Source organism: Herpailurus yagouaroundi, unplaced genomic scaffold, assembly GCF_014898765.1.
Source record: "Herpailurus yagouaroundi ecotype Mexico unplaced genomic scaffold, PumYag 162575, whole genome shotgun sequence".
NCBI classification, from domain to species: Eukaryota; Metazoa; Chordata; class Mammalia; order Carnivora; family Felidae; genus Herpailurus; species Herpailurus yagouaroundi.
The window spans coordinates 110-70,790 of record NW_024423296.1 but is presented as its reverse complement, the minus strand read 5'-3'; the positions used below and the strand labels follow the sequence as shown (position 1 = coordinate 70,790).

Genomic DNA, 70,681 nt, shown 5'->3' with positions numbered 1-70,681 from the left:
TAAATAGTTCAGACCCCATTTCTGATCTGCCTGAAACAAAAATAGAACCTTAAAGTGTTTAAGATTCAATCAAAGGCTTGCTGTGAGCGGCGCAATATTAAAATAACAGAAAAATCAATTTTTATTTTGAACATGATTTGTCACAAATAGCGTCCTAATAGATAAGGCTGATTATATGGTAGCGAATGTAATTTATATATACTGAGCTCTATGCTTTTGTCAGAGTCATCATTAAGAAATTTGACACATAAGCCAAAGAACAATAAATGTCAGCTGAAATACATACCAGTTGGATATAAATGGGATGCTGAAATGCATGATGCTGGCACCTGCTGTACTCATAAGTAATAATATGCAGTCTAAAGCAGCTTGCGTTTTCAAACAAGAACTCTTTTTATGTTGTCATTTAAAATATCTCGTATTTCTGAAGGTCAGGAATAAATGGCACTATTAGCATTAAAAGCTAGTAAAAGAAAAAGTAATTTGTTGTTCATTTAACATAACATTTTACGAAACAGCTTTGTAAAGTGCTCATTATTTTTCCCCTATGGAAGCTGAGGAGACAAGATGAAGACACCTGGTTCTTAACGGAAGGCTTTGTATCACACCTTGGTTACCATTTTTTTTTTAATGTTTATTATTTATTTTTGAGAGAGAGAGACAGAGTGAGAGCGGGGGAGTGGCAGAGAGAGAGAGGGAGACACAGAATCTGAAGCAGCTCCAGGCTCCGAGCTGTCAGCACAGAGCCTGACGCGGGGCTCGAACTCACGGACCACGAGATCATGACCTGAGCTGAAGTCAGACGCTTAACCGACTAACTGCCCAGGTGCCCCTCTGTTACCATTAAATCCTGATTCAGTGAGATCTTTGCAGGAATTACGTGGTTTGTGCCTGGGCAGGTAAATGCTAAGAAATAAAGCTGTCTTTACAACCGTGGTCTGCTGGCTCTGTCTGCCCAGGTCCTGGGTTTTGTCCTCATCTGTAGTGCTATATGGCGTAAGCATGACAGCATGACACTGGGGACAAGTGGCAAGACTGTCAGAGCCTGAAGATGGAGGGTTTTGATGTGACAGGTGCAGGCTCCCAACATAAAGAGGAGGGAGCCTCTTGTTGTGTGTCTTGGGGATAGTGACAGATGAACCAGGATCTGAACACAAATACAGACGAGGGACTGGGGTCACAGAAACTACTCAGTCACCATTCACCAGCAGCCCCTCCTACCAGCCACATGTTCTGAACTCCAAAATATTGTAAACCTCCAATTTTGTATTTTTTTTCTTTTAAAATTGGATCCAAAATGAAAACTACAAAAAAAAAAAAATAGCATGGACAAACACACCACTATAACCACCATGTGGAATTAGCAAAGACGAACTTTTTGATGTCCTATTGTAATGAAAGATTGATGTCCTATTGTAACGAAAGATAAATGACATTACTGATAAGGAAGGATTCTAATTTGTTCATGTTTTGATATTTTGTACCACATGTACAGTGGGCCGCAGTGTTTTGTGAATAAAAATGTACATAAGGGAGGCCTGGGTGGCTCAGTCGGTTAAGCTCAGGTCTGACTTAGTCTCAGGTCGTGATCTCACGGTTTGTGGATTCAAGCCCCACGTCAGGCTGTGTGCTGACAGCTCAGATCCTGGAGCCTCCTTCAGATTCTGTGTCTCTCTCTGCCCCTCCCCCGATTGTGCTCTGTTTCTCCCTCTCTCAAAAATAAATTAAAAAAATTTAAATTAAAAAAAATGTATGTAAATGGTAATTTCTGTATCTAAATGGTATCTTACTAACCCTTGTTTTTGTCTTCAAGAGGACATTTGGGGGATCTATCCATGTGGACATATATGGACCCTTCATTACTTTTTGTTGCTAACGTTGTATTTTGGACATTCTGATGGTTGTAAATGTCATGTTGTTAATTTCATTTATATTCCACTCCTTTCCGGCGAAGGTAACTCTCAAACATTTATTATTCAGACCCCTCTTTGTGCATTGTCTGCTCACGTCCCTTTGTCCACTTTTCTATCGGACTGTGCTTTCCATTACGTATGCTGGATACTAATTCCCTGTTGTGTCCACTTCAAATACTTTCCCTGAGGCTACACTTGTCTTTAATCTTGGTCATGGTGTCTCTGTGACTCTTAAAGAATAACTCGGGCCTGCCTGCTTTTCCTGCTTCATTTATTGGCTGTTTATCATGTGTCAGGTACTGCACGAAGTCCTTTGCATCTTTTATATATTTTTTTTAACGTTTTAAAAAATTATTGATTTGAGGGAGACAAAGAGAATGCGAGCAGGGGAGGGGCAGAGAGAGAGAGAGAGTGAGAGAGAGAGAGAGAGAGAGAGAGAAAGAGAAAGAAAGAGAGAGTCCTAAGCAGCTCCCCATGGTGAGTGCACAGAACCCAACACGGGGATCTCATAAAACTGTGAGATCATGACCTGAGCCGAAGTTGGACACTGGACTGAGCCACCTAGGTGCCCTGCTTTTTTCTTGTCAGAGCCACCGTGTGCGGGAGGATTACTGTCATTCCCGGGAAGGCGTTGAGGTTGGAGATGTGACGTAACCAGCCCAGGTAGTTCAGGCAGAAAGGATGCTGAGATTCAAAGCCAGCTCCGCCCTCCTGGAGAACCAAATCTCACAGGGTGAGAAGAGGTAAAAGATTAGCAAATGTCCTAACAAACTCTTAGAAGGAAACATACGTAGTTCTCAACCCTGGCAGGGAACTTTAACACCGGTGCTGGGCTCCAACCCAGAAATTCTGACTGGGCCAGGGTGTGGTTGGGACATGGGATTTTCTTTTAAAGCTACCCAGTTTAGAGGCACCTGAGCGGCTCAGTCGATTGGACGTCAGGCTCTTGATTTCAGCTCAGGTCATGCATGGTTCATGGGATCGAGACCCCCATGTCGGGCTTGGGCTGACAGAACGGAGCCTGCTTGAGATTCTCTCTCCTTCCCTCTTTGCCTCTCCCCCGTGCATGCACATGTTCTCTCTCTCTCTCTCTCTCTCCCTCAAAATAAATTAACTTAAAAAAATAAATAAAGCTACCCAGTTGATTCTGATGTGTGGCCAGGGCTGAGAACCTCTGTTCTATCATTTATAGCTTTACTGAGATCTGGGGAGTCTCGTAGGTCTCATATATGGACCGATTTCACTGCACCAGGCCCAGATTTTAAATGCTCTATTGGGTTTCAAGAAAATAATATAGAAAATACAAAGAGAACAAGGCTAATAAAAGAAAAACCCCAGGGTGTTGAGCTCAAGCACTTCTGCTCTGCTACAAATCCCAGGCATCCCCGTGAAGGGGTGCGGGAGCCCCTAGGCTCTTGTTCTCGGAATCTCGGGATGAATCACCTGAAATGCTCTGTCACGACGCCCTTCCCAGAATTGCTAAATGAAGCTGTTTCTGGATTCTAAGAATTGAACAGGAAATACCCCAACTCTGGCCCAGCTGGTGCACCCCATACCACCGCATCCTATGCCTCAAAAGTAACATCCACTATGTGTCACCGGCCTTCCACTCACCAGGGTTCCAGGAACAAGTGGGCAGGCTGGCCGGGGGGTGTGGGAGGCCGTGTGTGGGCAGAAGGCCAGGCTGGAAGGGCTGCAGTCCACAAAGGCCCCCACTGCTGTGCCTGGGGTGGCATTGAGTCCCCCAAGATCTAGGCACAGGCTCTGCCTGCTCAATGGGCAGCCCCTTGGATTACGACACCTGCAGAACCTTCCGTGTAGGAGCTGCGTCCCGCCTGGCTGGGTGCCAGCCCTGTGAAGAGACGCCCAGGCCCTTCAACTGACTTACCCTTTCCTCCCAGGGAGAAGGATAACTTGGGGGGAAATATTTGCATTTCACAGGATATTCCAATTTTCTTCATTTTAAAGTGCTCTTTAAAGTAAAAATGATATGGGGTCGCCTGGGTGGCTCAGTCAGTTAAGCGTCTGCCTTCGGCTCAGGTCAAGATCTTGTGGTCCATGAGTTCAAGCCCCGCATCAGGCTCTGTCTGGGCTGACAGCTCAGAGCCTGGAGCCTGCTTCAGATTCTGTGTCTTCCTCTCTCTGCCCCTCCCCGACTTGCGCGCACGCTCTCTCTCTCTTTCTCTCTCAAAAATAAATAAACATTAAAAAAATTAAAAGTAAAAATGTTATGAAAAAGATGCCTAGAATTGGCAAACACCTTGGACAGTTTACAGAGAAAGAGACGAAAAGGGCCATTCAACAGGAACAAGATGTTCACCCTGGGTCATAATAAAACAAACACCAATTGCAATTTAAGGAAAAGCACTTCAACCTACCAAATTCAGAAAAGGTTGGACGATTCACCATGTTGGTAAGGGTGTGAAGTGCCCTCCCGTTAGAAGGAACCGAATGAAATGACCAATATTTGACCTTCTTGGCCCAGAAGGGTGGCAATTTCATATGGTTCAGCCGACCTTGGTGTTGACCGGACTGTGAGCTGGTACATTTGCTAACATTGGGCAATTTGGCAATCCTGACCAAAAGAAATCCATCCTAAATATTTGCTGGACAGATTTTTGTAATGTAAAGCAACCACAGAGGATAGTGATTGCATGAATATCCATCCTGGGAAATTTTTGGAAAACACTCCTATGTCCATTAGCAGAGACAATCACACCACACGCACCCCTCAGTGGAATCTAGGAAGCTATAAGAATGAAGAGGTTCTTTCTGCATCATTAGAGAATAATATCTAATTTATTGATAATGCAAAAAGCCAAGTTAGAATGGTGTCTATTGTATCCAACCAGTTGTTTGAAACACAAAGGGTGGGGGTGGGGCTGGGGCTGCCTATGTGAGGGGAGGCACACGTGGGTACATGTAGAATATTTCTGGAAAAAGACTGTGCTTGTCTCTGGGAAGGGGAACCAGAGACTTGGAGGGTGAGGGTGGACAGAGACATAGCTTGTGTAAGAATACTCTTCTAGATCTTTTGCATTTTGTACCATGTGCACGTATTAATTTATTTTAAGCCCCTTTCCCACCAGGCTTTAATCTAGATAATAATTGCCCTGAGTTACTCCTGCTATAGGCCGCTCCTGCCTGGGGTCTGCTTCCTACCCCGGGATGTTAAAAGCTGGGTGGGCACCACGTGGGAACAATGATGACCTTACCAAATGGGACAGAAATTCATTGTCGAAGCAAAGGAAATACATTAGAACAGGCCACACAAAGTGCCCTGAAAGACAGAGATGGTGGCAGAGGGGGGCCCGGGGGGACTTTTCAGGCATTCCCTCCCGTCCCACAAATCATTTCCGAAATATGACCCCGGAATACGGCGGGTGTCAAATGAACACCTCAACACCAAACCGAGGGCGTTAAAGAATTTATTTCTGCAAAGATATAAGAGAGTACCACGTTTTTAACAAGCGTAAAGAGACTGTAAAACGTCTTCTGACACTGTGTCGTTGCTACAAAAATTATACCTGCGGAGGAAAACATTTTCAGCATGAGGATCATTTGCTGGTGGAAACGTGACCCCAGATGAGTAAACAGCAGCTAGCCAGCCCCCTGAAATTCAGATCCCTTGACTGGAAGGGCCTGCTCTACCAAGGTGAGTTCAGGGGATTCTTTCTAAGCAAAACCACTCAGAGAACATCCTCCACCCCTCTGGCTTCTTAATGAGCTGAGAGTGAATCAGCTGCGTCAGACCCAGGATTTTTTTTTTTTTCTTTTTTTGTTGAAACCAAGAGAGTCTCTGATGGGCCTGGCAATGCACTCCCAGGGGCACCCTAGCCTGCCCAGAGAAGACTTTCCCTGCAGAGTCAAGATCATGGACGTTCTTCATATGCGGCTTCTGGGAATATAAAATGTGGCAGCCTCTCCAGAAAAAGGGTCTGGCAGTTTCTCTAAAAGTTAAACCTAAAGTTATCACATGACCTAGCAATTCCGCTCCTATATACCCAAGAGAAATGAAAGCATGTGTCCACATGAAAACTTGTATACAAGCAGCATTATTCATAATAGCCCCAAGGTGGAAATAACCCAAATGTCCATCAACTGATTAATGGATAAACAAAATGTGGTGATATAATATTATTTAGAAATAAAAAGGAATGAAGTACAGACACATGTGACAACATAGATGGGTCTTGAAAACATGATGCTGAGTGAAAGAAGCCAGTCACAAAGGACTACGTATTATATGATTCCATTTCTACGAAATGTCCAGAGCAGGAAAATCAATAGAGATAGAAAGGAGACTGGTGGCTGCCTAGGGCTAGGCAAAGGGACAGGGAGATTAGTGGGTGACGGCTAATGGGTATGGGGTTTCCTTTTGGGGTAATGAAATATTCTAAAATTGATCACATGATGATTGTACAACTCTGTGAATATGTCAAAAAAGTCATTAAAGGGGCGCCTGGGTGGCTCCATCGGTTAAGCGTCCGACTTTGGCTCAGGTCATGATCTCACAGTTGGTGAGTTCAAGCCCTGCGTCTGGCTCTGTGCTGACAGCTCAGAGCCTGAAGCCTGCTTCACATTCTGTGTCTCCCTCTCTCTCTGCCCCTTCCTTGCTCATGCTCTCTCTCTGTCTCAAAAATAAATAAACATCAAAAAAATTTTTTTTAAAAGTCATTAAATTATATACTTCTCAAGGGTGAATTGTACAGTATGGGAATGATATCTCAATAAAGATATTAAAAAAAATGATCGTGAAGGATTGTCACTCCTGAGCGGTGAAGCCTGGTCAGGTTGGGGCAGCCACCCAGCCATGAGATGCAGGGCACTTCCTGGGTCCTCTGGCCCTTGAGGTGTCTCAAACGAGTTCTGTGAATCTCTGTATCTTACTCTCCTCATCTCAAAATGAGAGCAGTCGAGAGGTGGTATCTAAGCTTCCTTCAGACTCTAACATCCTACTATTTTATGATGCTCTTCTTTGAAGATGGCTTTCTTTCATTCTGTATTTAAATGTTTTTTAGGGGCGCCTGGGTGGCTCAGTCGGTAGAGCATCTGACTTTGGCTCGAGTCATGATCTCACGGTTTGTGAGTTTGAGCCCCGTGTCGGGCTCTGTGCTGACAGCTCAGAGCCTGGTGCCTGTTCAGATTCTCTGTCTGTCTTGTGCTCTCTCTCTCTCTCTCTCTCAAAAATAAATAAACATAAAAAATTTTTTTAAATATTTTTAAGTTTATTTATTTTGAGAGTGAGCATGAGTGGGGGAGGGGCAGAGAGAGCAGGAGAGAGAGAATCTAAATTAGGCTCAGTGTGGACTGTCCGTGTGGAGCCCAATGCATGGATCGATTGTGAGATCATGACCCGAGCTGAAATCAAGAGTACATCGCTACATCGCCTGAGCTACTCAGGCGCCCCTTTCGATATTTTAAACACCGTTAGGTCCTCTCCCAGCACCCCCTACCAAATAAGATTCTGTTCCCTTGAATAAGAAGAGATTGCTACTGTGATCCTAACCCACTCCCTATCCTTTCCATGACACAGTCTCCAAGCAAACCAATTCACGTTGTGAACAGCACCCCAACTGGAATTAACTTAGTGATTTCTTACAAGTTCTGCCCAGGCGTTTTTCTCATTGTTTGAGATAAAACAGTTTCATATTGGCCTGTTTCTCAAATCTATGCCTTATAACTAACTGATGCCTTGCTCCTGCCAAGTTGAATTTGGCCTGAGGAAAATGATATTTGATTTTTCAAAGCGAATCAGATGGATAGATGGGGGAGTTGAGATGAATAATTGGGTAGATAATGGATGGATGGCTGGATGGCTGGTCAGAAGGATAAAGAAGCAGATGACTGGATACATGGCCGTTGGATACATGGATGGGTGAATGGTTAAGCAGATGGACAGAAAGGGATGAACAGATAGGTAGATGGTTATTTAGATGGGTAGGTGGGTCACTGGATGGACGGATGGATAGATTGACAAGTAAATATAGATAATACAACGTATGTGGAATAAGAGATACGCACTCAGTCCCATTTTCACCGCTTTGCACCGTGATTTGCGAAGCCCCCAGCTTGGGCCGGATCAGATTGATCACATGGTTGTTCCAGAGGAACTTAACCTTCTGGATTTTTCCAACATTGATGTCCACGTCAATGTCACGCATATGACTTGCATGTGGTTGGAGGGATCCTCTGAAAGCACAGACATAAAATGTTGCATCAGCTGGATATACGAATCCATAGGATGATGGCAATCTATCATTTCTCCAAACGATGGCTGCTGTTGTTGGTTTTCTGCAAATACCTTGAATGACTTCGTGTACATCCAGCGGCTGCTAAAACACAACTGTATTTGTGACGAACACATCTTCAGAAAATACAGGACCAGAGATTTGTACTGTCTTAATTTGTCCTTAGGGGAAATCAAGCATTTGGGGAAGCATATTTACCCTATGATTATACTACAGGACTAACTAATCCAATGTCATATGTTTAAATTTTTTTTTTTTCAACGTTTATTTATTTTTGGGACAGAGAGAGACAGAGCATGAACGGGGGAGGAGCAGAGAGAGAGGGAGACACAGAATCGGAAACAGGCTCCAGGCTCTGAGCCATCAGCCCAGAGCCCGATGCGGGGCTCGAACTCACGGACCGCGAGATCGTGACCTGGCTGAAGTCGGACGCTTAACCGACTGCGCCACCCAGGCGCCTCAACCAATGTCATATGTTTAAAGATGTACGTGGTTCCACAGAGGTCTTCTGTTAGGATTTCATATGGAGCAGAGAAAGTTGTCGAAGAACTTTCACTTCACATGAAAAGCGTTATGTAAAAGTTAGTACAAAAACCAGAACGTGGTTTTGTAGCACAGTTACGCATTCATATAACACCTAGTTGCCAAGCACCTCCTATGCCCAGCAGAAGCTAGGTGCTGAGGTTACCAGAGCAACAAGAAGCTTGATATGTATGTATGTGTGGGGGGTGGAGAGGGTATGTGTTGGGAGGAGTCGCCACATAAACGGGCCTTTGAAGAATTTGATAACCATTAAACCTAAGTCAGAAAGCAATGACTGACATTGCAAAAGCAGTTAGTACATATCTCCTTTTAAAGAGTCAATTCCCTCTCTCTGGGCCTCACTTTTCTCATCTGTAAAATGGGATGATTGGATTAGGTGCTAATATTTTCCCGCAGCAACGACACTCTAGGATTCACTGGTTCTGTATAATAGATGGCCAGATTTACAAAGTTTATACCCGATATCTTAGGAATAGTCTTTTATGAAAAGTAGGACCACTTCACTTTACTGTCGAACTTACTTGAAGATTTCATATTGTTTTGAGTTCCCGTTACTTCCATACAAAGCAACCCTGAAGTACCCGCTTGTTTTCCGTTTTCCAGCCAGTGTGACCGACACCCTATGTCTCCAACCTGTCCAAAGACATACAATCAGTTCAATGAATTCATCTTGTTAGGAAAAAAATCACCCCATGGAAGCCTTCTTGCTCCAAGCTCTGAATCTCCCCCAGGATGCGAGGTAAGGGGGGAAGGTGACAGTGGTTTCTTTCATTGAAGTTGGAGTCCCAGAAACTCAGATTCTAGGTGGAGGTGAGCGATGCAGGGGGAAGAAAATATTGTTCAGCACAATCTCCTGCCAATACAGCAAGGCACACGCCCTGATGGATGAGAGACAGCCTCTTACTGCACGTGTGTGCCCGAAGTTCACATCATTACACAGAAAGGCCATCCGGACACGGAGATGTTTGCACCATTGGGATAAATCACCGGCTCCTCTCCTCTCGTTATTCACTATTTTCACACGCAATGAACTATTTTAATTTTTTGAAAATTTAACAAAAATCCCCAAATCTTCATCAGGACCCCATCTACCTGCCCTCCGTCTCAAGTTTGTCCTTGAGATAACCATGTTGATGTCTATACTTAATCAAGTCCAGGGGTTCTCAATCAGGGGTGATTTTGCACCTCTGGGGACGTTTGGCAATGTCTGGACACACTATGAGTTGTCACACCAGGAGAGGGGGCTGCTGATGGCATCTAGCGGCCAAGGATCTGCTAAATATCTTGTAATGCATTACAGCCCCCACCCCCACACCGACAAATGATCCAGCCCAAAATGTCAGTACTGCTGAGGTAGAGAAACCCTAATCTGGAGCTTTCCCTGAGCATTCATACATACATGGGTAAGTTTATAAAAGAATATCTAGGCTTTTTTCCCCTTCCACAAATAGAATGCACAGTTATTCTCTATTGTCTCCACCCGTCTTCACCTCAGACAGATTTACCACCCTCTTCTGTCCTGCTCTGTGTTCTGGAAGGCCACCCCCACCAGGGATCTCTGCTACTGGCTTTCTATTGAGTTCAGCCAATAAGAGACTTGTTCAGGAGATCAGGAAGCAGGAGGAAAGGATGGAACCATCTCTCATGCTCCCCTGCGGCCTCCTACTGTATACCAGATGTCCGGTGGTAACTCCCTGTCTCTGTGATAGCCCGATTCCAGGACCCCACAGCCACCAGATTCTGGGCGCCTCAGCACCCCTTGTTTGTTCCTTTAACCCCGCCCACACCCCTCAGAGTGGATCCTTCAAACAAGTCTCTTCATCTGAACCACTTCGATGAGTTCTCTCTCCTGTTGGGACCCTGGCTGACTCATGTTGTATTTCATTTGTTGTATTGATACGTGTCATTTGCCACTCGCATTTTTCACTTACTATGCTTTAGAGGATCTCTCTCTTCGGTACATAGAGCTCTCTCCTTGCTTTTATTTATTTATTTATTTTAAATGTTTATTTTTAATTCATTTTGAGAGAGAGAGAGAGAGAGAGAGAGCATGGGCAGGGGAAGAGCAGAAAGAAAGAAGAATCTCAAGCGGGCTCCATGCGGTCAGCGCAGAGAACCCAACTTGGGGTTCCATCTCATGAACCATGAGACCATGACCTGAGTGGATATCAAGAGTTGGACGCTCAACCGACTGATCTACTCAGGCGCCCCTCTTTTTGCTTTTCATGGTTAAATATAGTACTTGGTTGTTTACCAGTTGGTGGGCATCTAGGTTTCTCATCACTAAACTTTTAGCATTAAATACAATGCTGCAGTGAACATCTCTGAGCACACCTTCTTATGCAAGCGTTTTCCTAGGGTACGCCTGAGAAAGAGAATGACTGGGTTGAAGGAATATGCACATGAGACTTTATAGATACTTCCAAGCTGTTATCTTTCCTAAGTTTTGTGAGGATTACATGAGATGCTACCTGTGGAAAGTGTTTTGTAAAGTGCTGTATAATTATTTTTTAATTTATAACTCCCTTGGAAAGCAACTGCTATTCAGCCACCCTGTGTTATTACTTATAACAAATGAATCTTGACGATTTCACCATCTTGTACTTTTTTTTTGGTGAGAAGCTGGGCAAAATAACAACACAAACATAGCATGTGTGTGTGCATACATGTGTGTGTGCATATGCATGCATGATTGTGTAGGGTACTCCTATGACCGATCATCACAGGCGTGACCTCTTGACTTACAGTGATTTTGCCCCACACGATCATCTTCTGTTAATTGATTCATGCTTTTTGCCACCAGGGTGGGTGAGCACATGACCAGCCTGTGCCAATCATTGTACTTCATTCCATTGATCAGAATTATTGGCTATGGGGGTAAACAAGAGGAGAGACAATGCCATTCTACTGTCCTTCTGTTACACCTAAGCTGGCTGGAGTTGAGTTTCTGGCCGTTGCTAGCAGGGGTCCTGACTAATTAGGCTGCTCCACCTTTCCAAATTATTTGCAAGAGTTTTAAAAGAGTAAAATGGAAACTTACGCGTAAAGTTACCACTGTCTCCTGTGTTCAGGAAAAAGGTCTGTCCCACAGCTCTGGTTTTCCCCTGAAATTGGTCAGCATAGTGCCCCATTTGGGGGCATCCTTCAGGTGGACAAGGGAAACAGTTACCCTAGTGAAAAAACATAATTTGTTTGTTCATGCTGGGCTTTGACTCACTCACTCTTTCTAGAAAGCAAGTAATCCATCTTCCAACCCATCCTTGTATTTATCTACATGCACACACCCATCCCCCATCCATCCTCTCACCTACCCATCCAACCATCCATCTACCCATTCATTTCCCCTCCATCCTCTCATCTATCCACCCATTCACCTATCCATCCGCCCATCCTTCCACTCCTCCACCAACACGCATGCATCCATCTACTCATACATCCATGCATTCATCCTCCGAGTCACGCACAGAACTGTGTGAAGCCCTGCTGTGCACCCAAAGAAGTACCCAGAAAACCCGGAGTAGAGTTGGGAAGACAAGTCATATCCATGAAGCAATAATGTTAAAATATGGACGGGAACTGACAGACATCTTCCAGGAGGAGTAAATGGGACACATAAGTTATTCAAAAGAGCAGAGGAAGAGAAGATCTGTGACCATCTTCATTCGAATGCGTGTTACGTAACTGATCCCTGTTTGACGTTCCCCACATGGTAGCTCATCAGTTGGGCCTGGAGGAGGTGGTGTGCTCTGTTCAGATCAGACTAACGTTTTCTGCTACAGTGTCACCGGTCCTTGTTCTTTGCCCTCGCCACATCCATCGTCCATGGTGTGCAGAGCGATCCCGCACTTTGGAAAGCATTAAGACAAGTGCTGGAGGGGGTGGATACTATTACCCATGCCCTAACAGGAACCAGCACAGCCAGAGCTGCATAATAGATCCTCACACAGTCCTTCTGACGTTAGTTCAACCCAAGATGGTTAATTTTTCAAAATTAACTTTGACAGGAACGCATGTGAGTGTAAATATATTTTTACATTTACTTTGGAGAAAAAGGCATTTTGGAACTTCAAACTTTTGCAACCGCAGAATACTAACTGATTCAGGGAAGCAGCACACGCCTTCACGCCGGCTTGCTGCTGCAGAATTAATATCACCTCACAGAGCACTTGGGGACACGGTACTTCTATGATGGGTAAATCTGGCAGACTTTTTTTTTTTAAACCTTAAACAAGTAATCAAACTGTCAGTCCTCAAATAATGAGACGAAGTGCCACTAAATAAATGCCAGTGCCTCCGGTTGTGACACACTGAGGAGTCGAGAGCGCTCAGTGAAATCACGAAGAGATAACCAGACGAGTCGAGATTGTGGGATATTCTGCCGAACACTCAGCCTGGAATCTTCATGACGGTCAATGTCTTGAAAGACCAGTGAAAGATGCAGAGCTTTTCTGGATTAAAGGAGACTCAAAAATAAATAAATAAATAAATGCAATGGAAGAAAAAGAAGGGAAGAAAGGAAGGGAAGGAAAGGGGCAGGGAGGAGAAGAAAGTGAGGGAGGCAGGGAAGGGGGGAGAATGAAAGAAAGAAACAGACAGCTCTGGAGGACATGATTTGGATATTTGGAATTTGAATATGGGCCATATTTTAGAAAATATTAGTGTATCAATTTAACAACTTCTTGCATGTTGTTCTGTAGGAGAATGATCTTGTTCTCAGGAGATGGATGTTGAAGTATTTCTGAGCAGAGTCTTATTGTCTTGATTTTGCTCTTACAAAATTAAAAAAAAAAAAAAAAAACTATACGTATACATACATAGAAAGAGTTAACAATCGGTGCATGTAGGTGATGGGTGTACGGGTATTCATGTACTCTTCTTTTGACTTCTGTGTAGATTGGGAATTTTCCAGAATAAAAAGCTGGGATCTAGGGAAGACCCAGCAGGCAGGTCCCCTCCTGCCCACCCTGTCCCCGGGAGAGGAAGATTCTGTGAGGTTCAGCATTCCAGAACCTCCTCCCATTAGTCATGAGGTTACAGTTCCGCTCTGTTCCAAGTCACAGGGACAAAACCTGTCCTCCCCCCAGCCCCGGGGGTGACCTACCTCCTGAAAGTCATTGTAGGAGGCACATGGGTAGCCCAGGAAGCCGTCGGGGCTGGTGATGCTGCTTGAGTAATACTTATAGCTTCTTAGGTGATTGCACGCCACAAAGTCTCGGGTTCCTGAGGAAGCAAAGGCCATGGGAGCCCACAGGAGACATTTCACTTTTGAAGCCTGAACTGTTCCGACTGAGCAGAAACCCCTCCTTCCACATTTCACAGATGGGTGTCAGGGCGCCCTGACTTTGTGAAGTTTTTATCACTGACTTTGCCATACTTAGGGGCAAGTAGGAAATCTGGGGACTTGTTTAGGAATGGTGGTTGGCCAGAGTGGCTTTCCTCTCCTCACCCCTGTGTCCATTTGCCAAGAAGGTCCTACTCAAGGGCCAGCAAGTGTTGGGGAGTGACAGGTGCTAATGAGCACATTTGCTAAATCTTCTGGGGGCCCGGGCAGGGAACATAAAGAAATGATGAGGGCTGGGGGTCATGCAGGGGGCAGTGAGAAATGTGTATGCAGAGACAGAGACAGAGACAGAGACAGAGACAGAGACAGAGAGAATAGCAACGGTCTTTAAAGGGATCCTACACAGCCCGGCCACTTGTATGGTAAAGGCCCAGACTACTTGTTCCGATTTTTCATGAGAAGCCAGCATCCTGACTTTTACATGGAAACCTTTCCATGCTTAAATGATAGCAGTATATTCCCAGTTTTAAGATAGTCACTGTGGGGGCGCCTGGGTGGCTCAGCAGTGGGCTAAGCGTCCGACTTCAGCTCAGGTAATGATCTCATAGTCGGGGAGTTCGAGCCCTGCGTCGGGCCCTGGGCTGACAGCTCAGGGCCTGGAGCCTGCTTCGGATTCTGTGTCTCCCTCTCTCTCTGCCCCTTCCCTGCTCGCACTCTGTCTCTCTCAAAAATAGACAAACATTAAAAAAAATTTTAAATAGTCACTGTGAGGACCAATCACATACGGCTGTGGGTTGCATTCTGCCCGCTGGCCAGGCCGCAATTTTTGAACTCTGGACACCCTGGGCAGGCCTCTCGTGTGAAGCAAGCTTATTTGTGCCTTTGGTCCCAGGTTGAGAAATTCTTTCTTACAATTCCAGGCACAAGGTAAAAGCAGTGGACAGTAAGATTAATGGGGCCTTTGGCCACTCTTCTACCTATTTTATTTTATTTTATTTTATTTTACTTTATTTATTAGAGAGAGAACAAGCAGTAGAGGGAGAAAGAGAGAGAGAGAGAGAATATTTTAAGCAGGCCCAACGTGGGGCTCACTCTCATGACCCTAAGATCATGACCTGAGCTGAAATCAAGAGTCAGATGCTTAACCGACGGAGCCACCCAGGCACCCCTCACTGCGTTTTATTTATCATCTTTTTCTTTCAACCAAAGTCTTCTTGTTTGGAAAATCGTTTTTTCACTTCTCCAAAACTTTTGATGAACAGAGACACCAGACATAGCTGGGGGTCACTTTGGGAGGGCTCCTGGAGAAAGGCACATCGCCCCTTTGTGTCTGGGAAGCAGTGACGGGGTTAGCCCCCCAGGAGCTCTGGGCTCTCCACGCCCAGAAACTTTCTGCAGAAACTGGTTCAGTGTGGCCCACAACACTCATTACCAGACAACAGAACCTGTTTCAGACTTCATTGCTTCTTTCACCCCAAACTGTTGCCCTGGGATCCCATCAGAGGGGAACAAGAAGACTTACCTGTTCCTCCGCCCTGCGCCTGGGGGACTCAGGGTTCCATACAATAGACACACGCTCCAGTGTTCCTGGACTTATTCACTCGACATTGCCTCTTTCATTAAGCCTGGGCTCCTATTATTTGTGGCCTGCCGGTCACTTCTGGGAGCGAGCAGCCCTTAGTCACTTCTGGGAGGGGGCAGCCCTTGCTGTGACTCTCCGGGAGGCTGTCCCTAGAGTTGGCCGGTGCAGAGCCGAGAGGGAGTTAAAGCACCGTTTACTGGCAGTGGATGCTGGCTGTGGCTTCAGCAATCAGGTCGAGGATTATAAAAACGCCGCCGAAGGTCACTGAGCTCAGCAGAACAGACAGCGCTGGGTGCTTGCTTTCGGCTACATCCTGGTGGGTCAGGGAATGCCCCTGACACAGTCCCTGGCGTCCTGGCCCCAGGAACTCCCGGCTCAGACAAACAGATACTAAAATGAAATGACCACAGACTCAGAGCCTCCACTCTCAGGAGGCCAGTAAAGCCTGGTCTCAGGGGTGGGTGACAGGAATAGCCAAAGACCAGAACAAGGGCAGCTAACACAGATGATGCCTTAGGCCACCTAATGTTAAGGGTCCTGAGCCTGTCCTCTTAGATGAACGGAAACCCACGCAAGGCTCTTCCCCCAGGCCCTGGGCCTCATGCTACAAGCACCTGCTCCCCGAACCCTCAGAGCACGCCCCTGCTTTGTCTTCCTGCTAGCTCTTTTCTGGGCCTAGAACCTGACCACAGCACACGGCAAGGAAGCCTAAGCCCTTCAGACCTTTGCGTACACCCAGCTTCTTCAAGGAACAGGCACGGAGGCCAGAGCCCGAGCTGGGTATTAGGCAGCGTGCGGGTCCCTCCAAGTCTCAGCATCCTGACAAGGGGGAGATGGTCCAGGACGGGGCAGGAGGTCCGGGCTTTGCAGCCAGAAATTGGGCTCAAATCCAGGGTGGTCTTGGGCAAGCTTTATAACTTTACTGACTCAGTTTCCTTGTCTGTAAAACGGGGCTAATCAGAGTAAAGACCTCATGACATGGTTGTGCAAATGCCCGGCCCAGACCACGCACCGTTTCTCCCCACCAGGAACAGCTGCTGTCTTGCTTTCCTCACTCACGTACCTTCCCATAGTCCATTTATGTCAACGATGGTTGAAAGGGCATTTTTGTGACATCCAGGCATTTGCTTTCCTCCATTTGGATAGAAATCCAGATGGCCCACCTTTTGGCTCATTCCAAAACCTGAAGTTGGAAGCAGAGGTGACCAGGGAGGTAAGTGGCCCCAACGTTAGGCTGTGGACACAGACAGTGTTCAATTCCTTCCAACTGCAGCCAGAACCTTCTTGGAAAATTCTCTCCCGGGTGTAGCCATCCTGTCTGTGGCTCTCCAGAAAGTGCTCAGAGATGGGCACTTGGTAAGACAAGAAGGGAGGAGAGCACATGGGAAGAGAGATGAGAGGGAAACTAGGCTCTGGGTGAGCGTGCTCACGTGTGTGTGTGTGTGTGTGTGTGTGTGTGTGTGTGTGTCTGTCTGTCTGTCTTGGGGAGACCCTGAACAATACTGACATGCCCTGGCACCACTATGTACCAGCAGATACATATCAAGACTGGTGCATTTTTATTACTATATTCATTTAAAACTTTTGACTTCTATGTTATATTGTTCTATTGAGACCACATGACATTATATTGCCATCTTGAGAGCCCAGCCCAATGGCTAGGAGTTTTGGTTTTTGAAGCACGCAGACCTGCGATCACAGCCTGATTGTACTTCTAGACTCCGTAAGGTTGGGCAATTACCTGACCGTGTCGAACCTCAGTTTCCTCAGCAACGAAATTGTAAATAGTAATACTCACTTTTTAGGTTGTTATGATTAATGAGCTAATGTGTAGAAAATGTTCAATGCAGTATATGGTACTCAATAAGCGATATAGTTATCCTTGAAAACATACTTCTATTGGCACGTTTCATAAGTGGTTGCATAGGAAAGTAATGAAAAAAGAACAAGGACTTGTGAAGGATTAGATAAAAGGTTATATTTAATCTCTAACAAAACACACTGCAACCAAAGCTTTGACAAAAGAAGTGAAAAAAAAAAAAAACAACCTTTGCATGTTGCAGGACAGGTCAAACGTCAATAGGAAATACATCTGTCACTCTGGATAGTGGCAGATCGGAAAGGACACAAGGTTTGAAGGCTAAGTGATAGCCTTCTAGGCTGCAGAAGTATCTTTTGTTTGACCTGGGGTGGCAAGCTGAACCCACTGGCAATGTACTGGCTGTTTACTCGTGGCTGGCACCCATTTTGACAGCTCGTGCCCGAGACATTCCTGCAGTTAACCATTTTGAATGCCACCCCTGCGGTATGTGTATGCGGGGGCTCCTGGACTTACTGTCATCAGGGATGGCTGGTCACCAAGAGGTTCAATGAGGAACTCACCTAGGAAAGGGATCATGGGAGCAGAGTCCGTGTGAATCACATCCACAAACATGGCATCCGATGGGTCCAGCCGAACCTCCTCAGGCGTGCCCTGGAAGCATGGCTCTGCTGGATCCAGTCCTGAAATGGGGGAGGTGGGCAGTGAGGCCACACTCTAGGACAAACCAAGATCTAAATCCTGTACCCACAAAATCCACGGGGATTCCTGGGCAGAGTCCCAGACCTCAGTAGCCGTGATGTGGGCAATTGGGTCTGTAGCTCTTGGTCTGCTTAGGAGAGAGAAGTTGAGACAGAAAGGCTAACAGTGGGGTCACTGACCGTCAAAGAACATCCAGAAGTCTCTGGTGCCCGGCTCCAAGCAGGATCTAGGTGGCCCCCTTGTTCCCTCATCGTCTTTACCCTTTTCACCCTCGCTTGTTACTGTTTGGTCCCTGCTCTCCAAGACTGCAAGCTCCTGGCCTTGCCCACCTCCACCCAGGCCCGGGTCCCCCAGCCCCACACTGTCTAGTCCTCTGTGGCTGCCTACACTAGCCCCAGCCTACTGCTCACCCTCCCCCCGCCCCATTCTCCCCTGAAAAATCTGTTCTCTCCAAGACGGGGCTCAAATACCACCTCCGCTCTGAAAACTTAGCCCCTTGTTTCTCAGCACACATCATCCACATTGTGCAGGATTATTTTGTGTTCTTTAATTCTGCTCTGAATTTTACTTGCCTACTGAATCGTCTGCCTCTCGGACTAGACTGTGGGTTTCCTGAAGTAGGCTGTGCCCAGTTCATCTTTGAAGAGAGGCAGGGTGGAAGCTGCTGGGCACCCAGGACTCAGTGACCCGTATTTAGCCCTGGTTCTGCTCAAGGGCAAATACCTGTCCTCTCTGAACTTCAGTTTCCTCATCTGGAAAGCAGGAATCACAACAACCTCTCTTACAGGGTTATTGTGAAAACCCCTTGAAATGATGTAAGAGAAAGGACTTTGCAAACCGAAAAATTCTACAGAAACACAAACTATATAACACCCTTATTTCTTATCCGATGCCAGCAGCGTCCTGAGCAAAGGAGCCATTCATTAAATGTTGAATGCAACTGTTTGCCAAAGTCACACACTGATTTGCTCGCACAAAATAAATAGCCGGCTGTGTCTGTCTTGTGTGCATTACTTTTGCTAAATGATTCATTCATTCATTCATTCATTCATTCAGTATTTACCGAGCACCTCCAACATGGCAAGTTTCAGATAGCCCCTTTCATTTTTTGCCCGTGCATGGCACAGCATACATACTTGTGGAACTGCTGAGTCAACGTTTAAAAAATCACTTATTACTATTATATTACTCTAGCAATAATAACCTTGAAGTCATGGGTTCAGTATGCTAATTCCTTTTTCTTTTTAAAAAATATAAGTGTATTTTTATTTACAATCGGGTGTTTTCTAATACACGTGAAAACACGGTCAGTTATTTTTTGATTCAAGTCGGGGCTCCACCGACAGTCCGTTCGGGTTCGGCCAGTCGGGGGCGCGCGGGGCCATGCGTGAACGCGCTCTGGTCTGGCCCCTCCCCCCTCCCCCCCCCCCCCCCCCGCCCTCCCCCAGTCGGGGCCGCGCGCTCCGCACCTGTGATCCTGCCCACGCGGCCGCCGAGCCTCCTGCCCGCTTCGGCCGCCGCGTGCGCGCCCAGGCTGTGGCCGATCAGGTGCACGTCCTCGGGGCCGTAGCCCAGCTCGATCTGCGGACGGATGCCGAGTCACGTCCCACCGGCGGGTGGGGATGCGCGCCGGCGCCCGGCACCGGGAAGGGGGGGGGCGGGGGCAGGACCCGGGCTGGAAACTCCGTAGGAGCCACCCCGCACGATTCGGCCCCAGCGGTGCAACAGTGCTGACCAGCCGCCACCGCGTTAACTGCAGGCGGCCCTGGCGGGGACGGAGGTGCGGGGGTGGGGGGGGGGCTGCTCCCACCCAGGCCCCACCGCTGGGCGCCCTCCCCTGGTCTCCTGCAGGAGATCGGCCTGTCTGGGAGAGCGTGGCTGGTGGGCCTGGCTCTGGGATTCTCCGGAATACACTTTCCAAAAGGCTGTAAGAGGCCTTCCCTCCTGGGGTGATTTTGAAGACACATCTAAGCTGAGAGTCGCTAGGCGACCCACTGTGCGCCGGGAATTCCCAGAACAGCCTGCGTGAAATAAACAGGCTTTATTTCCGAAGGGGAAACTGAGGCTCAGAGAGGTTAGTTTGCCTCGGGGCCCCTAAGTAGGAGTCTTCAGGACAATCCAGGAGAGAGGAAAGCTGTAGCTTCATCTTAGAAAACGCCCTTTTTGGGCTTCCAGGCCTGCCCCCCCGGCCCAGGGGTCCTTAGGCTGCCTCTTAGGTCAAGGCGGTGCTAGCCTGTCCCCTCTCTGCCCGCCACCCACGGGATGTGGCCCAGGCAGGGTTTTACCAACAGCCGTTGTATTAAGAAAGCTATCTCTGCTCCCACAACCCGAATGTTGTGCACCGCTTGGGTATATTGTGTCTTTGCCCCACGTCTCCAGTCCACGCAGATGCAGTTCACCTTCTCCACTTGAAACATTTTCTGGGGAAGACAAGTTAAGAAGGAGAAACCAGTTTATTAACAGCCACCAGTTGTACACGCCAGAGATAGGAATTCACACCCGTCAAGTACCTACTTGTGCCAGAGCCTTAATATTCCTGACACTTGTCTTTTCACCACATCGCTATCAAATGGGTATACTTATCCCCACTTTAACAGATGTGGAAACTGAGGCCTGGAATGGATTAAATGACTTATAAGGTCTCATAGATACTTAGTGACACAGCCAGATCAAAAAGATCACTTACTAGATCAGGGATTAGTGAACTATTACCCCAGGGCCAAATTCACCTGCTTTTATAAATAAAGTTTTATTGGAACACAGCCACATACTTTGTTTACTTATTGTGTATCTCTGCTTCTGAGCTAAAAGAGGTGAGTTAAAACCATATGACCCAAATTGAACACAAATGCAAAAGTAATTGCTCCCTAGTTCTCCACAGGAAGCTTGTGGACCCCTACACCAGAGAGTTGAAGCCATGGGTGTGATGCTTGTATGTTCCCGACAATGCTTTGATGGGAGATCTAAGGTACTGAAGGACAAGTTTAATAAGAAAATTTAGACTGAGGTAGGATACAGCTTTCTTGGATATATGCATCTTTTATATCATGTGCTATGACCACAGTCTATTTGCCCAAGCACGGATACTGGTCCCTTGAGGGGGAAAAATAAATGTCAGAAAGGGCCACTCCATATACTTTGTTCATTTTGGAGTGCCCTGGACTGGAATTTGGTTTGAGGTGCGGAGGAGTTGGCTGGAGACTGGGGCATCATGGTGGATTGCTGTCGTAGACTCTAAGTCTAATGTTCTCTTTTGTCTTAGCAAAACAGCGGACACAGGATTAAAAAGAGAGATGGCTAATGTCCGGGAAAAAGACAAGAGCCACGAATAAGGGTCCTTGCCTCATATTTATTCAGATCAGAAGGCTTACAAACGTGATGGGCCTGCACAACGAGACAAAGAAACTGTGAACATTAATTTGAGGATGTGAAGGGGAAAAGGGGATTTTGAAGATATACAGTGTTTGGGGTTTGGGTCAATATAAAACAAATTGCAGGCACCGGGCAGATGGGTAGATGGTTGTTAACAGCAGACAGGAGGCACCCTGCCTGTTAATCTTTGCCAGCCTAGGGGATGAGACAGACAGGGGGAATAACCTCAGGGTTAACAAGACACCTTTTCTTTTGTTAACCATCTCTGCTCTGGGCCGCTTTGCCTGAAGCGCAGTTATCCAAAGTCCAGTTCACCAATTTACCTGCCCTGGCTCTATTCTCCTCTGAAAGTGGCTTTCTGTTGTAGTACTAAACTTGGGGTGCTTTCACCCTGAATATCTAATCTTGTCATTCCTATGTATCGGGCACCTTTGCGCCGATTCTATTTCAGGCCTTTGCCTCTCTCTATATATTTTGGGGGTTTCAGCACCCCCTCCCTATATGGGGGTGCCTTTGCACCTCCCTATTCTTGGCACCTTTGTGCCTCACTATTCTTGGCACCTTTGTGCCTCCCTTTTCTTGGAGTGCCAATCTGGTTACCCAAAGTCGGGTGTGAGCATTTTATGACTTTGTGTTTCTTTGCGCCTTGTTAACCCATTGGTGTAGACCCTGGGGATTCCTAAGCTGATCCCCCACAGATTGCGTCTACCTGACTCTTCCATCTCCAGGTCTACACAGTTTCCTTCTGGGACTCCAGGGGCATGTGTGAACCACCCCAATTCCAAGAGAAGAAGAGAGCCCTTGGACAGAAGCTGGTGAAGTTGGTCTCAGCGTAGACTAAGCCCCAGAGAACCATGGCCCTGGGCACCTTCTGCGGGCTAAATCTCTAGATACACAGGATTTTGGTGTTTTAAGGACAGGAGATCTGGTTTTGCATTTCCAAGCCTGGATTCAACTTTGGGCAAGTATTGAACTTCTTTATGCCTTAATTTGCTCATCTACAAAATGGAAACAATAACTATATCTTCCTCACAGTGTTGCTGGGAGGATTAAATGGGACAAGCACTGTGAAATGATTATACCTGCACAGTGTTAGGCTCATAGTAAATGCTCGGGAAATGGATGTTATGAATAATAATTCATTATTAATATTCATGATAACTTCAGAGCTGTGCTGTCTAGTATTATAGCCACTAGCCACATGTGGCTATTTAAAATCCATTAAAATCCCCCCAAATTTATTGAAATCCAATGACTTTAACATTCAGCTCTGTGGTCCTACTAGCCACATTTCAAATGCTCCATAGGCACAGGTAGCTAGTGGCTCTTGATTTGGATATTTCCATCAGCACAGAATGTTCTATTGAATCGCAAAGCTCTAGAAGGTAAAGTTAAGTGGTTTTATGTCACACAGGGATTTTCTATAAACCATCAAAGACAAATGTCAGGTAATTTGCTGTAGTCTCCACCTCTGGTACTTTCTGATTAGACTGTGGCTCTTTTCAGCCTCAAGAGGAGCTGGTTGTCTAGAAGTTGTTGAGTTGGGAGAACTTGACAATGGATGTCCTGAGAACCGAGGTTTTCCTTGGTTTTAGAAAGGACAGTTCTCTCCCTGAGTATTTCCTTTCCCAGTCTCAGGGATGTTGGAGCTGCAGTGTTTGAACCTAGCTGCTGGGTGCTCATCTCCTTACGGAGTGGCCAGGTGAGGAGGGTGGGCACCTACCTTGCACATGTCCAGCAGCCAGCTCTCTTCCCCCTTGTCTATGAAGCCATGGATGATGAAGCGTGTCTTGCGTTCCAGTTGGAAGTTTGAAGCCTCGACAGTGTCTAGATCAGTGGCAGTGATCAGCTGGTTTAATTACAAAAGAGGAGTTTGAATGTTGGCCTTTCCAACCCATGGAGCTGTTAGAGTCAGTTCCAATAAGACTGAGGTCATGGGTTCCGCTCCCATGAGATTGGGTCAGGCTAGAACAGGCCTTCCTGACCTGGGGTTGGAGTACAGAATCCAGAAAGTCCAAGTTCATGGACTTTCTGTTTTCATTAACCCCTAATTGACATCTAGCATTTCTGTTCATTATGAAGTCAGGCAACAAACTGTAGTAGTATTGACGTACTCTGTCACCAGTAGAAGTCACAGATATTTTCATGTTACAATCGTTACAGGTACCTTAAAATAATTTATCCTCATTGCTATTTTTTTACTTTTTATTTATTATTTATTCACCTTTGAGAGCCAGAGTGCAAGCAGGGGAGGAGCGGAGAGAGAGGGGGACACAGAATCTGAAGTGGGCTCCAGGCTGTGAGCTGTCAGCCCAGAGCCTGATGTGGGGCTCGAACCCACAAACTGTGAGATTGTGACCAGAGCCGAAGTCTGACACTTGATTGAGCCACCCAGGCACCCCTAGACTCATTACTATTTTAAATTACAGTAGTTCTTAGATGAGCTGCTAGATCTTGTTATTTAGTGAGATAATAAAGCAGCACATATTTATCGAGCATGTTCTGGTAACTGTTTTTCAATAGAGTTGGTGTCTTTTGTAATCCAATGCATTTCACTTTATGCATTTAAAAACTCATCCTGAGAAGGGGCCCTTAGGCTTCCCCGGATACGGAAGAGATCTCTGGCCTGGAAAAGATGAAAAACTCGTGGGCCAGAAATACCAGGCTTAAAGGGGGAGATTCAGCTCAAATGGAGCCTTCGGGGGCATCTCAAGGTCCTGAGACTTAAGAACAGATTTCCAAATGCCCTCAAGCCCCTTTCTACCGGACCCCATAGGCAAGATGCCCGAAGAAGGATCCCAAAATAAAAAACAGCACAATAGCCACGTGCAAGCAGACTCCCAGCTGGGAGCGCTGAGTCCCCTAGACTCCCACAGTGGGTGACCTCAGGGACCTATAGATAGACACCTGGCTCTTTAAACTCTGCCAGGGACTGGGGCTGTCAGCTGCTTGGATTGTCAGCAGGTTCTTCCTGATCACTGGTAATCACCCGAAGGAAGCCTGTCCTGCTTCCACCTGGCAGGCCTCCTGGGAACTAACGGGTGCTCTGAGGGTCCCCACCTTTTGTCCTTTGTGGTTAAGTATCCCTTCTTCCCCATCGGTCTTCCAGATCCTCAGGAAGGATTTATACTTCCCTACTTGTACTCCATTGAGGGGCCTCTCTCCCTCGACTGCCTGGTGCAGGAGAAAGACAGACTCTCCCATGGGTACACCAGGCCTGGGCTTCTCTACAAATGCCACTCATTCCCTCCCAGGGACAGGCTGCTGATGCCGGGAAGCCCCTCAATCCCTATGCACAAATGTTTGTGAATATGTTAGTTTCCGGACTGGGTGTCCGTAGATGTCATTAGATATGCATAGGGGGTTATGATCCTGAGAGCTGAGATGGCTCTAGGTCAAACATTGGTGCGGAAACATCATCTGGAAAGTTCCAAAGCAGTGCATTTTTCCTTAGACCACCATGTGAAGGCTCCACTGTGGGCACCCAAATCCACCCACCGGGCAGTGTTTCCACGCCCACTCTTACTTGGAAGTTGTTCGGATTTTCATTGGTGTACAGAAGAAAGCGGGTGTCAATGTCCTTGGGAGCCCAGGGAAATAACTTTAAAGGCCTCTGAAGGATCCCCGTCCATGGTTTTCCATCAGAAAAGCAGCCAAGATGTCCATAACAGATCTCTTTTCCTGGGGCAGGAAGAGCAGTGAGCAGTAGCAATGTCATCTCAGCTACACAAGAGGACTCTTCAGGGAGAACCCAGGCCTGATTATGGCCAGTGTTGGTCTTTATCTTTGCCAGTCATTGTTGCCCAAACTTTTGTGGTGATAAGAATCACCGGGGAACCGGGAGTGACTACGTGTGTCACATATACACAATCCCAGGCCCCTCCCTCAGAGATTCTGATTTAGAGGGTCTGGGGTGGGCTGCTGGAAACAACATGTTTAATGCTATTTAACCCTTATCATTAGGCCAGTTGGGGAATCACTGAGAATTCCCGGGAACCTTCTGCCTTAAAACTACTTCTTCCAGGAAACTCCCAGAAGGCCCTTGACATGTATGCATCAAGCATCAGCTATTTCTCAAGTGTGAAGCTGTTAATGCTTCTTAATTCACCTGGACGTCTCCATTACATCCAGCACCAGCCCGTGCATATGGTAGACATTTGTGGGTACTTGTCCAATTCACATGACTTCATGCTATCCTTTTACACACACCTTTGCCCCAGATTATTCTCTGCCATTTCAGATTTTCCCTATTGTTCCTTGGAAAGGTAGCTTTTTGCATCATCGTGTACACAGTAGGGGCTTAGTACATGCAACTGATGACCCAGATAACCACATCAAAATCTGAGGGTCCATTCTCCAGCCTACAACACAAACACTTCCCCAAGAAATTGTCACTGAGGGTGACCTAATGAAACCCAGAGGACTGCAGTGGGTCTCCCTCTTGGGTGCCAGAGACCACACTAGCACTTTACCAGTATTATCCCATTTAAGACTCAAGACAGCTCTGTGAGTTAAGGAATTTGTATTATTACATCCGTTTTACAGATGAGGAAACCAGAGCACAGAGACACAGAGTAAGCTGCCCAAGGTCACAGCTGGCGGTGGAGCCAGGGTTTGAACCTGCGAAGTTTAATTGGGAATAAAGCTAGGTGCTGAGGAGACAGAGATAGATCAGGTTCAAACCCTGCCCTGAGAGAGAGGAAATCTAACGGAGAAGGAGTAATTAATGATGGAGTGGAGTTCACTCTGGGAAGCCGAAACAGCCCTGGAGGAAGGGTGGCAAGAGACTAACGCTGGCCTGGCCGCAGGTGGTAAATGCACGAGCGTGGGGGCCAGGTTAGGACACTGGGGCTGTTAGGGGCAGGGTGGGGAAGTGCTGGGGGGCACTGAGCTGGTGAGTGGCTTGGGGGCTACGCTTCATGAAGGTGTTTGGCGGGGACTAGTGTAGGCGGCTCTGAGGAGGGAGAGCCTGAGGGAGGGGTGGAAATTAAGGCAAAGGTGGGAAGATGGGAGTAGGAGGTCGTGTCTGAGCCTGGTTTGGGACAAGTGAGTTTGAGGCATGGTGGGAGGCCCTGGAACTCAGGAGGGTGGGGAACCAGAGGCTGGGCAAAGGGGAAGCTCCGAGGCCAAGAACAAAGGGGGGTGCCTGGGAGTGACTTTTGGGGGATGCCCAAGTCTGGGGCAGGAGGAGGCAGCAGATCAGCAAAGGAGATCAGAGGAGCAGCCCCACCGACCCCAGACTCTGTTGTCGGGAGCCCAGTCTCACTCCAAGGCTAGGATGGAAGGGAAGTCCCAGAGTGGGGAGCTGGGGGCAAGGGGGAGGAGTCTGGATGCAGAAGAAAACCTCAGCAGGGATGCCAGGAGACGGCTCTTGCGAGAAGCATGCTCCAGCAGGGCTTGGGGGGGGCCACGCCAGGTAGTGAGGGGTTCTGCCTGATGGGAGGAAGTGAGGCAGAGAGGGAGGCCCCGGGTGCACCTGTGAGGCACACCTGTGAGGAGGTGGGGGTGATGGGCAGTAAGCAGTCTGGAGGTCCCGGGGCTCTGGTGGCCAGGGAGGTTGTTTCTGTTTTAGGAGGCGTGGATCCTGGAATCCGTATCTGAATCTGGACAGAGGCCACAGGAGAGGGGCTGATCGGAGCTGGGGCGACAGAGACCCGGTAAGGAGAGAACGTGGGGGCCCCGGGCAAGAAGACGGGCTCATCGGGGTAGGCCTGGCAGCACAGAAGCTCTCAGGGGGACACATCCATGTAGCTTTAGTCTGCAGACATGCACTTGTCCACTCGAGGAACCGAGGGTGTGAGAGGCCAGCCGATATCGTCTCACCCTCCACCTGCTCCCTCTGCTGCACACCTCTCAGCCACTGGAGCCTTTGCAGGGAACAGGACCAAGCAGCCTGACTGCCCGGGGTCATCTGTGTCAGGCACATGGCCACAGAGTCAACACTCCCCAAATGATGGCCATGTTGCTTGTCTTGCAATAATGATAATGCTATTATTTACAGCGATGGTAACAATGATGGCAATGTCTCCAGCAGCCTCACCCCAGAGGCCAACCCAGTCGCTTTCTCCCCAAAGGGACGGTGACAGCATCCTCACCTCTGACTGTGGCCAGCAGGAGAAGTCCGATGGTCCAAGAAGGCAGCATCTAGGTAGACAAAAATATAGACACGCAGAGACACCCCTGCGCCCAGGGATGAGGCTGGCAGTCCCAGAGCCCGGACAGGGGAGGAAGCCTGGGGCACAGCCAGGGCCCATGACTCTCACCCTGAGGCTGACGCCTCCCCGCACCCAGGGCGTTGGGCAGCAATGCTCTAAGTCCGCGTCTCAGGGTGTTCCCACCGCAGCGGCTGTCCCCCCTTCTGGGCCATGTCCCTCTGGCAGCCCCAGCCCCCCCGAGCCCCTGCCCACGCAGGAGCCGTGACTTACTATGTGGCAACCAGAGCTTCCTCTTACAGCCCAACAGGTCGGCCAGTGGCTTTTATACCCAGGTTGTATCCTTTGGACTCCTTAGAGGAGAGAATGGGGGAGGCGAGATAGTGCTCTGCACATGCGTGCTTGGAACTCAGGTTATCGTAAACACATACTGCCGCCCTGCCCAGAGCGCAGGCCTATTTGTAAAGTGGGATTCAAGGAGGGGGGCACCTGGGTGGCTCAGTCAGTTAAGTGTCCGACTTCAGCTCCAGTCACGATCTCATGATCTGTGAGTTCGAGCCCCGCATCAGGCTCTCTGCTGTCAGCCTGGAGCCCACGTCAGATCCTCTGTCCTCCCCGCTCTCTCTTCCCTTTCCAAGCTGTGCGTGCTCTCTCTCTCTCTCTCAAAAAGAAAACATTAAAAAAAAAAAAAAAATAATGGCGTGGGATTTGAGGAAAGGAAGACCAGAACTGGGGGCAGGAAAGGACTCTGTGATCTCACTTGACAGATTCAGTTGCCAACATCTGCGTTCCCCAAGCCACAGAGAAACACCAAGCTTGGAACCACAAACCCCAAGCCCATCTTGTGGCTCTGCAGTTCTTGCAGAGCGGTGTGGACGGGCGGACTGAACCCCTGCTGTTCAGTGGAAATGCCTGTTTATGAAGACACAGTCTCATTTACTCGGGGCTAGGGTAGGCGGGGAGCAGCCCTCCAGAGAACCTGGATAGAGAATAAAAATGCAGGCAATTCTGCTGACCAAGAAGCTCAAAAGAATAAAATGAACACTGTTCAACTATAGCTTTGTTTGGGGGGTGGGGGTGGAATCCACACAGTCTATTTTAAGAGCATTTCTGAACTATATCACCTGTACCTTGTCCTGGAGATAAGAAGGCGAAGGTGGTTTCTTCCTTTCACTGCTGAGAGGAGGACCTGGGTGAACAGCCAGGTGCCACCCTGCCGATTTTGAAATTGATGTATAACTTAGATATGCCAAAGTGCGTAAATCTTAGGTTTCAAGCACAGTGTAATGAGTTTTGACAAATGTGTGTGCCCCAGATCAACATATAAGACATTTCCAGCAGCCAGAAGTTTCTCTCATGATCTTTTACCATCCTGCCCAAGCAATGCTTTGATTTCTATCACCATGGATTCGTTTGGGCTGTTCTAGAATTGCATATAAATAGATTAATACAGTATGGGCACCTTAAGGTCTTGCTTCTTTCCCACAATTGTTACATGTGTAATAATTGCTTACTTTATTATTTTTTATTAGCTTTTTATTACTGTGTCATATTGATTTATCTCTGTGTGAATATATCGCCGTTGGTTTATCCTTTCTGCATTGGTGGACGTGTGGGTTCTTTCTAGTTTGGGACGATTATGAAATATTATGCTGCTAGGAACGTTCTAGTTTGGTACAAGTTCTTAGGTGGACACATACACTCATTTCTCTAAGGTTTACATCCAGGAATAGAACTGCCGAGTCCTGCCACGCATGAATGCTTAGCTCTAGGAGATGCTCTCCCAAGGTGACTGCACCTGTAAAGTCCCACTGGCATTGGGTGAGACTTCTAATTACCCCACATTCTACTCCTGCCCTTGGACCAATCCCAGAGGCAATGATGTTGCCAGCAGTTTCCTGATGGTTTCGAGTGTAGAAAAATGGCTTCTTTTTTTTTGTGACACCCCCTTCTGAGAACACTTGAGATGGGAGGTGGGCAGTGCCCAGCTGAGGGGAGTCGAGGAATAAACTTCCCTGTCTCGAGTGGGCTTAGTCTCGAGTGGGCTTAAGAAAAGTCAAACTTTTTGGAACAAGTAAAGTGGTGATGAAGCCTGAAAGTGTTGCCTGTGCCTTAGTGACCCCAAAGCCTAGTGTTGCCCCTGGAGGTGCCCAGTAGCTGAGAGAGGAGTTCAGGTCAAAGGCTCATAAAGGACCCCACTGAGAAGCCTGAAATGACATTAGGCGGAATGGAAACCCTAGACCCGTGATATGGGGCCAGTGGCTGCCCATTGCTCTTGGCAAAACTCAAACTCCTTACCCTTAGAGTATGTGGATGTTTCTCCCCTCCCCTTCTTCAAGACAAGATCTTGAGTCCTGCTCACTGAACTCCAGGCACACCGGTCGTGTGTTGTCTCTTGAAAGTGCCCATCTTGGGGTCTTTGCATATTCTGTTTCCTCTTCCTGCAACATATGACCCTCACCCTTTCCCTGCCTAAGTCAAAGTAATCCCTCAGGGCTCCACCTCAATGTCACATCCTTAAAGATGCCCCCTTCAGTGTTCAAAGCAGAACCAGACCATTCTTTATACCTATCGCTGTCCTTACTTTTTCTTTCATAGAACGTATCTCAGTTGGTAATTATATTTCCATGATTATTTGTTTGGATCTTGCCTTGATGGCAGGGTCAAGTTCTGAACAGTCATTTCTGTCTCCAGAGTCTAGCACATTACCTGGGAGATACTAGGTAATGAATAAATAATTGCTTGGTTGAAAGAATGGGACACTGAAGGCTAATGACTCATTGGGTTGTTGAGCTGGATAACTTCCAGATCTCTCCTGCCATCTCCTCCCTGCTCTGTGCCCTGCTCCATGGACTGCATCCCTAGGCTCATGCCCATGGCCTCCTGGTTGGGTTGAGCCAATGGGAGGCACCATTGGGAGATGGGAGGGTAGGGGAGACAGAGGTTGGAGTATTTCTTCCCAGGCTCCTTGTTGGACAATATCTGCACTTATCTCTTAATTTAGGGACACCGTCCTTGCACCAGGCTGCCCCCGAAGGAGGGTAGGCAGCCCTGCCACAGTCACCAGGGGCTGAGGCCAGAACTTAGTGGGTGCTCCCAAGCATTGAAGAGCCTGGTCTCTTCGGGAGGGTGGCCCAAGGCAGGCGCGCGTAGCCCCAGGCTGTCTCCCATTTGCGTCCACATGGCAGGGCCAGCTCAGCCACCCCTCTCCTCTCTGGGGGGCCTGAGGTTCTGAGGCTCTGAAGTTCTGCCAGCTGTGTGTCCTGGGAAGGAAGGGAAGGCCAGCACCTGTGGGAAAAGACATTTACCGGCCACATGGTTGTGGGCAGCAGGGTCGGGTGGGGGGCGGGGAGCCCTCCAGCTGGCACAGTGACTGCCCAGGGAAGGGGATGGCTTGGGTCCTCTTTCTCCTACACCCTGAGGTCTGTTGAAACTCATTTGTTCCTCTCCTTCAACACCACTTTTATCTGGTCCCTGCCCTCCATTCCCCCTGCTGCCTGCCGCACCTGACCTTGCCTCCCTCTAGGCCAGTGCCTCTCCCCTGCAGGTCACCTCCCCCAGCTGCCTCCCAGCTCTGATTCTGTGGGTGGGTCCTTGTTGCCGGCGGTGCATGCTTCACGTGTTCTCTCTCTCACTCACACTCATGTTTATGTGGCTACGAGGTGCTGAATGCTCATCCAGCCTTGAGGGTACAACAGGGTGAACAGAACAAGCTCCTTCCCTGCCCTCATGGGACTGACGGTCGCCTACAAATAAATACATAATTACAAATGATCAAAGGCACTCCTAGAAGAACCAGCCCATTGAGGAGAGCTTGTATGTGGGTTATGTAATTTGGGCTTCATGTAAAGAGAATAACTTGAGGGTATTTGGTGCACAGGGGTCAGAATTTAGCAGAGTCCAGACTCCAAAGCCTGGTATACAAGGTTGGCCACTGTTATGGGTTGAACTGTGCCTCCCACCAAAAGATATGTTAGGGTCCTGACCCCCAGGACCTCGGAATATGATCTTATTTGGAAACAGAATCTTTATAGAGATAAATGAGGTCATTAGGGTGAGTCCTAATCCAATATGACTGCTGTCCTTATAAAAAAGGGGATTAGGACAAAAAGACACGGAAACCTGGGAAGCACACTGCGTGAACATGAAGAGATAGGGGTGAAGCTTTGGCAAGCCAAGAAACACGAAGACCGCCAGCGACCAGCAATAGGAGAGAGAATCTCCCCTCACAGCTCTTGGCAGGAACTGACCCTGCAACACCTTGGTTGGACCTGTAGCCTCCAGAACCGTGAGAGAGGACGCTTCTGTCGTGTATCCATGCGGCACTTTGTGAGGGCAACCTGAGCTAATATGGCCGCCACGCGGCCTCTGCCCAGCTTGGCCTCGGCCGCTCCCCCAGAGCCTTCCCACCCTCACAGTTCTGGAACGGACCCGCTTGTTTCCTCTTCTGACCTTCTGCACCCACCATACCCCTGTCAGGGACGGCTCTACATCCCTGGCTCCCTGAGACCCTCTGCACCCCTCCCCGGGCCGTCCCCCTCCATCCCTCCCTCCTCCTCTCAGGGCTCAGATGCTGTTCCACCTCAGGTACCAGAACAAACTCTGCCCTCGAAGCCTGAGGACAAAGCTGGATGTCTCGCCCACATTTTCGGACCCAAATCATACCACCCTGCAGCGTTTCTCAGACCGGAGTCGATAAATACACGGGTGCCATCCTGTCTAGAAATCCTCACACACCCCGGAATAGTCCCTTAACCTCATTTTACTGCATGTCAACTCAGGAAACCAAGGTCTTGCTGCAAAATACCACAACGGAGAGACAACTTTGTTTCCGTAACTGCTTTAAAAACTAGAATACCATCAAAATGAAAATACAAAATTAATCAATTCTCAGGGAAGAGTATATACCTGGAGGCTTGGGAGCCAAAGACTCCTGTTTATCCTGGGGCTCCTGGGGTGGAGCTGCACCGGGATCACCCGAGGGCTTGAAAAACAGGTTTGTACCTGAGATTATTCTCCGTTAGGGCAGGGCCTGGGATCACTACCCTCCCCGCTCCTTTTTTGTATTTTTTTTTAATGTTTATTCTTGAGAGAGACAGAGCTTGAGCAGGAGCAGGGGAGGGGCAGAGACAGAGGGAGACACAGAATTTGAAACAGGCTCCAGGCTCTGAGCTGTCAGCACAGAGCCCGACGCGGGGCTCGAACCCACGCACCGTGAGATCATGAGCCACAGTCGGACGCCCAACCGACCGAGCCACCCAGGCGCCCCATACCCTCTTTTTTTTTTAAGCTCCCGAGTAAGCCAGTGAGTCTGGTTTGCAGCCAGGAGGGCGGGGGCCTTGGCACCCCTGGAGTCCTCAGAGGCTCCAGGGGACAGAGCCAGCCTTCCCACCTTGGCGTGTGCATGCAGGGCCCAGTGTGTGGGCACAGAGCCGGCGTAATGGACAGTGCTGTGTGCCCGCAGCCTTCTGGTAGCTCTGAGTCCGGCGCCAGACATTCCGCAGGTTGCCTGGCTCACTTCGCAGCACACTGACTTCAGGTCAGAGCCTTCGTTCCTGCGGTGCGGTGGATTCCCTCGTTAGATCCCTAAGACAACAATCGGAGGAAGGCAGGGCTGGGCTGTGGCCTCCATTTTACAGATGAGGAAGCTGAGACCCAGAGAGGTAGAAACCGTGGGGCGCGCTCTGGTCGGTTGTGGGGAGGCACCAAATGTGGGGCATCCCCGTCGGGTGTCACAGGCGGTGAAAGAATTCACCCAAGGCAGAACAAAAGAGAACTTTATTGAATACATTGCAAGGGAGAGACTGTCTGCCACGAGGTGGTGGGGGGGGGCCGTGGTTATAGGGCAGAGTGAGGGATGATGGGGATCTATGGAATTCTCCCTTCTCTGGTGATCTCAGGAACTATGTCTGCTTGTAACTGGTCAGCGAGGGCCTGTGGCTGTTTCCGGGTGGGTCACTTACTGAGCCTGTTTGCATTCAGCTTTGCTGTCACCGTGGGCCCTTTTGCCTGGATTTAATTTCCATTGCTGAAGCCTGTTGCCTAAAAGGGGTCTCTACAGAAACCGCTTTTACAAGGTCGCCTGGCTAGACTGGGATCCTGAGTGCTAGCTCGGGGCCTTTTCCCTTGCTTCCAACCAGACTGATTGTCCCTCCGAGCTTTATGCTAATAAGCTGACTGTGAATATGGCATGTTTTCATTGCCCCCAGTGCACCACCTTTGTTATTTAAAAAATAAAACAAAAATAAACCAACCCCCATCAAACTGGTTCCATGTAGTCCCTGACATCTGGGGAGTGGACCAGATTTGGCCAGGCCACGTGGACCCTGCAGGTGTACCCCCCGGGTAACTACAGAGAGCCCCAAACTCCTCATCTTCCCAGGGTGGAGCGTTTGGGTTGTGGATCTATGGGGCTGAACTTGGCCTCTCCCATGGTGTCAGGAAGTGGATGCTCCATAGCCACACACTGATTAAGTGGCCAAAATACACAGCAGTGATCTTGGGGCCCGCTGTTCTCTGCCTTCCTGGGAGTTTCCTCCAGCTGTGTATCTGACAACAAAGGGACATTGAGGAGAGAGCAGGGGCCCAGCCCCACGCCAGCCCGGGTCTCCATTAGCTGCTCCCCGGCCCCTGGAGCATATGGCCACCACTGCACCTGCAGTTGGGATCCAGGTTACCCCAGGTCACCCTGGGACACCTGTGGCTCAGGGCAGTGCCTGGGCTGAGAGCTCACCATGTGGCCCACAGCCTTGGGGATTCTCCTGAGCTGGCTTCCTCCCTCTGTACTGCAAACTCCTCTGTTTCCTCTTTGTTTTTAAAATTACTTGCCCCAAGTCTTTGGCCATTTCTGTCCGTCTGGGGAGCAGGTGAAGCAGGCTGTCCTTGACCTGGGAGCAGGGCTTTCGTGGCCAACCACAAGGCCCACCCACTCTGTTATACCTCAGTTCCACTCGCCACCCTCCTAAAGTCCTCATCACTTCTTGTTGCATGGCTGCAGGACTGCCTCCTCCTAGTTGGCCTCCCAGCCTGCAGTCTCAGGGGGTCGTCTTCCTGCAAGCTTGGGCCTAGAACCAACAACTCTCTGGAGCCCTCCCTATCTTGGTCCTCTGTCTCCTCGACCACCCTGTCCTGGGACGTGCCGGCTTTTTACACTATCAGGTGGCATGGTGGTGTTTATTTAGGTGCCGGGCCCCCTTCTACTGTGTACCCCTCCAAGGCTGAATCAAAGTCTTCCGCTTCCTGTGGCTTTAGAACCTGGTGCAGAGCTGGCGTTTGGGAGTATTTGTAGAGTCTGCATCCCACAGATTGAACTCTTCCACCAACATGGTGCTGCCTTGCTCAGGGCGTGGGTTTGTGGCCAGTGCTGGGCAGAACTGTGACGAAGGGGTCTCAGCCCCAGGCTTCGTTCTCTCGTGCTCGGTGCCCCCACCCAAGGTCCTGGGGGTCCTCCTACCACTGGAGTCATCTTTAACACCCCCCTCATTACCACCGTGGCTTGACCGCTCACCTTGTGCCCTCCCCTGTGAGACCCTGACTACAGTCACTCCAACATCTACTCTCAAGGAACAATCTGCAGTCCAGTCACATTCAAGTTTGAAGCTCAGTCACAGCTTGACGTGCCGCCAATGGTTAGGAACAGAGGCCAAGGCACAGAAACTGTCATGGTGGAATGTGAGGCCTGGTGGCCAAGAGGAGAGCCACTCAGGGGAGGTGGTGGCTTTCCTGGTCCTGCAAAGTCCTCAGGGAATGATATTGGGGTAGGACACCCTGTCCTTCCAGGTGACCAACACCTGTGTGGGTGGGATTCGAGGCAAGGCCTGATTGGCTGAGGGCTCCTTGGTGGCCCTAGCTGATTGGATGACCGAAAAGTCCTTCCTCAGCGGGGGCCTGCACCAGGCGCTCCTCTCAGGAGCCATGCCTCCTCAGTGCTGAGCTCTGCCCTGAGATGATGCCTGCTGAGGTCCAGGAGGAGTGGGGGCTGGAAGCCTGTCAGTGCTCAGTAAATATGCCACCAGCGTCTCTGGCTGCTGGGGCACCTCACCAGGAGATAGGGCTCTATTGCCTATTACCACAAAGAGGCCACGTCATAGCATGGTCTTTCCACGCTCCTTCCAGGTGATGACGGAGTCAGGGATGAGCTCTGGAACCAAAATCAGGGGAATGGACCCCCAGTCCCTAAAGGGATTCACTCCTTACTTAAACAGCTACCTCCCCTCTCTAGGCCTCAGTTTCCTCATCTGTAAGACGAGGGGCAGAGTTAAAGGCTCTGCTGAGACCCCTGTACCTCATACTCCAGATGTTCTATGCCGTCCCCTTAGGTGAGGAGAAGAGAATGAATGTGAGGACCAAGGAAGCTGGGAAACAGGGGTGGGGGGTGTGGTCAGAAGTCAATGGCAAGAAACCCAAATGTATGGAAATGCTCAGGGCTTATTTAAATGGTCTATTCCCAAGTGTCCCCAGCGGGGCCAGCTGACGTCAGTGACAGACGTTCGGAGCAGATCGATGCATCAGTGGTTTTTATTGGTGTTAACGCAGTGACCGGATTGTGCCTGGACTTAACAGGGCGTGAGGGTGAGGAGAACGTCTTCTCTCACAGTGCTTTCGCTGCAGAAGTTGTGCCTGCCGACAGAAATGAAAGCTTCGTAAGCATCGGGTAGCTTTACATGGAGTTTTAAGTTGTTAAGAAAAGATGATTGCCGATTTAGGTTTCACACGGAATGAGGAAAACACTAGGGTCGTAGCTTCAACCAGTTACTGGAGAACTTGGATTTCCCGTGAGACAGGTGGCTGGTGTCTGTGACAAGGTCCCCTGTCAGCTGTTGCTCAGAGTGGCCCTGGTCTCTGGGGCCTCAGTCCGACAGGACTGTGGGGCATTGAGGCAGCAGCTAGAACTCTAACTGGCCTCTTTCTCCACAAGTCAGCATGGGTCCTCCTTGAACACAGCCCATTGGTGTCCAGATGGGCTCACTCTTGACTGAGCCACTCTGTAGACTGGATTCAACCTTATAACAGCTCCTGAGCTCTTACTACAGGCAATAACACTGACTGATTCGCTTGTGCAAACTTCACCCTCACAACACATGTGTGAGGAAGTATTACTAGGAGTCCTGCGTTATGGGAGAGGAAACTGAGGCACAGAGCGCTCTCAGTAAGTGGAAGAACCAAGAGGCACATACAGGTCTCTCTGATGCCATAGCCCACGTTGTCCATGGCAGAGTCACAGTTCAAATCTCCCTTGACTTGCCTTCTGCGCCTGAAGTCGGTCAGTGGATCTTTCCCTTTGGGCTCCCCACTCCCTCCTTTCTAGGGGGGGGGGACACGGGGCTCGTTACTTGAGTCTCTGAGTGTTGGGATCTTCATTTGTTGAAGAAGGCACAGTTCCCTCCCATGATCGCTGAGAATCCCATGTTAATAATGCAACATCTTATGACCATAAATGTGAAAAAGCTTTATAATTGATAAAAAAAAAAAACATTGTAGATATAAGTGACTATCATTACTGTTGTTCCAAGAACCAAGCGCTTCTTGGATCTCGCTGCCTTTGAGCTCTGAGGCTTTGCCTGGTTTTACCTGTCGTCTTCACTGTGGTCTCTTTTGTATTTCACCTGTCTTGCTGCCCTAGCTCTATCTGCAATCATATTTCCAGTTCTCTGCACCTCGAGCCCTGCCTGCCATCTGCAGTCTGGGATCGCCTGCCCCTCACACACCAAGCCCATCGCCCATGCTGGTTTTGATCTTCTTGTATTTTAAAAAATCTGATGTCCCAACATCTCGCTTCTCTTAAGATGGATTTCCTCTGGGGTCAACAGACAGGGGAAGAAGGGACACGCAAGCCACTGGAGGGTTCAGAAGGCAGCTAATGGCCTCAGGGCCTCGGGGGGGGGGGCGTTGAATACAATCTGTTCCATTTCTAGAAAGTGCAGGAAGTCACAGCCTTTCCTCAGAAAACCTTAGTTTTTCTTGAAGGCAGTGACCTGCACCTGTGTTCTTCTTCTCAGCTAGGGCTGAGAACACCCAACAGAAATGCTTTACCTCGTCTGTCAGTTGTTTGCCTACAGAGAAAAGGCCTCAGGTGGGTAGATTGTCTTGGCTTTTCTGGCTGAACCGTGACTGACTTTCTGGAGTGAGTTTCCCTTACGAACACCAATCTCTACCAACACCCTGAGGCACAAGCCAGCAAACATACACATACACTGTTTTCTCTTCTCCCTTTTGGACGGTGATCTTGGCTGCACCCACTTTGGGGAAGGTTGGGTTTATCACGTTGTTGTTCCAAAGAAACTTGACTTTCTCAATGGTTCCAATATCAAGCTTTGCATCAAACTGATTAGAATGGGTAGAGCCTGGTGTGAGAATCCCCCTTGAAATAAAGAAATAGAAACATTCCATGCATAGAAACAAGTTCTAATCACCAGATAAGACCATGCCACTCTTTTCTACTTGAGATTAATGAAATTATTTTTTTCCAAATTGGTTCTCAAATAAAGGATGGAGAAATGGAGAAGGCAGCAGCCTCAAACTATTGTTTGAATGTTGTTTTCTCAAACTCAAGTTAGTTTCTCCTCACGATGTTCTTATAGAAAACTATATAATTCCTTCATATTTTTTTCTGGAAGAGTTATTTGTACAGTAATAAGTTATTCACTTAGTTTAACACAACATGCATGTGTTACTATGCTAATAAGGAAACATGACACCTGGGGGTAATATTATATATATATATGTGTGTGTGTGTGTGTGTGTGTGTGTGTGTATTTAATCTATTTTTTAAAACAGACCTATCAAAAGAGAAAAAAACTATTGCCTGGATTTATAATTGAGAAAAGAAAATTGTCAGCAGAAGTCTGAAAGTCACTTTAATACATACAGCAAATAATTTAAAATTACTTGAGAAAGAGAAGATAAACATTTCACTGTGTGGATTTGAAGTCCGTGTATATCATCAAGTGAGATGCGGTGCCAAAAAAGGAAACTTACTTGAAGACATCGAATTGGTGAGTGTTTCCCTTATTTCCAAACAAAGCAACTTTGACCTGACCAGTGGCTATTTTTCCAGACAGTGTTATAGAAACTCCGTATCTCCAGCCTGCACAGGGGATAGAAAAGATTTCCATTTATTCATGCGCAAAATAGTTGACCCAAATTTCAGAATCCTGTCATCCCTTACACCGAGGCATCAAAGTATAAGAAAGCCTACTAATCTACAACTCAAATAGGCTATAGGGAGGGGTACGTACCTAGTGGTATTCCCTCTCCAGAGCTACACTGCCCAGTAAAGGGACGTTGCCCATAGGTGCTGCTTTAATTGAGGTTCACGCTAAAGAAGACCAAAAATTAATTCCTGAGTCTTACTAGCCACATTTCTAGTGTTAAATTGGCACACGTGGCCACTGGCTACCGTTTTGGGCAACAGGGAGCATTTCCATCATCGCAGAAAGTTGTGTTGTATAACTCCGCTCGAGAGGGACCGCACTATGAGATCAGGTGAAAAGAGAAGGGACAAGGGCTTGTTCCCATGGTAGGAAAAGTAGCTCAAGAAAGTAGTCCTGCGAGAACCTCAAGAGCAGGGACTGTGCCGTACCTGCACATCCCCAGCGCCCCAGGCCGTGTCCGTCATAGAGCGGGGCTCAGCTGTTACCCAGATCTACACCTGCAGTGCCGTGTCAGTGCCCGTGAGGACATCCTGCACACCTATAACCACACGCTCACTCACACACACACAACCACAGATCCACATCTACACCCACACGCGCACACACATGTACACACGCATGTACTGAAACACGCACACATCATTTGCCTAGCTCCCACTTGTCCTTCACATCCCCGGGGATGCTGTCCCTGTTCCTTCCTCTGGGCAGGGCCAGGTCCTCGGTCCCAGGTTGCCAAGCAGCAAGTCGCCACGCCCAGCACACTGGGGCTGCGCGCTCGGTTTCCGCCTTCTCCGCTGGGTGATGCATTTCATGCACAGAGCGTCTTGCTCATCTCTGCATCCCTAGTGTCTGCATAGTCTGTGGTTCGTACAGAAGTATCAGTTGAGGAGTGAGTATGTGGCTTTCAAATGTTTAATTTGTCGTTTTAAAATATGGGCCAGCATTTCATGCATCACAACACTGGAAGGCTTGATTAACCATTGTCTTAAAATATGTATGTGAGTATATATATATATATATATATATATATATATATATGGTGATATATGGTGATGAAGGTGTTCTATATCTGGATTGTGGAGATGGTTACATGACTATTCATCTATCAAAACTCATAGAACTATATACTACAAAGGGTGGATTTTGCTGTCTATAAATTGTACCTCAATAAGTCTGACTTTAAAAACTAGATAAGGCATATATTGTATTTATGTCTTTATATAAAAGCAGTGACTTTTAAAAAAAATTTTTTTTAATGTTCACTTATTTTTGAGAGGGAGAGAGAGGCAGAACATGAGCAGGGGAGGGGCAGAGAGAGAGGGAGACACAGAATCTGAAACAGGCTCCAGGCTCTGAGCTGTCAGCACAGAGCCCGACGCGGGACTTGAACCCACAGACCGTGAGATTGTGACCTGAGCCAAAGTCGAACGCCCAACTGACTGGGCCCCCCCAGACGCCCCAACACAGTGCCTTTTTTTAAAGTGCAACTTCTTAGGGAACAATCACAGGGAAGGTTGGCACAGAGTGGCCCAAATGTGCCCTATCTCTACCCTATGACAAAAATCTGCTGATTTTTGAAAGAAATCACTCCTTCCTGATTCCCGCCCACCCTCCACCAGAGACGGACCCCTACATGGGGCTTCGGGGACACAGGCACAGAGAAGGAGAAGTGGGGAGATAGGAACTGGACTTCTTAAAGGGCCCAGACCAGCAAAGAGCTGGTACCAAATAAATGTTTGATAAAGGAATAGAAGTCGTGTGCATGACACAGCCTTGAAAAAAGAAAAGAACAGTGCACTGTGGAGTGGAAAGAATTCAGTGGTAAAAATTGCCACAGAGATGTGCAAGTCACGATTTCTCATGAACTGCGCTCCCATTCATTCCACTCATTTCATGGCATAGACACAGAAAGGAAGAAATGCAGGCTCTTTGTAAATCCTCAGCTGAGTCTTAAATGGGATAGTTTGGTAGATGTGTCCCTCTGCTAAGATGGTCAGGATGTGCTCACAAATACTCCAGGGGAGAGATAAGTCTTTCTTGTATAATGGAAGCTAACCTTTCTCGACGTGGGTGAGAAGGGTCAAATTACAACTCACGAGCAAAATTGCTGGAGTCTCCTGTGTTCAGGAAGAATTTCTGTGGCTCGCCGCTCGTCCTGCCAGCAAATTTATCAGCATAGTGGCCCATCTGTGGGCAGCCTTCATCCGGGCAGGGGAAGCACTTGTTCTAAGAAGAGACAGATCAAGCCATAAGGTGTGAATTTGCCTTTTTATGACCCACACATCTGGGGGAGCACTTCTCCTACCGTCTGAGTTTCCTCGCTTGTAACAGGAAGGAGATTGGGAAAAAGGATTTCCAAATTTCCTTCACCAAGGCTGGGACTCCCAAGCCTCTTGCACATCACGATGGAAAATACTGATTCCTGGGCTCCAGGATAGGTCAATTACACCTTCCATCACATGATGTGCTGCTACGTGGTTAACAGCCAAACTCTGGGACAAAGAGCCCTGACTGTATGTAGCATTTGCCACGGCCTGTGGTATAAATCTGGCTGTGGCCAATTCCAGAGGCCCAACCCCCCAGCCTGGCATCTAGAACGCCAACGAGCACCTTTCCTTCTCTCTGGCATAGGACGTCTTCTCTCCTACGTTCTGCCACCCTTGCTCTGCCCTGTTCTTCCTCCCAAATGCTATGCAGATTCAAACAACACCTTCTGCAGGAAAGTTTTCTAGATCATTGAAAGGATTGTTCTGATTTCCCAGCGTCTTCCTCACCTACATGACTCATCTAGAATTTTAGTCACCTCCTGCCTAACCTTCTCCCCCACTCTGCTTCACAGGATCATAAACTCTGAGGGCCCATGCAAAACAAGTAAGAGATGATCAGAAACTGGTGAGAGGGTGCTGCAAATCCCAAACATAGCGGACAACCGTCCCACAGAGGGACTCAAGGGGTAATAGCTTACAGACTCAAAGGCCTTGTAGGAAGCGCAGGGGTAGGAAGCGAACCCATCGGGGTTGAGGATGCTCTCCGAGTAATACTTGTAACTTCTCAGGTGATTGCAAGCCACAAAATCCCGAGTCCCTGGGGAAACAAATGAGGACATCTACATACGTGGTCTGGGGAGCTGACGGCTTCTGTCTCTCCAAGGGGAGAGGTTCCAAAGTGGGGCCATACTTGGAGAAATGTAAGATCGAGCCAACTTAAGGTAAGTCCAAAATAAATGCCAGTGAACACAGAGAGGCTGCTTTCTGTGAGCGAGGCAGTGTTCCGAGTCCTTTACGTGCATTGTTCCTATGAACAATGCCTTTCTAGGCGGTAGGTACCAGACCATTTCTAAGTACGGGCGATACACAGATTACAGCCTCAGATGTACGGATTGCAGCCAGTTAGTGGCAGAACTGGCAATTAAACCCAAGCCCGTCTGGTGCTTGAGCCTATGCTGCTAACCATTGTGCCTTCCTGTGTCCCAGGCACTAGGCTAGAGGTCCTTGAAGACACAGCCAGATGTGAGGTGACCTCCTAGACATGATGACACCAGAGCACGGACATTTTCATGCTGTGTTTAGGCAAATAAAAAGGAGGCTCGGTTCGCTTGAGTTGGCTCTTTTTTTTCTTTCTTAATAACTTTCCTTGGCCCCCACAGCTCCTGCCAGGTGACAGAGGTCACAGTATACCTTCTAGATATGACCCAAACTTGCTTGGCTATTACCGAGAGAGAGTTTGGGCTACCCTTTCCATGGAAACGCTCATAAGAGAAAAACACATACATCTGCATTCTTAATATTTGCTTCGATGTCATACATACCTGCCATTTTGATCGAATTCAGTAAGAATCTTTACTCTTTAGATTTGGTCAGACCACTAACAGTTTAAACCTGTGTGGTTCCAAGTGATGAGCTGGGCTGAAAAATTCACTTCTACATTGTCCTTTTCACCTCATCAGATCCAAAATCTGTCGCTGAAGGATGACCTTCAGCCCAGGTGTGCTCCATCAATGGTGAAGAAGAACCCCAAATAGCACTCTCTCTGCTTCACCTTTCCTACCAGTGACTGTTTCTCATCCTGACCCAACATACAGGGGTGGTGACTCTCATTGGGCAAATGGCTCTGCCGTGGAAATGATCGGGGAGCATTGTCATTTTGGCTACAGTATTGAACAATACTGTACGTGAACTGGAGCCGTATCATTGACTCCCAAGGGGGGACTGGCAGAAAAATTCTCTTAGGATGTTTACTTTCATGGCATGTGTTGTCTTTGTTAGGTAGCTGCCAACTCATTGGTGGAGTTATGGCTTTGAGCAATTTTGTCGTTCTTTGTGGCTTGCACAGTCCAGGACACCCACGACGGTGTTTTAAGGAAGTGCAAAACCAGTAGAGCGGAGATACGACAAGGAGTCCGTAGCTATATTTTTTCAGAAATAAGGTCTAGAAGGAGAAATTGTTTTAAAGAGCCGTTTCATTTTTGAGATGTGCTCTGGGAAGATACTGCTCCCCCCAGGGAAGTGATGCCTCGCTCTGCTCTGGCTTTACCTTCCCAGATGCCATCGAGGTCCACGATCTGTGACAGGGCATTCTTCTTGCATCCTGGCATTTCCTCCCCTCCGTTGGGGAAGAAGTCGAGGTGACCTAACAGCTGTTTTGTTCCAAAACCTGAAACGTTTGGAAGAGCAATGAGTTTTTCATAATGCAGGGTTATGCCTCTTGGTTACAACACAACTGCGCATGCTTGCAGCTAAAGCGTCATTGGGCTCACCCAGGAATGGGATCAGGGCTGCTGCATCTGTATGGATCACGTCAACGAAGTCAGCATCAGAGGGATCGAGCCGAACCTCTTCAGGAGTACCCTGGAAGCTTGCTTCTACAGGATCCAACCCTAAAAGAGATGATCAGTGCTGCAGAATAGTAGGCCTGGCTGTAGGTGCCAGCAGGACCAAGGCGTACAGTTGCTCAGGCTGTGCATTGCTCAACTCGAGGGGTGCCATACTCTGAAGTCATGCAGTGCCATGGCCCTGCATATTGAATACGGGGACCTAGAGTTTCAACGTTGCTCATTAGAGAAGGGCTCCCGTGGCGTGGATAAAGAAGGGTAGATAAGCTAAGAGATTTAAATTTGTCTGACCAAGGATTTTTTTTCACATTATTTTCTCCTATGTACTTGGCAGATCTTTCTTCTTTAACATTCTTTTTCCTCTTCTCAAGTTTGAAGAAAAAAGGGATAGAGTAGCATGATATCATATTTATGAACACAGATTCTGGAACCAGGCAGCCTGACTCTAAATCCCTCCTCAGCTATTTCTTGGGCAAGTTGCATGACCTTGGGCGAGTTGCTCAACCTATTTCTTGTGCCTCAGTTCCCCCATTTATAAAATCCGGGTAATGATATGGTTACAATAAGATGAAATGAGATAATGTATATAGCTTTTAGCACAGTGGCTGGCATACCATCATGAGTGTGTCAGTAAAATATTGATTACTATTATTTCCTCCTGACTATACTTCCTTCCTGGCAGGGCTCCTGAATTTGTCAATAGTTCTTTGAAGGTTTGGGCAGAGCAGCTGGCCAGAAAAGGCCAGTTGAAAATGAAAGGGAGAGCTCTTAGACAGCAGAGGCTTTCTCGAGCCACGCGGCAGTCGAACTGGGTTAGAATCTCAGCCCCACCACTCATTTATTGCCTGATTTAGGGCAAGTTATCCAGTTTCCTGAGCCTGTTTCTTCAGTTCTGGGGATTCAGTGAGGAAATGTAAGGCACTTTACATAGTATTTGGGCTAAGCAAGCACTTAATCTATGCTTACTATAATAATAATCATAGCATTACTTTCTTATGATTCTATTATATAATGTATGTTGTTGTCGTTGTTGTTGTTGTTACAAAGTGAAGGCTTTGCTTGGCTTGCAAGAGTGATCTGCACCACTGGTGGCTGGGTTTCTCCTACCAATAGAGGCTCTGGAAGCGTGATTTTCATGTTCCACTCTGCCTTTGAGTTCAAAGAGAAGGGGGAAGGGAATAACAGTGTGCATTCTTAATTACATTTGCACACGCTCACACGGGCCTTCGTCTCCATTTTCCTGGCTGCCCAGTCCTGCTGAACGACCCACACTGCCAAGAAACGTGGATCTAAGGAGGAGGGATGGAGACAGACAGGAGAAGCAAGGGGAAGCAAAGGGGGGTGAGCAAAAGCACCACCTCCCCTTCCAGAAAGATGGACTTCCTGGGGGTTTCCTAGGGGCTTCCTGGGGGCTTCCTAAAATGTTCTGTGCAGAGCATTTTGGGGACAGACTACTTCGGGCCAGCTTCTGTCTGGGCGGCAGGCTTGCACCACGTTCTGGGGTCACTGGGGACAAAACCCGGGGCCCTGCCCCTTGGGCCTTACCTGTAATTCTGCCCAGGCCTGGAGTCCTGCTCCCAGCCTCTCCCGCCGCGTGGGCTCCCAGGCTGTGGCCGATGAGGTGGACTTGGGAAGGAGAGTAGCTATAGTTTGTCTGGAGAGGGAAGAGTGCATTTTCAGGACATTTTTGTGCTGTGGTGTTTTGTTGCGTTTTGTTTTGTTTTACATGTGTGGTTTTTGTAACACGTAAACCTAATGTCGTTACCCCTCTGTTGAAAACCTTCTGTGGCTCCCACTGCCCTCAGGATCAAGCCCAAATTCATTACGAGGGTTTCAGAACTTTCCTTACTCAACACCCATTTTTCTAGATTCTTCTCTAGCCAAAGCCTATGCAGGATTTCCGGGCCCTCGGATACATCATATTCCCTCATCTGTGGGTCTGATGATGTTGCTGTCCACTCCCCAACCACTTGTCCAGCTCACATGACACAGCCTAGCCATCAGCTCTCAACTTAGATGTCTCTCCCTGGGAGACATCCTTTATCACGCCCCCAGTCCCCCAGCCCGGATTAAACGGTGCCCCCGCATGTGCTCCCAGTTAAGCCCTATAGTCCCCCCATTAGAACCCTGACCATCCTCTACTCTCGTTTCAAGTCTTCACCATGAGCTCCTCCGGGGCCCGGGACCTCACCGTCCTCTTGACCTCTTAGCAGAGTTCCTGACACTGTGCCCCCCCAAATATTGGATGAACAAGTGGCATACAGCTATGAGTGTTTGCACGTGTAGGTCTCAGAGACGTTCGCCCATGTATACTCGCTGATCTTCAGAACCTCTAGGACAAACATCACAGGTTTTAATTTCTGCAGGGGTGCAGAAGTAGTTAGAACCGATCGGTTCTTTTGTGGACCCTTTCACTATAAGACAGAAACAGCTCGGGCCTTTATCTGGGATAGAATATAGAGTCATGAAGAGTTAGCGCCTTCACCGAAAGAATTCAAGACTCCAAGTTAGCCAGAATGAAAGACCCGGGTAGGAAGAAACAGCTGAATTGACAGTGGCAAACGAAATTCTCTGCCATCAACAGGGCCACCAACAGGGCCGTGGCGTTGGTACCTGCCAATCGCACCTGCTGCCCTCGGGGTCCATTTGGTGCTCCTTGCGAATGCCTTGTTTGCCCCACACAGAGACCACCCGGTGTAGTGGGGGGCCCCTGGCACTAGACAGCTCTTGTATTCCCCTGTGCTATGATTTTGGGGGACAAACTCTTTGACCTCTCTGGGCCTTAGTTTTCACATCTGTCAATGGAAGATGTTCATAAACATCCTTAGTTTTCACATCTGTCAACGGAAGAGGTCTCCTAAGTGTTAGCTATTACTGACTTTTCTTCCACTGCCGTGTCCTTATTAAGGCAAATTTCACTGTTTTAGAAGTGAGATTCCGAGACAAATACAATTCTTTCTATTTCTTGTCAAAATCTGTAACTCTCAGCTGTATCTTTAGCCGACAGAGACCCGGGGACGCCGCCTGCCTCCCCAGCAGCCCGGCCGGCGCACTCACCGAGAGCATGCTGATCATCTGGGCCACCTGGGCACCCACCACCCGCACGTTGTTGGCGGCCTGTGTGTACGTGGTCTGGGAGCCTTTCTTCCAGTCCACGCAGATGCAGTTCACCTCCTCCACCGCGAACATGTTCTGGTGTTGGAAAGACACCAGGATGTTATCATAGGGGCGCGCAAAACCCCGTCTAACCAGGGCTCCGCAATGGTCACTCGCACTTACTACTGGTCATTCTGTCTTTTCCTCGCTGGGGCGCTGAGACAAACTGGGCTTTGTTAGGAACCTTGTTGTCGATTAGGAGTCATCCCTCAGGGCAAAGGCGATGGGCAAGGCAAACCTATTCCCTCTCTAGCTTGCAGGTTAATTAAAAGCTGGCCCCTCTCTGGTTTTCTTTGACCAAATTCGGTAAAGTTGATTAGGTATGTGGGGGAGCAACTGCGTCCTCAGAAGAGCCCTGTTTTGAAGAGGAAAGGTCTCCAGTGCCGTCTCTGATGGCCAGTGTCCAAATGACCTTGTGGATTTGACCTCCAGCCCTCCTCTTGGCCTCTTGACATCCCTGCCAATAACCAGACTTGCCTTCACCCCTGCCTGCTGGGCATTTACTAAGCGTCTACAGTCAGGATAGCACAGTATTTCATGGAGGAAACACACACCGCAGATATTTGCAAAATAAAACTGCAGCTGACTTAAAAAGAGATTGAAGAATTCTGAAAACTTCCAGGAGGTCAAGGAAATGGATGGAGCCTTAGACATTCTGCCAGGTAGTACATAGGCCAGCTTGAGTTGAAAACGGTTCTATAAATTTAAAGCCCACTTCAAATTTGTCACATCTGTGATACTAATATGTGTGACCACGCACACAGAGACACCAAGAGTTTTTTCTCAGGACCTTTATTTTTAAAACAACCCTGAGGAATCTCTTACAGCCCCGAGGAATTTGGAGTATAAACTATATCTCACACTGTAAGATACAGTTTATAGTTGTTCTGATGGAACAGAATAGTTAAGTGCCTGGCAAATCAAGGCCAAATGCAGAATGACTGTAATTTTCTAGGTTTGTAACTTCTCCCGTTGACGTGATAGGTCAGAATTATTAATGTGTGTGTGGAGGACAGGCTGCTCGGGTAAACTCTTAGGCATCAGAAAAATGGATGGAATCAGCGTCTAGGTAAAAAGAAAGGGTGACGGTGTATTATTATGTGTTTGTGGGTGTATGCCTGTGCACGTGTGTGCGCGTGTGTGTGCACGTGCGTGTTCTTCTGTTGTCTGTCCTTCTAGCCAATAGACGCTGTGTTACATATAGTTTTGACACTTTCTGTTCTGTAATTCGGTCTCCTGGTGCACCTTAGTTCTCCATTTCCCAAATAAATGGTTGTAGCAACACATCATCGCAGGGACGTGGGAGAGACTTGGACAAAAAGAACACAATCCCTCATGCGCAGGAACACAAAGTGCCCTCACTAAAAACGGAAGCAGACCTTTGGCTTTGATTTAGCCAGAAATAAGATGGTGCAGGTGTTTGCCCACGTAGCCAAGGCCACTGCTCCAGGCTACAGATGGCGTCCGGAAATGTGGACGTGAATTCTTACTATCTTAAAGAGAATCATTTTAATTGCCTGAAGTTAACTTGTGTGTAGGGATTTCCTGTCTCCAAGCTTATCTGCTGTGCTTTCTGAAAGGCTTGCTGCCGGGGACAGGGCAGACCATGGGGCTGGGAGCCGGCCCTACCTTGCACATCTCCAAAAGCCAGCTCTCTTCTCCCTTGTCTATGAAGCCGTGGATGATGAACCGGGTCTTCCTGTTTGTTTGAAAATTTGATGCTTCAATTGTTGATGGGTCAGAGGGAAGGAGAGTCTGTGACAAAAGCAGAAAGGGGTTGCATGTTTTTGTAGCCTGGCCATTCAGGCCTGCCTCTCCTTCTCCATTTCTGCTTGTTCTGATGCCTTAATCTTTCAAACCTTAGCACAAAAGCCACCTCTTCCAGGAAGCCCACCCTGACTCTCATTTTCCTGCCTGCACTGATCACTCTGACCCCGGCCAGTCAGGAATTACTGTCTCCACTGGGGCTGAATCGTAGCCCACAGTCTTACCTCCACAGGGTTCTTGGTAGATGGGAAGCTTTGCCCCAGACCAGAATCACATAACCAGTTAGAGGTTCCGGCAAATGTGAACCATTCATTCATTGGAGCCAACATTTTACAGAAAACCTACTCTGTGTGGGTCTGGCTAGGCCTGGAGGGCGGGGGCAGCTGGAGGGATAAAGTGGGACAGAGCATGGTGGAGGAGGAGGGGACAGACACAAGAACCTTCTAGTCTGCGGGGTGGGCACAACCCCTCTCCCAGTCACAATGATGTTGAAACGACCAAGTCTCACCTGAAAGTTGTTTGGGTTCTCATTGGTGTAGAGCAGGAAGCGGGTGCCAATTTTCTCGGGGCTCCAGGGGAGAACTTTCAGGGGCCTGGCTGCAGTCCCGGCCCAGGGCTCCGAGTCGGAGAAGCACCCGATGTGTTCATAGCAAATTTCCTTTGCTGTAGAGAAAGGACGAATGTGCTCACGGCTTAGCTCCCCAGGCTGGGCTCCGGGGTGGGAGGGTGGGGGGTGTTTCAGCTTCTCAGGTCCTCACTGCTCTGCCCGGAGACAGTCTGAAGAATGGAGACACCCTGCCTCTCCCCACCCACTCTCTCCTTACCCCCAGTGCCATCTTCTGGTCAGCCATAGAGTCACCAGCTGTGCCGCCGCTTAGAACCACCATCAAAACTTAGAAGTTCTGTGTCCCATCCCCAGCTCTTCAGATATACTTATTCGACTAACGTGATAACACGCACTGATAAGTCAATCTGTTAACCCAGGCAGGTGTTTAATGCTTTACCTACGAGAGTCTAGTCTAAAGTACCTGGACGTGAAGACAGGCCGGTGGAGAGATGCTCTGAAGTGGGGTCCCCTCAAACTGCCTTGTCTCCCAGGCAGAGTGTTGACCACCTCCACCCCCACCCCGCCCCCACCCCCAACCCCACGGCTCTCTGGACCCTCAGAGTTGTCTGGAACCACTCACTGCCGTGGGCAAGGCTTTCTCTGGCCGGTGCTGAGATGCTGCATTTAAGCCCTTCCCGTGGGGCAGGTGTGATGGTTTCCTACCTGTGACTGCTCCCAGCAGAAAAAGTGCGACTGTCCACATGTTCACCATCTACAATAAATCCAGACATTCTCAGCCTCACCAAACCTAACCAGAGCAACGGGCACAGACTTGGAGGAAGTCAGGTCTGGCTGCTTCAACAGCCGGCGGGAGGAAGGCCAAGGTAACTTACCCTGTGGGATGTTCCAGGCGTCCCTCCCTCTCCATCTAGTACCCAGGCTGGTTTTTGTTTTTTTTTTTTTATACCGGAGCCTTATCATTTGGATCCTGCTTCAAGGAAACAGCAGGTGATAATAGAACAGGCTGTGTGCACTTAATATTTTAATCTGCACAAATACACAAAACAAGATTAATTATAGTAGTCAAACCTCCTTACGAGTCTGGGAAGATGAAGGAATGCTTGATTACAAGGGGGTGAAAATTCCCCTCACTTTGTACCCGTGTACCTGTGCATGTAATTATGAGCCTAGAGGGCCCCACTTTCCAATTTTCTATTTTATCACCAAGTAGTTTACAAGTCCCGGGAAGGACACAGCAGCAAACTCTAATAATGGAGGGTAGTATTCGTCAATTAGAATAAATGGAAATGCTCCCCCCGCTCCCGCCCTCATATAGCTGAAATAAAGGGAAATTCTGATCAAGAACTCTCTTTCTGTCTCCCTGTCTCTTTGTCTCTCTCTACCGATCTCTCTGTCTCTGGCAGTCTGATACCCGAGTGCATGAGTTTTGGAGACGGATTCAGCACCCTCCACAGTAGCCTATGAACACAGTCCCGCATTAACTGCCTGTTCCAATTATCAAGTCCTAGGTAATGAATCAATGCAAAATATAATGGTTTCAAACAACAGAAGTTTATTACAAAATTTTGAAGAGCCAGGTTCAGGAGCCTCTAAAAGCCCACGTCATCAGACCGTGTCACGTCTACAGAGTTTCCCCAGACTCTCCGAAGTTTGCACACCTGTCCTATGAGACTAGGCCCCTGTGAGGCCAGCATGAATGACCCACAGACCCGTGCATCTGTGAACAGCCCCGCCAGTTCACACAACAGGCAGATAAGCCTTCACGGCGCAAACACCACGGGCGCCCTACTCTAGTCCCAAGTCGAATATGCCTCAATGTCAAAATTCATGCCCTTTGTGAATAGCCAAAATGCTGGAAGACAGGTTGAAGGGCCTTCCTGTTGAAATGTAAAAGACTTTCTCTGGGGTCATAAAGAATAGGAGCCAATAGTTACTGAGGCTTGCTACGTGTAGTCAGAGCCTTTTACGTGTATTACCTCATTTAAGCCTTACAACAACCTCATGGAGTGGGGACCATCATTTGCCCACCCCCTGCCCCGCCTTTATGAGTGTGGAAACTGAGGCATGGAGCGATAAATGAATTGCTTCATTCTGATAAAGCCACACAGGAAATGAGTGATGAGATGGGATTCGGATTCAGACCATACAAAGCAAAATAAGGAGTTGCTGAATATTTGGTGAATCTGAGCAAGTTGTCTGTCAATCTGTTGAGCATCATCCACATAGACTAAGGGAAACACTTACAGAGAATAAGTTGAAGTAGAAAATAAACTGTCCCCCAAAATGTCAGACTTGAGTTGTACGACTGGCCTAAGTGATGAGATGTTTAAACTTTGGAAGTCTGCTCATATGGTCTGGAAAGATGCAATTTACAGACTGTGGTGAAGTCAAAGGCATTTATGCTTTTCTTTGACACTGCGGTGAAAAGATTAGTGAGAATCTAATGGTGGATGAATAGGTACATTCGTTGGTGGATGTCAGGTGACCTTGTCCGCTTCCTGGACCTCTTCTCTTGCAGCTGTTCACTTTAACCTCCACACGTGGCCACACTGGCCTCCATTGAACATGCCAAAGCCTCTCCTACCTTAAGGTCTTCACACTTACTTTTCCCATGCCCTGAAACTCTCCTCCCTAGACCTCCACTGGGCTGGCTTCTTCTTGTCAACCACCAATTAGTTAAAAAAATTTTTTTTTTCAACGTTTATTTATTTTTGGGACAGAGAGAGACAGAGCATGAACGGGGGAGGGGCAGAGAGAGAGGGAGACACAGAATCGGAAACAGGCTCCAGGCTCCGAGCCATCAGCCCAGAGCCCGACACGGGGCTCGAACTCCCGGACCGCTAGATCGTGACCTGGATGAAGTCAGACGCTTAACCGACTGCACCACCCAGGCGCCCCAACCACCAATTAGTTTAAATGTCACCTCATCAGTGAGGCCACTGTTGAACAGCCCTGAGCCCCTCCACTGCCAGCCTCCTACCCAACCCCAGACCCCAGTTCCCTAGCACCTTATGTGTTTTCTTTTAGATCACTTATCACAAGTTATAATCATCTTATTTATCTGTTTGTTTATTTATCTATCTATTTATTTATTTTTGCAATCATACTTTTCCCACCTTGGAATGCAATTCTGTGAGGACAGAGACCTCATCGGTTTTGGCCACTGCTATCCCTCTAGCCTCTAGAACCATGCCTGCCACTGAAGTGGTTATGTATTAACGGAAGAACCAATATACATATGAATGGACTTGGTTGGCATTTTACCTTATTCTGAGAGTGAATTTCAGGGCTGGAGAAAGGTGATAGGGCCCTGCTTAAAGGAGGTGGAAAGACAGACATGTTGCTCTTCAGAGAAGCAGGGAGAAAAGATGTATCTGCTTAGATTTAGGAACAATAGCCATCACATGATCTGCCACGATTTCCCTGGGGGTCGGGCCCCCAAGCCCATTCCCCCTGAGCTTACCTCACTGGCAGTTCCCCTGTGGGTGCCATGCTCACCCCAAGGGAAAGGCCCCTGCTTCAGAGTCGATGGTTGAGACTGCCTCAGGGTGATCAGGATTGACTTAGGAGTCCTCCAGGCAGGACTGGAGGGTTTCATCTGCGGCAGCCACGTGAGTCTGGTGGTGGCAGTGAGTGCTGGCTCTCCAGCACTGGAGGATAGGGGCACGGGCATTCGGGGACAAGGGGGTTTCCTTCTTAAAAAAACTTTATTTCACTCCTGTTTGTATACAGGTAATATATGCTTCTACACATCTGATATGGTACAAAGTTAAAAATGTTTCCTTTACCAGATCTTTGTGTCATTCCAGAGATATTCCCTGTATTATGTATATACATATTATATATTTTTTAAAAATATAAATGATTGGGGCACCTGGGTGGCTGAGTCGGTTAAGCGTCTGACTTTGGCTCAGGTCATGATCTCGCGGTTTGTGGGTTTGAGCCCTGCATTGGGCTCTGTGCTGACAGCTCGGAGCCTGGAGCCTGCTTTGGATTCTGTGCCTCCCTCTCTCTCTCTGCCCCTACCCTGCTCATGCTCTGTCTGTCTCTCTCTCTCTTCCTCAAAAATAAACATTAAAAAGTTAAAAAATATATATATAAATGGTTAATATAATACTACACACTATTTTGCAACCTGATTCTGAAAAATTTTCTGTAGTCTTAAAAATCATTCCTTATCAGTGCATCTAGATGTACTCCAATCTTTTTTCCAGCTGCACAGTATTCTAATATTTGGATATCTCCTTAATCAGTCCTCTTCTGATGAACATTTGGTTGTTTTCAGTCTTTAACTACTGAGCACAATGCCTCAGTGAGTATTCTTATACATTAGTCACCTGGATGGATGGTGTAGCTGTGGGATAAATTCCTACAAGTGGAATTTAAGGGTTAAAAGATACATGCATTTCACATGTTGCTAGAGGTTGCTGCCCCAGGTTTCTATGCTCTGATAGCCCCGTTATCCGGAATCCCTGTGTGTGTTCGCTACTCTCCCCACCCCAATCCTGAAACAATAGTGAAGTACAGACCATGAGCTATTTCAACAGGCAACTTTTAGGGGTATGCTAGTTATTCTTTTGGTTGCAAGCAACAGAAATCAATTCTGGCTAGCCAAAAAAAATTTTAAAGGAGGGATTTATTGGAAAAATATTGGGGGCATCTCATGGAATCCATGAAGTTGTTAAACCATGAGACCTAGGGAAGTCCCCCAAATGGGACCACCCTAGAGACCTCAGCCGGTTGTTCTCAGATCCCTTCTGCTTTGGACCTGATAGAGCTTCAGGCTGTGTGCGTCTCAGCCAAGAATTTTTATTTAGCAGACAATTGGCCTGGTTAGGTCAGACGCTGTCTCTCGATTAATTAGCAATGGGAACTGGATCCTGTTGGGTGTTCCTGGCCAAGGGGACCCATCCCTGTGCTCCCAGACGTGGAGGCGTGGTTGTGAGCTGGGCAGCCGCTGCAAGAGGTGTGTGGTTCCACAGTAATAAAATAACCATCCTGAATCAGCTGACTCTACTCAGTGTGTACAAAAGTGCAGTCCGTGGCTCAGTGAAGGTAGCTGGGAGATTTCTTTAAAAGTATTTTTTGTATTTGTCCAACCTTAAAGTCTTGATCTTTATGAACTACCGAGAGTGAATGATGACTGTGGAGTCATCATCGTATCAGGGCTGAGCAGAAAATCGTATCAGGACTGTTGTCTTGTTTTAGAGATAAGGAGAAGCAACCCTGTGTTCATCAGCATTGGTTGTTTAAGATGAGGCGTACTGCATTGGAGCGCTTTGCTTTCTGCAAAAGTCAAAGCGCGTGAACTAAAAAGGCGCCCTCAATTCTGACAACAGCAGTGAGGACAAGGCAGTATAAGAATTCCAGAGACAAGGTCAGCCTGACCCATTGTTAGGAAAACCCTTCTGACACCTGACCTGCCTCCAGACTTCTGCAAGGTTGACAAACAGGTTGGAGATGGCGATAGATGGATTGTGAATGGTCACAATTCTTCGGCCCCTCCCCCTCCTGCACTCATGCCTTTTGCAGGTGACCTTACAGCTCTTTCCATCAACATCTGGAGTCTATTTCCCCACATTCCCCACATCTGGGCAAGATGTGTGACTTGATTTGTCATTAAATGTCATGGCAGCAACATCTTGGAATAGCTCAAAGCCACCCAACCCCAAGTATGGGAGAGATCTAGCCAAGATTAGCAGCACTGATGACTCAACCTACTTTGACCAAAGACACACGAGTGATTCCAGCCAAGAACAGAAGAAGTACCCAGCTAACCTGGAGATTTGGGTTTAAATATATGCCTCCTGTTTAACAAGCCAGTAGCTAACCAGTACAGCAACCCAGCCCAGTCAGGCCAATGATCAGAGAGAGAGCAGTTCTCATTGCCTGACCGTCTCCATTCTTGGGTACACAGCATCACATGAGGGTGTACTCTTTCTTAATACAGTGAGGAAACTCCCACATCATCAATAGACACTGTGCCCTAATGCACTGGCTCCTATTAAATGCCCTGGTGGATTAAATTGGACTAATCCCCTGGCAAGATGAAGGTCTAAGCCTTTAAAGTCTCTTTGACTAATTAATCCATTCTGAAGCCGATAGAAAGATTTCTTTAAACAACATTGACAACTGAAATCATGTATACTGAATGAACTTAGATCTTGAGGGAATTAGGCAGGGTTCATATGTGCACAAATCTAGAGATATCTTTGGAAACTATGACTTCATTTCTACCAGACAGTTTTCTTGTCTTCATTGTGTATGGTCTTTGAAGGTCACAGAGTAAAGACTGAAGTTGCCAGCTATCATCTGGCATGTCCACATGTCCACATGTCCAGGTGGAGCCAAATAGCTGTTTTATCCAGCCACTAAGCTCTGTACTTATTTTCTCCTTCAATCTCAAATTCAGAATGTACTGATACCTTGTCATCTTGTAAGGGAATAATCTTCTGAAGAGAAGGGTTGGTTCAAACTGGGTTTTCAGAACCCTTTAAGTCCAAAGAGGTTTTGGTCCTGAGAAAGCTGTTTTCTAAGTCTTTTCTATAGTCTGGACACTCACACACATCAACTGAACCACATTGCTAAACATTCCTTGTACTGGAAGAATTTGTCCTTGTGTGTTGTTGTAATGGAACTGGATGTAAGGTTTTGCCTTATCATCAGTCAACTCTTGACTTCTTTTTATTTTTTTAAATCAGAGATGCCCTGTCTGTGGGATGTGAACTCAGCTGCTGAGTGTAGCCCAGAATTCCCCAGTCCTCCCCAAACCCATCGGTAGGTCCCATCAGTTCGTGTGGGCTAACAAAAAGTCTGGGGCCACACAGATCCTGGTGTCCCTTGGAGAGCATTATGCCCCAAAGTCTGAACCCCCTGTCTTACCTACTTTATGAAGGCTTTCTCCTTCCTACCCCTTCCCTCAGCCTCTCTCCCCAACTTCTCTGTCTTCCCAAAGCACCTCATACTTTCTGACACTGCTTTATAACTCTTTCCCTGTCCAGTTCCCTCACCAGACTATAAGCTCCTGGCCAGGTGAGGAATGTGTTATTTATTTCACATCCTTAGTGCCAAGACCAATGTCTGAAATATGGTAATGGCGATTCCATGACTGTTTGTTAAATTAAATAATGTACTTAATTTTAGTTCTAATGAGGAAATGACCAAGCTGGCATCACTTCCAGAGAAACCTGAAAAGGAACAAGGTGGGATGCTGTGGTAGCCACAGAGTGTGCCACTCAGATCCTTTTAGGAGCATCTGCTGCAGGAGCCCAGATGCCACCCATTGGACCCACCGTGGCACAGAAACAGAGGCTACGCTCTGCCAACTGTCCCCAGCCAATGACTATGACACAGGTACCAGAGACCATCCACTCCTACCTGAAGTACAATTACTACAAAGGACCGCCTTCATTTGGAGACTCTCCATGAACCTGGCCAAGATTTTCTCAGAACTTTGCTGAGGACTGAGACTCTTTCAACCCAATCTTTCCTTCCCTCTCTACTCTCATGGGTGTCAGACCTGCATTGCAATATGATGGTTCTCCCTGCCTGCTCTCATTTTGTCCTTTTTTCTTCTTCATAGACATTTCCCTGAATAAATCTTTTGTATCTCTGATCCCATCTTGGGGTCTGCTTCTCAGAAGACCCCACTGATGGGGGGGGGGTTCACCTGGGTGACTCAGTTTGTTAAGCATCTGACTTTGGCTTAGGTCCTGATCTTATGATTTGTGAGTTCAAGCCCCACGTTGGGCTCACTGCTGTCAGCGCAGAACCCACTTTAGATCCTCTCTTTTCCTCTCTCTTCATCTTCCCCACTCATTCTCTCTCTCTCTCAAAAATAAATAAAAACATTAAAAAGAAAAAGAAGACCCCACTGACATAAGCATAGAAACAGATCAGGAAAAGCAGTTGAAAGAGAAAAGTTCAGGCTAGAACCAGAGACAATGTTCATCCACCTCTGGCTAAAGTCTCATCTGTACCTTAGAGCAGAGAAGTTGGTAATAAACCTTATAACCTACACGAGGCTTGAATATGATTTATTACTTAGAGTTGTGTATGTGACACGTGTGTGTGCACGTATGTGTGTGCATATGTGCTGAAGCGAACTGTTTGTTGGGTGTAAATTTATGTAATTCATGTGGATTCCCTTCTTCTCAGCTAATTTTTATTGCTGCTATCTTTGTGTCTCAAGATAAAAAGAATCATTTTGAGTCTTTGAAGAGGGATGCATGAATTAGCTTGGATTCAAATGATGTCTAAATAGTAGAGGCAGGAAATAATTATTTTAACAGTTGGAGTCCAAGTTCCTTTTAGGGCAGGATGGCCTTTATTTAGAAAATATTCCATGATCCACTTTGGCTGGAGAAGATGAGTTTCCAAAGGCATGGTCTCCAATACTTGAAAACCCTGGTAAGTCCCTCTGCACAAGGTAGGATCAGGAGTTTGGGAGAGGGATAAAAGTCAAAGAGGGGTCTAGAGAAGTTGAGGGGGTATTTTCAGGCGGCACAGTGGTTGTGGAGCCTGAGAAAAAGTGACTAGTGAGGGGTTCCCAGGGGCAGGTCGCTCATGTTGCTTCAAAAACAACATTCCTGTATGTCCCCCAGACTTCCAGAACTTACCACCATTTATACAAGTGGCTTGTATAAATTAGGGGAGAGAAAAATCAAGGCGAGAGAAGAGACCCTGTAATAGCCCTAGGAGATGAGCCCCATGAGGGTCCCAGAGGAGTGAGAGGTCAAATCTGCAGTTGCCATGAAGTCAGAAACTGAATTCTCAGAGCTCTTGAGATAGCACCACTATGGACGGGGGGACGAGTTGGATCTGCCCAAGGGTTAGAAAATAAGTTTTTATTTGGGGTGACTATACCCGTTCAGGAAGTACCAGGTAATTTCCCCACCATGCAGCACCCTCCCATAGTCTGTCGCCATTTAGGCAAACATTCATCCTATTATTTGCACTGAATGTTCCTATAAACCCTTATCATGGTACCATATATTAGCTTCAAGGTATTTGGGAAGTTCAAGGCAGTGGATACTTACAGCTACATAGATAGTAGGCAAAAACATGTTAATTTTTTACTTTCTAGATTTAGGGAATCTACTTTTTATATTTCTCCCACCTTTCCTTTGGCTGTAGTGTGTGTGTGTGTGTGTGTGTGTGTGTGTGTGTGTGCATACACGTGCATATGTACACAAGAGTGCTAGAGGGATTTGGGACAAGAAGAAATACCTTTGCAGAGTCTTGAATCTCAGCAGCTGTTACACAAAACAGCGACAAATCCTGGCATCCTGGAGCAGGAATAATGAGCTGGCCAAAGGCCACCAATAGTCCAGCAGACCAAGAGAGACGCATGAAAAATTTCACATCACAATGACCTTGGGAAAACCTAAATCCACTAGCAAATAGCTTGCTACCTCAGGCGAGTTGTATGATAAACTCTCTGTGCTTTAGCTGCTTCTCCTGAAAATGGGGATAAAAGAATCCACCTTTTAGTGTATTGTCAGAATTAAATGAGTAAATATGCATAAAGCACTTGGAATAGTGCCTGACACACTGCAAGCATAATGCATGTGTTAGGAAAAACAAAAAAGAAATGGAAAGGGCAGTCCATTGCCTTCTGAAAGAACATTTCAGAGGAGCAAGCGGAACCAGAGTTGATGCAGTTAGCTCTTAACATCCAAGAAATAAAGTCCAGCAAGAAACAGGTTAAAAATCACATGCTCAAAGTGAACCACTTATACATGGACTGGCTCATCCTTTCAAATGGATATAGAACTCCTACCTAAAGGGAAGAAAAAAAATTTGATTTGGGGCTCTAGAAATAGGAATATTTCCTAAAAATTTACTGAGACCAGAAATAGGTAAATGATTTGAGTAAACGCTTCTTTTAAAGCAATTAAAGTGACTTGCAAACTGTTTCATTATGATGAAAATGGATATCCTTCTTAATAAGAGGGTTTTTAACAGATGTATTTTTTAAGATTAAATTCTTTTAAAATCCTTTGTTCCATCTTGTTACTTGAGCAAATTTGCAGACAATGTTTTCATTCATTTCTTTTATTATTCATTATTCATCATTATCAGTGTGTTATAGAAAAAGTCCAGGAGGCATCCATAGTAACTATAATTAAAAACACTTATTAAGCACTCAACACAATTTAAGCACGGTGTTAATCTCTTTACTGGAAATGCAGGGTTTAAAAAAAATCCATGCATACAATGAAGACACCAAAGTTTACATTGTAACCATGACATCCACCCTCAACCCTGTGCTCATATATTTAGCAGCTCACCTGACATCCAAGTTGGATGTCTGATGAGCATCTGAAATCTGGCATGGCTAAACCCTGTCCTCCCTCCTCAAATCTGTTCCTCCCAGTGCATTCCCCATTTTAGTCAATGGCATCTCCATCCTTCCAGGTGCTCTTGTCAAAGCCCCAAGAATCTTTCCTTCCATTCAGATATTCATTCTCCGCCCACACGGTCCACGTGTGTGGCAGAGGCTGGCTTCGCACCTTGTCCAGGAGTGCACCCTGACTGGTGTAAGCCAATCGGCACATTCCATTTCTCAGGCCACTGGCCAATCAGAGTGAACCTCAGAGATTTTGTTTGGGAAGATGGGGAGGAAGATGCACTTTGTGTCTCTTACTGGATGTGAAAGAGAAGGTCTGCATGGCCCCAGTTGCGGTAAGTGGCCCTTCTTCAACTGGGACAGGAGCTTGCCTTGGTATGAAACCATTAGGCACCATAGACAAGAGAGCACAGGAACAGAAAAGAAGCGGCTCTTGAAAAGGTCATTAAGTTGTTAGATCAACCAAACCTGAAGCTTCCCTACCCCTGGGCTTCCCAATCATGTGGACGAATACAGTTCCCTATGGTTTATGCCAGTTTGAATTAGAGCTTTATGTTCCTGCAAGCGAAAGCATCCTGATCAATACAGATTAATAATTCTCAGAACAAGTCTTCATGTGTTGATCAACTTGCCTATACTTTGGCGAAACACAGAATGAAAAGCATGTTCACATCTCCGTGGCTTTGGCTGTATTGTTCCCTCTTTCTGGAGTGCCCTACCTGTCATGTCCTCTTGGCAAATCCCCACTCACCTTTTAAGACCTTTCTCTTTTAGGATATTAGTGATTGGACATGGCCTAATTTTAAATACCTGACTCTAGTGGAGTCATTCATTCTTTTCATTAGTGAGTTGGTCATTCAGAAAATATGTATTTGATATCCTACTACATGCCAGGCCTTTGCCAGATACATACAACATGTAACCCCCTTAATGAGAGATATGCAGACAAGTAAATAAGCAATTATGATATAGAGGAATAAGTGCTGAGATGGGGGGAGTTCTGGGTGCAACAGTAAGGCAGTGGGACAGCCTCTAATCCAGTCTTAGGGGATATGGCAATGGATGTGAAGAAAGCTTTCCTGGAAGAAATGATGTCTACACACAGATTTAAGAACCAGTAGGAGTTACACAGACAGAAAGACAAGGGAAAACACATCCTAGGGAGTGGAAGGGTTTGTGCAAAGGTCCAGCACCATCCAAGATCAAGGTCCTTTTGGACACGAGAAAGCAGATTTCTAGAAGGAATATGGTGAGAGAGAATGCTAGAGTCTTTGGTTCCTGGAGAACACTGGGAGGATTTTTGATTTGTGCTTTTTAGAAAGATTAAAAAGGCTGCAGACAGGAAAGGAGCCTGGGGGGACCCCACTGGGAGCAGGGGGACTGGTTAGGAAGCATTGGATCTGCTATGTCCTTTTATCCTTCTGTGTCATCTTTTCTGAGATGTCTGATTACCCCCAACAAATGTAAAGATGGGAAAATGATAAAGGTTGGTACTTGGCCATGTGCACACTGGGAGGGGATCATCTTGGATCTGGAAGTCTGCCTTACGTGATCAGAATGACATCAGTAATATTAGCAATGGGCATGATGCCAGTGCCAAGTAAACAATATTCTCAAAGCTCAAATGCCACATAATAGGTATGTAACCAGCTTCAACAGTCATTTATGGTTCTTCAGACCAACTCCAGAATTTGGATTTTAATCACATTATACAAAAGTTATATTGGAAAAAATGGACATGGTGGCAAAGGAATGGATTGCTTCACCAGTAGATTTTATTAGCAGTAAGGTGCCGTGGTCACATGTCAGCTGCTCCTAACACGGGGTAAGAGTGAGCAGAATATCTTCCCTCACAGTTTCTTTACTACAGAAATTGAACCTGCAGAGACAAAACAACAGAAAGTCAGCTTTTCCTGCTACCCGGCTGGTGTGTTGGAGCATAAAGACAGACTCTATTCTCCCGAGTCTGAGCGAGAGCCACTCCATGTGCCCGAGAGCAGACATTGGCCAAGGGAAGACAGGCCTCTTCTGTATAGAGGACTGAATTCTCCTTTCCAGTGCTCTCATGGCTGTGCAATAGCAGAGGGAGGCGGTGTCATTGGATGTCCCTAAAAACAGAGAGTGTTCATTTGTCATATCCTAAAAACACCTACTAAGCACTTGGCATGCCGTCAATCGACGCAACTGAAGAAAAGTAGGGTCAGCGGTATGATGAGAAATCAGCCAGAGGGATATTTCTGAGGTCCTGGTGTTACATTCACTTATTTCAATTCAATAATCGAATTGAAACTGACGAGCATTACCCATGAGACTAGACAATGCTCAGTTTGCTTGGAAGCTAATTTTCTTTAATAACATATAGAAGCATATGTCAAGTGCCTGGCACAGACAAGGTTCTGAGAAGATGCCTTTTCTCTTCATCTCCATTTCCTTCCCTGTGGTCTGATGGCTGGAAGGTTCTCAAACAGCGCATTAAAGGTTAAACACTAATCTTGATGAAGGACACAAGAGATGAAGGGCGCACACACTATATATAAATAAAGGTGAGCTGAATTTTTTTGGTGGCAGTTAGCAACTTGCTGAAGTCAGATTTCCTGCCCACGAATTATGGCATTGGGCCTTCACTGAATTATCTTCTCAGGGGATGAGAGTAGTCCCCCCATCCCATCCCCACCATCAAGAGAGTAAACATATTCATTGTCCCCAACTACTCTCCTGTGGCTTTGTAATCTCTCCTTCCCATCGCCTCCTATCTCTCCTCTCCCCAGGCAACCAGTGATCTGCTGTCACACACAGTTGCTAAATGAAATCATTCTTTTTAACTTAGGGTCATGAAGCCAGATTCTCATTTTAACACATGTAGCAAATAACACATACCCATCTACAAATCTCTCAAAATTATCCCCTTAAAATTCTGCTCTTTTTAGCAAAGAAACAGAAGCAATTGGGAAAGCAATTGTGACCATGACGTGGGAGAACAACTATAGATTTAACTTAAAGTAGGCTTTCAGTGGGAATAGGATTACAAAAATGACGCGGCGCGGCAAATCTCTTTGGATTTTTATTACTTACACTTTTCCGTCGTTTCTTTCCACCATGATCTTGGACGCTCCCACTCTGGGTAGAGTTGGGTTGATCACCCGGTTGTACCAGATAAATTTAACCTTCTGCAAATCTCCAACATCCACATCAGAGTCAAATTCGTTGGAGTGAGTGCTGTCGGGGTGGAGAGTGCCCCTTGGGAGTTGAGAAGTTAATGAAAACGTTACGTGAACATACAAAAATATACACATCAATATATACATATAGGGTCCTAAAACCAGCTCACAACGCAGCTCTAGTAAGGTGACTGGTAGTACGTTTGCCATCCGAATGTGTTAAGTGATGCAGACAGGTATGGTAACTCAGTGGCAGGTCATTTGCCAGCAATAACTCGTATTGCTTTAATGTCATCCTTACTTTCATAAAATTTCAAATATGTTTTGGTCACAATTCTCCCACAATTTAATAAGTGATGACATCATCATATCGTCTTCTCCCGGTTGTTTTGTGGGCAGGATACTTATTTACTGACTATAAACCAGATGCCACGCATCAAAACGGACATCAGTGGTTTTCTCAGGAAACAGCAGAGAAAAAAAAAAAAAAATTCCGAAACAGAAATGTATTCTGAAATGTATTAAGGTGCAAGGTAAAACAAACAGCTTAGAGTAATATTTTACTCACTTGAAAATTTCATATTGTTTAGAATTCCCTTTATTTCCAAACAAGGTCACTAGCACGTGTCCTGTAACCTTCCTTCCAGACAGCGTGACAGCTACCTTATACCTCCAACCTGCACAGGGTGAAAATATTTGCAAAATGTCAGCTTGTGCAGAAGATATTCTGAAAACAGGCTTAATTGGATGCCACTGCTGCTGAATTTTGAGTAATTTATATATAGTATTGTTTTTTAAATTATTTATTCATTTACTTTGAGAGAGAGGGAAAGCACGAGTGGGGAGGGACAGATAGAGAGGAAGGGAGAGAGAATCCCAAGCAGGCTCCACACTGTCAGCACTGAGCCTGACACAGGGCAGATCTCACCAACCTTGAGATCATGACCTGAGCCGAAATCAATAGATGGATGCTTAACCAACTGAGCCACCCAGGTGACCCAGTAGTGGCCGTTCTTCTAAGCAGATAGATACTCCTTTATCTAAATGTTCAGAAGACAGATGTGGGGGCAGGGCAGGAGTACAGAATCATTCCAAAATCAAGAAATTTCAAGTAAATGTAAGTAAGTCATATATTTTGCTTTCAATTTCTTGACCTAGCAATTTGTTTTTGAATATTCTAAGAACTTTACGTTAAAAGAAAGCGGGAAAATGGTAGAGTGTGACATTTTCATCAATTCCTTTTCACAGGTCTAAGTTGTCTACACTTATTTAAAAAATTCTATAATTCAGCTTTCCATTGCCATTGGAAATGTATTAAGTTATGGTAACCACTCTATGGTACCAGTCCATACTTAACTAGCAGTTTATGCCATTTAGAGCTAGCCTGGGTCAAACTGAGGAGGGGATTAAACTTGGCTTTAGTTTTTACAGTGCGGCCAACCCCACTGGCTCCAATAGTTTTCTTCCTCTGTGACCCAGGAAGGAAACCTGGGGGCTGTCCCCATGCCTTACCATCCCTGCACCCTCTAATTCCTATCACCCATGGAGGCTACCGCCCTAAACAGCTCTTCGATCTGGCAACTCCCTTCCATTCCCACAATCTCTGCCACCTCTCTCCTGGATTACTTTTCTGCTCGTACAAAACCTCAGAATTTTCTTTAGTGAAACTTGGAAGAGTCTGGAGCAGAAGAAGCCCCCTGAATTCAGCACCAGAATCGAATATGAAGGAATCAATCTTGGTATCATTTTTAGTTCAGGCCCCCAAAACTCTGTTCTGTTGCCCCTGTTGAGCCCGAGTTACATTGAGCATGACAGCTTTTGAATATTTTTCCATGTTTGGGAAGAGAGTTTCCAACTTTTCTGCGGAAGAGCAATTTCACACATTTTCACCAAACATGATAAAATACAGAGCATTAAGGATTTAAGACAAATATAGTAGAGACTTACGGGCAAAGTTGGTGGCATCACCAGTGTTTAGATAAAATATCTGGCCCACCCCGTTTGTTTTTCCAGGAAATCTGTCAGCATAATGACCCATCTGTGGGCAGCCTTCACTGGGGCAGGGGAAGCACTTGTTCTAGGGGAAATTAACAAATGATGACTGAAGTGCACCCTCTTTTTCCACGTGTTATTGCAATTCAAACATTCTAAAGCCAATTCTGTACTGATGGCAAAAGAGGATTTTCATAGTATCTCAGCAAAGGTTAAAAAGCATTTCGTTAGTTACAATGATAAACCAGTGATTTTACTGTCCAATGACACGATACTAACAAAAATATTATAGAAATCATACGAAAAGGGAATTTAGATATATATTTCTACATATATTTTAATCTTGTCTCTTGCCTTTGTAAGTTGCTCAAGTGGCCCCCAAGACATCCATCTGCCTCCAGGGGTTAGAATTTATTTTAGAAAGATTGCAAAAGGAAGAGCAGAGGGGATGAGGCGCTCTGATATGCAAAATCGGGCCCATTAGTAGGATGAAAGACTCAAAAGTCAGGTTTTTCCCAAAATTTTTAGCTTCCACTTAGCATGTTAAGGTCTGAAGGATTCAGATCTAAGAGTTTTCCCAATGTGAGCAGAAAATGTCCCAGTTGGCCTTTAAGTCGTAGCTGTGAGGTTGGGGTGTGGAGAAGATATATATCACATAGAAAAATGTCCTCTTTCTGGGTCAAGGAATTATGGGAAGAAAAGGGAGAGGGAGAAACACAATGGGAGAGACAAACAGCACAACTCCTGCTATGGAGGGGCAAGCCTGCTCCGCAATGGAGGCGAGGGGCAGTCTCTTGGATCAATGAACCAGATGGGGACTGGGCCAGAGTCGGGGTCTGCATCCAGCAAAAACTAAGGGGAGACTGAGCCAGTCAGGAAGAAATGGCCAGAGCTATCTGGGAAAGTTGGCCAAACCAGAAGAGTATATGTGCTGAGACATTATCTGCAGACACCAGCCGCATGCTCATCAAAAATGCAGACCCCCAAGTTCTCCCCTCTGCCCTGCACACAAACTGACCACCACCCCCGTGATCACTGTGCCAATACCAGCTTGGGGAGAAACTGATGAAGGGGTCCAAAGGCTGGGATATATGCAAAACTGGTAACATTTCCTTTTTTTTTTTTTTTTTAAGTATTTATTTATTTTTAATGTTTTTATTTATTTTTGAGAGAGAGACAGAGTACAAGCAGGGGAGGGCAGAGAGAGAGAGGGAGACACAGAATCCGAAGCAGACTCCAGGCTCTGAGCTGTCAGCACAGAGCCTGACATGGGGCTTGAACTCATGAACCACGAGATCATGACCGAAGTCAGACGCTTTAACGGACTGAGCCACCCAGGTGCTCTAACTGATAACGTTTTCTTACAGAAGTATCTGAGTGGGATGCCTGGGTGGCTCAGTAGGTTAAGTGGCTGACTCTCAATTTCAGCTCAGCTCATGATCTCTTGGTCTTGAGAGCCCCATGTTGGACTCGGTGCTGGGTGTGGAACCTACTTAAAATTCTCTCTTCCTCTCCCTCTCCCCCTGTCCTTTCCCTGCTAGCATGCACACTTCATGCACAAGTTCTCTCTCTCTCCCTGCCATCATCAAAAAAAAAAAAAAAAAAAAAAAGTGTATGAGCATCACTTAAAAGGTCTAAATATATTACTGAATCAGACTAAATTTTAACTGAATGAAACCTAAAGCTCCTTTGCTTGTTTCACCATTACGTAGAGATTGGGGATTTGGGAACAAGATAAAAACAAAGCTAGACCAAAGAAGGGGGTTGGTGTTGTTGCATGCATAAGCTATACTGCAAATAAAACATGCATCTCACATACACATATAGCCAACATTTGTTGAATGCTAGTTATTATATTTTAGATTCTGGGCTAAGCAATTAAAACATAGCATCTCATTAAATCCTCCCACAAAACCTATGGAGTCTCCCATTATTATTGCATTTAGAAATGAAAAAACTGCCTTAGGTTAAGAATTTTGTTCAAATCATTCAACCATTTAATAGTGAAATCAGGTTTCAGACCCTTTCTCTTCATCACGAAGTTATACATCCTTTGTAACTATGACTTCACCTGGCATGTTACTTAAAATTTTATTTATTAAATGACATAGATCACATATTTTTCCTTGAAAAAATTTATAGTGAAAAGAAGAGCAATAAAAAATAACAGGCAAAGGGCACCTGGGTGGCTCAGTCAGTTAGGCATCTGACTTCAGCTAAAGTCATAATCTCACAGTTAGTGAGTTTGAGCCTTGCATCGGGTTCTGTGCTGACAGCTCAGAGCCTGGAGCTGGCTACAGATTCTGTGTTTCTCTCTCTCTCTCTCTCTCTCTCTCTCTGCCCCTCCCCCCCTCATGCTCTCTGTCTGTCTCTTAAAAATGAATAAATGTTAAAAAAATAACAGGCAATAGATATATCACTTTCAAGATCACATTTAAGGTTTTTAACCCAGATGTCTAGCGAATACCAAACAAGATGAAAACTCAAAATCAAGCAAAGAAACAAAAAACTTGGCAATTATAAGGTTGCACAGAAATATCCACATGCCCATAATGATATAGTTTTATAGGATCAGCATTTAAGACAAGTTTTCCATATGTATCAGCATCCTGGAGCCATAGCTCAGATTTCCTTAGACTACTTTTTTTTTTTTTTTTTTTTTTGCTTACAATATTTCTAAGACAAGTTTGAACATTTACCTGATACATACTGGAGTGATAGAGAACAAAGTGGACATTTCAGCATATAAGCCTATTCCTCTAAAGTTCTCCAGTGCCTTATCACTATTACAATAATGTCAATGTACTTCAATTAAAAATATGTACGATTAAAAGTATAAATAATGTGGCAATAATATAGTGACATTCACTGAATGCATGTCGCGTCCAGTGAACCATACGTCATGAGGATGTGATGGTTACAAAATTCTTCAGGTACAAAGTAGAATATCTACTTACTGCAGAGAAAACACTGTAAGAGGCACAAGGGAATCCAGCAAAGCCATCGGGGTTAAGGATGCTATCCAAGTAATACTTGTAGCTTCTTAAGTGATTACAGGCCACAAAGTCACGGGTCCCTTGGAAATCAGAAATGATTTACACCTCAGCAACAGATTTTATTTTTCCAACGTCATGATTAGAACACAGTTGTTGCGTAGATTTTTCTAATTAGTGTGAACTCATGGTGGGCACAGAACAAAATCATGGATACAGTGTATTTATGGTTTGTGATGTGATCAGAAGTTAAGTACTATTGAAAAATTTAATAGTAATGCCATAGCTAAACGAAATGGAAAAATAACTTTAGAAGGAAAAGACTGGTCCATATAGATATAAGTACAACTTAGTAATGCATTCCCTGAATTAGATCCTTGGAAAGTTGACTACAATTACATTTTCTTTCCTAGGGTCTCTTCATGCCCAACTTTCCTCAGTGAAAAGGCCATATTTTGTGTTAAAAGTCCTTCATTACAGAAAATGTGAGATCTGTACCCAAATACTTAGCAAATTTAGTAAAATGAAATACAAATGTTCCCCTAGGAAAATCTCTTCATGTCCATAATGGTTTTTACCTTCCCAGATCCCATCTATGTCAACGATCTGAGAGAGAATGTTCTTCTGACATCCGGGCATTTCTTTTCCTCCATTTGGAAAGAAATCTAGATGGCCTACGGTTTGGCTCATTCCAAACCCTGAGGAATTTTAAAATATGAGAAAGTTCATGTTACTGTATAGAGTCAAAACACTCTAAAACACTCTACTGTGTAGAGTTAGTAAACACTTGTGGAGGATGAATTGCAGAACTCACCCATGTTAGGGATTATAGGGGCAGCGTCTGTGTGAATTACATCCACAAACAGGGCATCGCTGGGGTCCAATCGGACTAAGTCGGGTGTGCCCTCAAAGCAAGGTTCAGCTGGATCCAACCCTAAAGTAGATAGGATGTATCATGTTAATATCAGTGTATGCATTCACCTTTCTTTGTTAATTACCTACCCAAGTGCAAGCACTGGTGGGAACCATGACTTATTTATGGAAAGAGATAAGGTAGTTCTTCCCTACCTTATCATCTTCTTCCACTTTCTGTGTCTAATTCACTATTCAAATTATAGCAAATTTTTCTCAAACCATGAAATTTGGCTCTTTTGTGGATGGTTAGTCACTGGGACAATCCAGGCCACTAGCGACAGTTCTAGGGAAAGAGCTAGACTCTGGGAGACATGAGACTCCTAAAAGCTGTTCAGGCTAAAAGAAGTCTCCCCTCCCCCACCTGCCCCACTCTCCTGTAAAATCCTATAAAGGCAAGGACTTCGGTAGTCATGGTCACCAGGACCACAACTTCACAAAGTGCCTGGCTGAGTAGGCTCTTGTAAACAGTCATGGACCACGAGAAAGAATGTTCTCTCCAGCAAATTAATGATAGACATCTGGATGCCCCCACCAATCCAAACATGAACCATTTGCCCAAGGTATTAAAAAAAAGAATCAGAAGGTTGGAGAGAGAGTGCAAAGATGGAAAAGAAAAGTGACTGCTCCCTGAAATAGTCATCTCTCAGATCCAGGATAGCAAAGTCTTTCCTATAAACTTACAAGGTCGTTTTAGGGCCTGAGTATATACAACATGTGGCCCCATTGGCCAGAAGCAATCAGTCTGAGATTTGTGGAATAATATTTTTTTATCTAACTAGCAGCCTGCAGGACTGATCAGCCTGTCCTAACCACCTGTATCCTGTAACTCTTAGCTCAGGGTGGGTGAGGATTACGCTAATTATCAATTGCTGTCAAAGCGTAATATAATAAATTATATATCTTGAGCTCTTTAGATTTAATTCTATTTATTATTTATTTTGTTATTTATTCTCTTTATTCTAGTCACGAGACTTGTCCTTTGTGAATGCCTGAAAACAGGAAAAGAGATGTGAATAAGACTTTCCGATGTTCTTAATTCAAATTTTAGTCACATGCAATATATGTGTGTATACACACACACACACACACACACACACACACACATATGTTAAACAGATGGGGGCACTTGGGTAACTCGGTTAAGTGTCCAACTCTTGATTTCGGCTCAGGCCATGATCTCATGGTTGTAAGTTTGAGCCCCGAGTTGGGCTCCGTGCTGGGCATGAAGCCTGCTTAAGATTCTCTCTCTCCCTCTCCCTTTGCCCCTCCCCTGCTTTCTCTCTCAAAAAAAACAAAAAAAAACCCAAAAAAAACCCCAAACAAACTAACAAAAAACCAGGGCTCTGTAGACCAAAGATCAATATTAGTAAAAAATTCGCAAGTCCTCAGAACATACTGATTCCCGATCACGTGGCCCAATTCAGAAAATGCCAAACTGCCATCCGTTTAGACCCCATGTAGGCAACCCTTAGTCCAATTTTTCAGCTTTTACTGTTTGACCAACCTGTGATTCGCCCAGCCGTCCCATTGATCCTCCTTCCTGCCTCTCCAGCTGCGTGGGCACCCAGACTGTGGCCAATGATGTGGACGTCGGAAGGTGAGTACCCAAATGCTGACTGTTGGAAAGAAAACTTCTTCAGAATGTTTTCAAATATATCAAAATTCAAGATGGCCACAGAAGAAGATCCCCTCAAACCTTGAGTTTTAAGAAGACGTGCTGGGGGCGCCTGGGTGGCTCAGCCGGTTAAGCGGCTGACTTTGGCTCAGGTCATGATCTCGCGGTACGCGAGTTTGAGCCCCGTGTAGGTCTCTGTGCTGACAGCTCAGAGCCTGGAGCCTGTTTCAGATTCTGTGTCTCCCTCTCTCTGACCCTCCCCCGTTCATGCTCTGTCTCTCTCTGTCTCAAAAATAAATAAACGTTAAAAAAAGAATTTTAAAAAAGGAAGACGTGCTGCCCCTTCAAAGCATCTGATTTTCACGGACCTTTCCCCCCCCAGTTATAACAGAATATGGCAATGGTTTAACATTTAAACTGGTGGAAGTAGGAATCTCTGTTCTTTTACTATGTAGAGGAAATCCTCGCCAGGTATAAGGAATTGTTACCCAGTGGTGCTGAAGCAAGTATTCGGGTTAGAAAATAATAATAAAAGCATTTACTTAAGCAAATTCCAGGTTAACATTT

At 46.7% G+C, this 70,681-nt stretch overlaps 3 protein-coding genes across 3 annotated transcripts; all 3 read right to left on the bottom strand.

The window, feature by feature from the left end:
* Positions 1 to 5,323: 5,323 nt before the first annotated feature.
* On the bottom strand, positions 5,324 to 28,135 carry LOC121026860 (pancreatic lipase-related protein 2-like). Its single transcript, XM_040469667.1, has 13 exons — positions 27,889 to 28,135; positions 27,559 to 27,607; positions 24,990 to 25,144; positions 23,187 to 23,312; positions 20,377 to 20,511; positions 19,561 to 19,672; positions 17,953 to 18,072; positions 16,634 to 16,753; positions 13,809 to 13,927; positions 11,748 to 11,877; positions 9,229 to 9,340; positions 7,938 to 8,105; positions 5,324 to 5,440 (listed from the first exon to the last, which is right to left on the bottom strand). The coding sequence occupies exons 2-13, from the start codon at positions 27,605 to 27,607 to the stop codon at positions 5,377 to 5,379; spliced, it is 1,410 nt and encodes a 469-aa protein (XP_040325601.1). The 5' UTR covers positions 27,889 to 28,135; the 3' UTR covers positions 5,324 to 5,376.
* A 7,981-nt stretch (positions 28,136 to 36,116) lies between these two features.
* LOC121026861 (inactive pancreatic lipase-related protein 1) lies at positions 36,117 to 50,022 on the bottom strand. Its single transcript, XM_040469669.1, has 13 exons — positions 49,963 to 50,022; positions 49,793 to 49,841; positions 49,031 to 49,185; positions 48,385 to 48,510; positions 46,657 to 46,791; positions 45,145 to 45,253; positions 43,525 to 43,644; positions 43,302 to 43,421; positions 41,734 to 41,852; positions 40,865 to 40,994; positions 38,593 to 38,701; positions 37,808 to 37,975; positions 36,117 to 36,234 (listed from the first exon to the last, which is right to left on the bottom strand). Exons 2-13 carry the CDS (start codon positions 49,839 to 49,841, stop codon positions 36,171 to 36,173), a joined length of 1,404 nt encoding a protein of 467 aa, XP_040325603.1. The 5' UTR covers positions 49,963 to 50,022; the 3' UTR covers positions 36,117 to 36,170.
* Positions 50,023 to 61,194: 11,172 nt separating this feature from the next.
* LOC121026862 (pancreatic triacylglycerol lipase-like) lies at positions 61,195 to 70,226 on the bottom strand (the record flags this gene model as incomplete). The annotated part of the gene is made up of 8 exons (XM_040469670.1): positions 61,195 to 61,320; positions 62,514 to 62,678; positions 63,168 to 63,276; positions 64,547 to 64,676; positions 67,549 to 67,667; positions 68,163 to 68,282; positions 68,399 to 68,518; positions 70,004 to 70,226. Coding segments are annotated over 8 exons (1,050 nt in total), but the record flags the coding sequence as incomplete, so codon positions are not given.
* Positions 70,227 to 70,681: the final 455 nt, after the last annotated feature.

Excerpts from the sequence above, each read along its gene's own strand:
- LOC121026861 (XM_040469669.1), bottom strand. The coding sequence starts at position 49,841 with ATGGTGAACATGTGGACAGTCGCACTTTTTCTGCTGGGAGCAGTCACA. Across the intron at positions 49,186-49,792 it reads TCTGCTGGGAGCAGTCACAG|CAAAGGAAATTTGCTATGAA; the intron begins GTAGGAAACCAT and ends CTTTCTCTACAG. Across the intron at positions 40,995-41,733 it reads CCTACAAGGCCTTTGAGTCT|AACAAGTGCTTCCCCTGCCC; the intron begins GTAAGCTATTAC and ends GTCTCTTCTTAG.
- LOC121026860 (XM_040469667.1), bottom strand. The coding sequence starts at position 27,607 with ATGCTGCCTTCTTGGACCATCGGACTTCTCCTGCTGGCCACAGTCAGA. Across the intron at positions 20,512-23,186 it reads GGCTGCTGGACATGTGCAAG|AAAATGTTTCAAGTGGAGAA; the intron begins GTAGGTGCCCAC and ends TGTCTTCCCCAG. Across the intron at positions 18,073-19,560 it reads CCGCGTGGGCAGGATCACAG|GACTGGATCCAGCAGAGCCA; the intron begins GTGCGGAGCGCG and ends CCCCCATTTCAG.